The sequence below is a fragment of the Grampus griseus genome (genome assembly GCF_964374135.1).
Source record: "Grampus griseus genome assembly, chromosome: 12".
Classification (NCBI taxonomy): Eukaryota; Metazoa; Chordata; class Mammalia; order Artiodactyla; family Delphinidae; genus Grampus; species Grampus griseus.
In genome coordinates this window covers 77295948-77368036 of record NC_139006.1, presented here as the reverse complement: position 1 = coordinate 77368036, position 72089 = coordinate 77295948, and positions in this window count along the sequence as shown.

The following is a 72089-nucleotide window of genomic DNA, read 5'->3' as shown; positions in this document are numbered from 1 at the left end:
GACAAATAATTATATGCACACAGAAATTACCTCTGGTTATTAAATATTAAAGATGAATTCTATTTTTATCTGTATCAGTTTTGTACCTTGCTATTTAAAAACCCCAAATATTTATTTTTAATAATTTTCCATAGGAAAAACCATTCTTAGGCTCCTCCCTTCGAAATATAGTTCTGTTATTTTCAGAGAATTTTTCATCCAGGAGAACTCAAAGATCTTTTCCAGAGCTGTGTTGAAAGCTTTGTAATTGTTTTAGAATTGATTGCTATATGAAATAGGTTTATGTGTTCTGACAGTGTGTTAATACAATAAAAGTAATTTTTAGTAGCAAAGGAGTTACAGTTTTTCATTGGTTGTAATAAGGTTTTTTTTTCCGCTTTTCATTGCTGTCTCTTTGTAGATAAAATGGGGTTTCATAAGCTCTTGTTTTTCAACATTGGTTTCTAAAAAAAATTTTTTTTTCATCAGCATGCCTTGTTCAAGGCTAAATACAGCTCAGAAGTAAATACATCCAAAAAAGCCTTAAAAAGATTTATTGTGTTGTGCTTAATGGGAAATATTGTTACTGTAGAAATACATTGTAAGTTGTAAGGTTGAATGTTTGTTTACCAGGATACTTTAAAGTAAATGTAACAGCCTTGTTTTCCAAAACAGATAAGCTGCTTTTCCTCTATCTTTGTAATATTTTCAAAATAATTTTCTTAGGAATTAAGTACCTATTTTATCATAAGTAGAATATTTCAAATTTATATTTATCATTCAAATGTAAACTATGTAGTTGGGATTATTCATCCTCTAGTACTAGAAATGTTTTTATTGGTTTTATATGAACTACACAGTTCCCACTTTCCATGACTGGGTATCACTGTTTTCTTCCTCACTTTTTTTTTTTTTTTTTTTTTTGCGGTACGCGGGCCTCACACTGCCGTGGCCTCCCCCGCCGCAGAGCACAGGCTCCGGACGCGCAGGCCCAGCGGCCATGGCCCACGGGCCCAGCCGCTCCGCGGCATGCGGGATTCTCCCAGACCGGGGCACGAACCCGCGTCCCCCGCATCGGCAGGCGGACCCCCAACCACTGCGCCACCAGGAAAGCCCCCTTCCTCACTTTTAAGTACTATTTGTGAATTTTTATAGATATACAAATGTGCACACCAGAAGAAACTAGTGGAAACCGACCTCTGATAGAGGCCACTAGCAGTGGGTTATCAAAGCCACTTTGTACAGTTGGCCCTCTGTATCTGCCGGTTCCACATCCTCTTATACAATCAACCCAAGTGGATCAATGGTTTGTTGAATCTCTGGATGTGAAACCCACGAATATGGAGGGCTGACTGTAATCCGTACATTTTATTTGAGGGACTTACACATCAGAGGATTTTGATATCTGTGGAGGGGTGGGCAGGGGGAGGTCCTGAAAGCTGCACTTATAAACCCAGACATAGGAGCAGACTTTGGAGTGGAACCAATCTGTGTAATGAAGACTTTCCATACACAGTTGCTTTCCCAATGGAAAATGGGAAAGAAATGGGAAGTCTTGTGTGGCAGCCAAGACCTCCTAAATATTTAGCAATTGGTAAAATAAAAACTAGCACAGGGCAGGCCTGGACAGGATAAATGTCTCAAGTTCAATTCCCTACTCCATACCTGCTGACCTGAGCAAGACATATTCCTCTGTAGGCCACTGCTTTCTGGTCTAGCCCTGGACACTGGCTAGCTCAAGGATTTTCACCACAGGCAGGGGAGAGAAACCTACTAGGATTGCCTTATTCATTCAACAGTCACTGAAGGGCCAGTCAGTAGGTATATAGTTTTGAGCAAAATCATATATGGCCCTTGTCTAACAGATGCTATAGTCTAGTGAGGGATAAAAATAATAAATAATTAATAATAGCTCGTTTGTTTATTAATAATTCAATAACCATTAATGTGATTAATATTAATAATCATTATTATTGTTTTACATAGCTAATCTGTATTGAGTTATTTTCCAGAAAAATTTCAAAAGACTTTAATTTATCCAATTCTCACATAAACCTGTGTGGTTAAATACCTGTGTGGTTAAATAGGAACAATAGTAATTTAGCTCAGGCATTGGCAAACAGAATCTAGCCTACACCCTGTTTTTTTTTAAATAACTTTTTATTGAGATACATTTATGACCATTCATTTTCCTTTTGTCTGTGGCTGCTTTGATGCTACCATGGCAGACTTGAGTAGTTGCAGCAGTGACTGTATGACTCACAAAACCTAACATATTTACTATCTGGCCCTTTACAGGAAACGTTCGCTAATCCCTGGTTGTAAAGCCAGTAGAGAGTTCGATCTGTGGATATTGATAATGGGAGGGAAAATGTTGGCTTGAAGATGTAGTTTTGTGACTTAGCAGCAGCACGTGCATGGTTATTGAAACCATAAAAATGAATGAGATTCACTTATTCATGCCTAGGGAGATCATGTGTAGATGAGGGTCTTGGATAAATCCTAATACAGAGCACCATTTGAGAGTTAGGTGGAGGAAGATGAGACTGTGAAGAAAATCAGGAGAATGTATTGACTTCAAAGACAAGGGCACAGACTGTTTCAAAAGGCATGGCTGACAGTGTTGAATGTTCAGTGTGCAGGGTGTTTATTAGGAGTGCTTATAGGATCCTCCAACTTTGGAAAAGAAAGGAAAGGAACATTATTGGGTGGAAAGAGAAGGAGAGCTATAATGTAGCCTTAATGACATCCTTGGCTGATTGCATAGGGAGCTTTGGAGCTAGAACAACAATCCTACAATGATCAATCCCTGGATTTGTTGCCCTGGTAAAGGTGGAACCTTGGTGAGGATGCTCTCTGCAGCTGAGGCTGCCTCTGGAGGGATTTTCAGCTGCAAACTGGCAACAGCACACACAGCACATTAAAATCAAGCCCTTCCTAGAAGGAGAATATGGAAATCATTGTGCATGTACTTTGTAGATATGTTGAGATAAAGTTTAGGGACTCTCTTTAGTGTTTTTTTATTTTTTCCTGATAAAGAGTAGGTAACAGAATCATTCTAACTGAATAACCTTTAAACTTGAAGGACAATAGTTGGAAATATTCACATAGCGATGACAATCCTTATTTCTGTATCATCTCCAGCATCTGATTCCTGAATTTGAAGTGTGGTTTTTGTACTTACTGTATAATCTTGGTCAACTTACTTACTTCTCTGAGACCTAGTTCTTTCATCTATACAATAGGGGCATAATAGTGCTCACCTTAAAGTGTTATAATAAAGGGAGAATGAGTTAACATGTGCAAAGAACTTAGAACACCTCCTGGTATGTACTAAATGCTTAATATGTATTATTATTATTAATTTTACTAACCTATTGCTATTGTCCATAATGCTGTACAGTTTTTAATTAATAACATTATTAATAATAATGCATTCTTTGTCAGAAACTGGTACATGACACACAACTCAGTTATATTTCATATAAAACACAGATTATTCATACTAGGTAAGCACAGTTATATTCATTTTCAAGAGGAGAAAACTGAGGCTCAGGGAGGCTAAGGTGGCAGCTTAGAAAGAGTGGAGCTGAAGCTTGAATGCAGTATGCCAGACGTTCAGTAGATCAAAGATATCTAAATACCAATGCACTAGCATTGGAAAACTACAAAATGTCTCCTTTCCGTTCATAATACACAAGAATAAGCAATATTTGTTTCATGAGAGTAAGCAATATATTTATTCCTGGGAAGAGGAAAGCAATAAATTTGATTCAGGTTGTTACCAAATTTCTAAATGTGTGATAGGATAGCTCAAATGTTGATGAACCAAATTATTATGGCTTTGCATGACATTAAAGTTGTACTACATTCCTTTTCACAAAAATAATTTTAAAAATTGATGTATGTAATATACATTCATTCAACAACCTTTTGTAAGAACCACTATGCACAGGCACCATTCTAAGTGTTTGGGAAACTAAGATAAGTAAGACAAAGGGCTGGCCCTTACCTATGCAGTAGTTTAGGAGAAGGAACAGAAAAGAGTTGTCTAAAAAAGAAGAAGAACAAGTATTGTGATCAGTACATTAAAATCACATATAAAATGCAGAGGAGCCATGATGCAGAAACTAACTTACTTTAGATGATGGGTCAGGTCAAGTTTACTGAGTAAATTAAAAAAAGAGAGAGAAAGCGGTACTCACGGCTAGCTGCATTTTGGTGAATGATGTTTTTAGAACTAGCTTGGTTCTTGTGTGGACTTGCAGTACTCAGACTTCATCTGTGGGAAATTTGTAGTGTTTTCTGAGAGCCTTCTTCCAGAGGTGTTTGTGTGTCCTGCCAGTCACATTGGTCAAACCCCAGAAATCAGGTTATGAGCATGTACATTTCAGGACCATACCTAATAGTGAAAAATTGGAAACCTTCTGATATACTCACATAGAAGGTTATAATGAAGCCATTAAAAATAGTAAGTTTAAAATAATGATAAACTCTATGTACTGGCATGGAAATACAGAAGGGCATATTTTAAGTAGGAAAAAAAAGCAATTCTCAGAAAATCAAAGAAAATAAAATGATTTTATTTAATGATTTCATTTATATATTCATATGTGTGTGTATGTCTATAAAATTCAGTGTAAATGTAAGTGAATGCAGATATTGTTTGTGTAATAGTCAAACCACAGAAAGAGGTTGGAATAATATACACCAAATTTTTATGACTGGTTTCCTCCAGTGTGGAGAGTGGCTTTAAGAGACAAGGAAAGAGAAAGGATTCTAAAATATTTTACATCATTTTAACTTTTTGAAAATTATAAGTAATTAAAATATGATTCATATACTAATTATAAATACTTTAAAATATTTATTATCTTTCATATATGTCTGGTACATAGCAGATATTCAGCAAATATTTATTAAATGAATTTTAAAATGCAATGTTTATAACATGTATACCCTCTATATATGTTACTAATAGTTGATGATTGTCTGACCTGGCTCCTCTTAGAGTTACTAGGTCAAATTGAATCTGGTAAAATTTTATTCAGCACTATTAAGAGAGGAAAACTTGGGATAAAATTTGATGTGCCCGAACAGTATAACTTAGGATTTTGAGCTCAGTTTGACATGGCAAACAAGTCCAGTGTCAAATTCTGTTCCTGACATTTACTCTTTATGCAATCCTGTACAAATAATTTAATTTCTCTTTATTTGAAATTATTTCTTATGTAAAAATGACAATAACTAACATACACTTTATAAGGTTTTCGTGGGAAGGATGCTTATCTACATAAGCTCTTTATAGAACCACTGATGCTTTGCAGCTGCTTAATAGCCACTAATGAATGAATGTTTAGAAGGGCCCCCTATATCCACACACCCTCTTTTCTAAAAATCAACCTATAACATTTCCTTCTCAGCTGTTATGCTTTTTCTTAGTTCTTAAAACAATTGGTAGTAAATTTAACAATATTAGCAAAATAATTTGGCAAAATGTAGACTAGCATCTAATAGACCCTGTTTGATTCCTATAATGTAATTTGGTGGAGTGCTTATTCTATTTCATCACAACATAAAATATCCAAGGGAAAACAAATTATTGTTCTTATTTGCAGTCTCTATTTTCTGGTGTCATTTATAATATGCTGATGAACGGTTTTTGAAAGCACTAACTTAAAAGAAGATAATTTTCAAAGAAGTTTTGTTTCTTCAGTTATAAACATTCAGTAAAACCTCTTAATAAATTCAATAGGAATTTGTATAATTATGAATAATTGGAGTTACAATTAAACTCACAAATCTGATAACTCAAAAGCTAAAATCTAAGAAACAAGGCCAGTTTTGTACGTGCAGTAAAATAATATGCATAATTTTAAAGGTTGATGTACTCTTAAAATATGTCTAAGTGTACTAAATGATATAGTACATTATAACAGTGAAAAATATTTCTGAGCTAATTCAGGGACTGGCTAATTATTAATTACCAGTTCAAAGAAATATAGACTTGAAGCTATGATATTTTCTCTATTCCTAGTAATCAGAAATAAATACAGAATTTTATAGCAGGTCATCCAAAATGATTAATTCATTTTGTTTCCAATCAAAGGAAATAAATTCCAATCAAAGGAAATATTTTTCTACTGGGAAAAATATTAAATCATACAGGTCAAATAAAGGAGAGAATCACAGAAACCCAGAATGGTTTTGTAAATTCAAGTATAAATAAAACAATTTTACTGGCCAAGGGTAGGTGGGCAGGTGGTATCTGGGGACTCATATTTCTAGTCTACTGGTTTTGAAGCTGTGAAGTGGTGTCTATGTATTATTTTTCATCGCATATCCATAATTTACTGGAAACATTTTAGAAAAATTTCTGGTCACTATCTTGTTACTTTTGTAGATGAATATTTATGTTTCTGTCTCCTTCAAGCATCTAACACTGTAAATCCAAGTGTCTCAGGTGAATCAAAAGTAAGCCAGCAAAAGACACTTCTAGAACAATATCCAAGTGTTAATTGGTGGTATCTTAGCTTAGGGTTCTTTGTAAATAATATTTGGTCCTGAGATTTTAGTTTTTATAGGAACCAAGAGAATGATTTGCCTAGATACAAATGATTTTTATTAAAATAGAAATATTAATTTCACATTTGTTAGGCATAAGGTAAATAGCTTTATATATAGCACCATATATACTATTTAAAATGGGAAAGTTAGGAATATTCAGGGTTTATATTCCCACTTACATATCATATTTCTGGCTTATACTTAAAAATATACAAAGGGAGTTATGGATGTAGTCCAGTAGTAAATGGATATTTTTTAATTATCTGCAGGTATTTAGAAGGTTAGTTATTACCATTGTTTCTGCAGGCTTCTAGAAATATAAAATATATTAATATACCTATCGTAATCTGACCTTTCCCCCATCAGTTCTTACAGTGGACAACTTTTGTTTCTGTGACCTATTTTTGACTATATAACTTTTAGAATCAGCTGCTCGTTTTCTACTCCCTTCCTCCATACACACAAAATTAATTAATTAATTAATTACAATTTTAAAAGCCTACTGGTATTTTGAATGGAATTGCCATGAGTCAGCTCATCTTTTTGGAGGAAACTAACATCTTAACAACATGGTATATCTTTCCATTTACTTAGGTCCTCTTTTATTTATCTCAACAACATTGTGTAGTTTTACCGTACAGGTCTTGCACCTGTAGTTTTAACTTATATCTTGCCTTTTCATGTTATTTTAAGCTAGTGTATATGGTATTTTTTAATCAGTTTCCAAATTTTCACTGCCAGTATATAGAAATACAGTTGATTTTTGTACATTTACCTTGTGTTTGCAGATGATATTTTCCAAGAATGGCTAAAGCAGTATATATTCCAAACTACTTTTTCTTCTTACAGTGTAACATTGACATTCTGCATATGATTGACTGAATATCTTAGATCTCTAAGTTAAAGTTTTTCATCAGATTTTGAAAAAATTGACCCTTATTTACTCAATTTTGTTTCTGCATCCCCTGCTTTCTGGAACTACAATTCTATCTGCCTCGATAGTATCACACGTCTCAAAGCTTCTGTTTAGATATTTCAACCTTTTTTTCTCTCAGTTGGATAGTTCATTGTGAATAATTTCTTTTTCAGTGCCTTCCTGTTCATTGATCTTTTGTACCATTCTAAAGTTTAGTCTTTGCTAATTCCATCACTTTGTCATTTCTGAAGCATAATTTTTCCTTAAATTATTCTAAGATTTAATTGTTTCTGTGTGTATATAGTATTTTATAGGATGTTGGACACCATAATAATTACATAATCAAGAGTATGGGTTTTGTATTCTTCCTTTAAAAAGGTGGTTATTTTGCTAATTTGCTAATTCCATCACTTTGTCATTTCTGAAGCATAATTTTTCCTTAAATTATTCTAAGATTTAATTGTTTCTGTGTGTATATAATATTTTATAGGATGTTGAACACCATAATAATTACATAATCAAGAGTATGGGTTTTGTATTCTTCCTTTAAAAAGGTGGAATAGAATTGTCTTTTATCAGGCAGTTGAGTTTACTTATTGATAGGCTTATTTATTTTAGACTTTGCCAGAGCTTGTCTACAGTAGTCTTTATTCCAGGGCTGGTTGATCCCTGCCACTGAAGTGTGACCCTTCTTGTCTCTCTACTTAATGCCAGTGTTTAACAAGGTCTCTCCATTATAGATTTATTGGCACATGGATGTCATTAAGCCCTTTTGAGATCTGGAAATGATTTATATTAAGTTTCCTAATGATTGTTCCATGCCAGTTTTCCTAGAACTAGCATGCGTCTAGAATAGAGCCAAGTTGCATAGGTTCTTCTAGAACCATTGTTTGCACAGCTTAGTATTCAGCAAAGACTCCAGATGATCCCAAAAAAATATTTGTTAAGCTCCATTTCCTATGTCACTGTGCCCCACAGTTTTCAGTCTCCCCAGTGTCTGATCTCTGTCTCTTCAAATCAGCATCATTTCTGTGATCTACTTGAGTACCGCTCCCTGTGCTAGAGTCCAGAAAGCAGATTCAGACCAAAAGCCAGGGCCATCAGAGGACTCACTTTGTTTGGTACCTCCTCTCAGAGCCACAGTCCTGTTCTGCCTGTCGTTCAGTATCTGAAAACAGTTATTTAATATATTTCCTTCAATTTTCAACTTACTGTGGGATAGAAATTCCAGTATCAGTTACTCCCTTGTTAAGTTTTGAAGGTGATAAGAATCAAAAGAATGGAATGATAATTCCAGAAAAAATCTATTCCCAAAATGAAAAAAAACAGTATATGAAAATTCAAAATTGAGATAGTAGAGATAAAGTATGTGGGAATAATTTTATTAAGGCTGGACTTGACTTAATTTTCCAAATTTCTATGTATATACTTGTATTTCCTTCTTAGGAAAACTTTCCTTAATGAAACTATAATATGGGAAGTTCTCCAACACCGCTGAAGAGTAACAAAATAAGTATAATCAGCAAATACTGGGAACCATAAAGAGAATACTCAAAGAGGAAAAAAAGAGACAGCAGTTAATAACATTAGCTCACAATTATTTTCAGAATTTTAAAACAGAAACCGGAACTATAGTATTTATAATAAATAAGGCCTATGCAATGTTTAGGAGTATAGGAAAAAAGATAAATTGAAAAATGTCTCTGATTTAGTAGATGCAAATAAAATGTATTTATGCTGTCATTTAATTGAAAGTCAAATTTCTGAGGATAATCTTTATAGAGCTATATGATTTGGTTCCTCTCTTCATATCTTTATATTGTAAGAAGAGCTTCATTAACTTTTTCTTATACAAGGTTAGAGGCATGCAATAATTTATTGAAGAATCCACATATTTCTACAACATCGTTTCAGGGTATTCCCTGTAAATATTGTATTATTTAATGTGTGCAGTAGTGCCCTTCACTTAAAAAATTTCTAAGCACATGAAACATAAAAGATATTAGCATTTTAAATACTTCAATAGACAAAAATGAAAATTGTATAGTATTTGAAATCAGCAGTTGGAGTTGGTTTTGTGGCGAACATTTTCTGCAGCACTTAGGTATGTGACTACCAATGGCTACAATCTTTGTTACAACAGCAAAATGAAAAGAAAAAGCAAAGTTCTAAAAATGGGGCTCCCACAGCTGAAGATTTTCAGCTCTTCCAACCCCTTCCACATCACAGTAGTTTGCAAATATTTCTGAAAATAAGAGCTGCCAAAGGCTGAACAACATAGGGGAATAATTTCATGAAAGATGTTTGTGATTATCACCTCAAAAAGGCATAATTTATAAAGCACTCACTTTAAAAGCACACAAAATATACTTTCCTTACCTTCCAACAGATTAATGTCTGCCACAGAATTTATTAGATATATGAACAAACAAAAGTCTGTTAAAAAATGAGAAACAGAGTCTGAGAAAGGAAACTTCCAGTGAGGAAGACCGGCAGAGGGAAACACACAGACTGAGTTAGTGAGTAGAGTTTTTAAATATTGAAAGAAAAAAAGAAGGCAGAGAAAATAAAGGCCTGCTGACAAATAGGCAGGGACATAAAAATCAATGAGCCTTTGACAATGGGTTATATGTGGCTGTTTTTTAAAGAGAAAAGTGAAGAAAAGAAATCTGGGAAATTGGGAAATCATGACAGTCTGGTTAAAGTAGTTATTGATGAAATGTAGGTGAGAGGATGCTGGGTATGGGGATTGAATAAGTGGCTCACTAATATTTGGGAAGAGTGTCTAATGAGGTACTATTAGGATGAATCATCATCCTGTTCCAATTCATCATTCTTAATGACGCAGAAGAAGTGAATAATACATGATTGAACATTGTACAGGAATTGAGTTTGCAGTTACTGCTGGAAATATTGCAAATAGAAAAGAACCATAGAGCCAATGCATTTAATAAATGCAAATATACTGATAGATATATAAGCCAAAATAAAATTATCTTTGCCAAACCAGTTAGGCAGCCAAGAATATTAATGGAAAAAGAAGAAAAGCAAATATAACCCCTAATTGATATTGACATATAATCTGTTAACTAGTAATGTACACGTTTTCTTTATTCTTAGACTCTTACATAGAGTAGATCCCTTACAGACAATACATATGGATAAACTGATGTCAGAATGATGATGCCTCTGCAGACTGGCTCTCTAGACCAGAGAAACAGGTCCAGTCCTCAGGTCTACAGATTTGTATCATATTCTTAGCTGCTATTAAAGTATCAAATTAACTAATCAAGGAAACCCTAGTTCTGTATTCTAAAGCTAAGGTTTAGCTAGCTTTAGTAGTATGAGGAGGAAGAGAAATTACCTAAAGAAAACTTTTCACATGATCCTCCAGAAATGGGGAAAATTAGAGAAAATGATAGCAAGGAAGTTAACAGATGACAGTTTCAAGAAAGGAAGTGATAACCTGTGCCAGATGATACAGAAAGGTCAAATGAAAGGGGAGAGAAATGTTGCTATTGAATTTGGCAATTAGGATGTCATCTATGAGAATTGACAGATAGTTATTTGTGCAGTCTGGATAACTGTGATGGATGAGTGGTTGTTAAGAAAATAGAAAGAGCAGATATAAACTATTTTCCCAAGAAAGTGAGTCGCGATGAGAAAAAGGGAAATAGGGTGGTAACAGAAGAAAAATATAAAGGATAAAAAAAATAATGTTTTAAAATGAGAGATCTTTGCTGAAAGTAAAGAGGGATAAAGGACCTTGTTATTGAACTCCTGCTAATTTTTCATGGCTCAATTCAAAAGCCATCTCCCTTGTAAGCTTTCTGATTGCTCACCTGACTCCACACCTGGCTAATTTAGGTTATTTATTTATCTTTTTTTGCTGTGCCTTCTCTGCCAGTACATACTACCTCGTCCACACCTCAATGATACCGCTCTCTGTAGTATTCTAATATTTTTTTCTCTACTCCGCTAGATTGATTTTCTTTAAAGTAGCAATTATGACTGCATCCTCAGTTTCTATCAGAGTGCATGCTACATCATTTGATTAATAAAGTTGTGTTAATGAATGAATAAACAAATGCAGAGTTGATATAGTTTTCTAAACCATACAGTACTCTTAGCTTATACTTAATCTCAGAACAAGAGTACAGATTCTGGCATAACCAATAACAAGAAATAAGTTAAAGAGGCAATAGGGCATAAGATCAAAAAAATAAGACAGAAAATGTGAGTTTGAGACAAGACTAAGAAGGGGACCACAGTGATGAGTAATCTAAAACAAACCACCAAAAAAGTTAGTGTATGGAACACTGAAAATCAAGGATCTGGAAGATAGACACTAATTCACAAGGAGAACTTTTGAAATTCTGAACTTTTCAATTCCTTCTTACATCAAAACTCTCTAAGTACACAAGGGAATGGTTCATAGGCCAACAATTGATATAATTTCACTTTCAGTTTAAAGAACTAAAAGAAATGTGCTGCTTTAAATATTGCTGTAAGTTGAAAGAGGAGTAGGGATGTATTGAGAACCTCTTTCCAGTGGTTTAAAAGGAGAGAGTTGGAGGAAAAGTCCTATGGAGAACATAAATGGGAGAAGCTTTTATTTGAAAAGACAAAGTTAGTAACATTAGGAACAAAAAAGAAATCTCCAAAGTGGTTAAGATCAAGATTTTAATAATGGACTTAGTGTAAGATCTTGTGATCCTTTTCATCCTATTTCATGTTAAATAGTTGGCAATGAGAATATTAAGATCTTTGCTGCCATCAGAATGCTTGACAGACTGTAGAGTCTTTAACGTGACATGTTTAAGGCCCTAAAGTCATGTGCAGTCTGGCTTCAAGCTTTTCGGCTTTCCTCATATTCATGGTGCAGTAGAGATGATTTGAAAATTAATGGTGCCAAAGGACAGATGAGCCATACCACCAGTTGAGCTGATGATCAGACTCATCCACAGTTGAGGGATGTACACGATCCACTCATGAAAGAGTTTTCCTAACACTTTGAACTGTCAGCAAAAAGGGTGAGGTCATAACTCTTGTTGGTCACAATGGATAACATTAAAAATAATACGACAAAAAAATTGTAGGTATGTGATGTATATGAACAAAGACCTTAGAACTTTGACCTTTAGCTCCAATTACCATTTGCAACAAACTAGGTGTCTTAGGTCAGACTGCTGTAACCAATTACAATAGCCTGGGTGGCTTATAAACAACAGAACTTTTATTTCTCACACTCCTGGAGGCTGGAAGTCTGAGATCAGCGTGCCAGCATGTTTTGTTTCTGGTCAGGCCTTTATCTGGGTTGCAGACTGCCCACTTCTTATATCCACTCATGGAGGAAGGGGAAAGAGAGCTCTCTGGAGTCTTTTTTATAAGGGCATTAATCCCATTTGTGAAGGTTCCAGCCTCATGACCTAATCAACTCCCAAAGGTCCCACCTCCTAGTACCATCACGTTGTGGGTTAGGATTACAATATATGCATTTTGAAGAGACACATTCAGTCCATAACACTAGGTATCCTCTATGTTAAGAAATACTCAAATGAAAATGTATTTATCTAGTAAGTAATGAAGACTTCAAAAGAAAATTTCATTTATTAAAATTATTATGTCTTTTCAATTCTAACAATGAATAACATTCTCTTCCTTTCCCTATACTTTAATAAAAACAAAGTTATTCCTTGCATTTTCATTAGCAGTTAACTCTTAACTATGACATACTATGTATTATGTTGGCTTGCATTTTTTAATATAGTCCTGAAATTACTAGAATCTACATGATAAAATAATAAGATTCCATGTGGTATGGAATTTTTGAGAAGGTGATAGGAGTTTATGTAAGCCTTACTTTTAATGGGACTCTTCTTTCATTAAGTCCACATCCTATAGCACTTGATGAGGGAAAACTTTGCCTGAAGATAGGAGCCTAGACCACAGGACCGCTCAGGATACTTTCCAGTTACCATCTGTGTTTTTATGATCAAAAAAAATTACTGAGAACTTCAGAGTAACTGGAAAACAATACAGGACAACAGGAAGGGAAAAATTTACACGCAATCAGGCCCTCAGCATAACTTAAGACAGAATGCTCAGTCTTTAAATAACTGTACATAAAAAAAGAAAAATTCCTTAATCCTAGCATTTGCTCTCTCTTGTGCACTGCCGTCCCCACCTCATTGCCAGTCTTTGCTGTGAAGAAAGACAAATGGAGAAAAACTGCATGGAAGAGAGAAGAAGGAAGATATTGACAGGGCAAGGAGTGATCTAAAACCACTGCCAGAAATGCTAAATCTGCCCCAAGTCTGAACATACAAAACCAAGTGACCAAGTGAAATAAAATATAGTCAAAGGGAAGGTGTTTAAAAGTACACATGGTTTGGGAATTCCCTGGTGGTCCAATGGGTAGAACTCTGTGCTTCCATTGCAGGGGGCATGAGTTCGATCCCTGGTCAGGGAACTGTAAGATCCCCTAAGCCGTGCAGCACAGCCAAAAAAAATTTTTTAAAAAAAAGGACACATAGTTTGAAAGGGTATCTTCAAAACATTTAGTTCTAGAGGAGACAAAAGCAGGAAGGAGGAAGCCCCTTTTTAAAAATTGGGTAAAGAAGAGTCAGGGTCCTGAAAGACAACACGGAACCATAAAATCAGAGGACTCACTATCACTCTCCCTGCCACCAAAACAAACAAACAAAAGTATGGTAGGTTTTCTTCAGTTTGCTATACTGATCATGGGAAAACTGGCAAAATTCAAGTCAGTCCTGTAGATTACTTAAAAATATTGCATTATTATTAATTTCCTGGTTTCAGTAATTGCACTGTAGTCACGTAAGGTGTCAGCATTAGGGGAAGCTGAATGAATGATCTATAAAAATTACATCTCTCCAGTAAGCCTAAATTATTTCAAAACAAAATGTTAAAATGAATGTTACACACAAAGAGATTACTTATGTAATGACTTACATTCTAAAACTGTGAAAAGAGCATAGCCCATGTGCGATCTGTAGGAAAAAGGTGAGAATGGCATATCTAATGCCGAATAGGTGCTATTCTATGTGCTTGCACCAGAAAGCTACCACGTTAGAACTCAGGGAGGTATGGCTTTGGCAGGCAAGCTAACTAACCTGAATTTCTGCCAGAGAAACACCTTTTCTCACCTCTTATTTATACCTTGCTTTGTATTCAATAAGACTATCCCAAATCTGGTTTCCTTATTTACTACTCCAGTTTCTATTTAGATTCTCAAAAATATCGGGCGCCTCCTTTCCTACTAACCCTCCTATATCTCAGGTGTTCAACTCTCCTCTTTTGGCCACTATTCCATTTTCTCTGGATTCTGCCATTCCAAAGTGACTTTAAGATTATCTGAAAGAGGCTGTAAGTATAATTACTAGCTGATCTGCTTCTATAATTAACAAACTTATAGCCACTCTACAAGCCAGCTGAGAGATGCAAAGATTCTTTCATTTCTTTGTTTTGTCAACATGAATAGAATTTGGCTTGGCATCTATGGATTAATTAAAACTTAAAGAGTCAATAAAAATAAAATAGTACTAAATAATAAAAAATAGTAAAGTTTTCACATTGTGACAGGCTAAGAGCATACTTGCTACGTTTGAGGTAGGTAGTATTCCCAACCACATTCTAGAGACAGGGACACTGGGGCACAGAGATGTCCAAAGTCACACAGCTGCTAAGTCACAGATTTGAACTTGGGCAGTCTTCAGAGTCCATGAGCCATTCTGTTTCTATAGTCCAATATTTTATACTGTTTCTAAAGTAGAACCGCAATATATGCTCCCTTACTGTAAAAATGACTGCCATTTTCCTGCTGAATTGCTCAGATATTCTAACACAGTATAAAGAAAAACATGTTGAATGTTCGCAGGATTGGGGGAGCACCTAAAGAAGATCATCCATTTCACAATATTATGGATTTTGGTTTCTTGTTGAAAGATGTAAATTAGGTCAAAGGTAAGAAAGCAGTGGATGTGGTGGGAGATGAGAGTACATGTTCCGAGGACAGATCTCTGACCACTGAAGGATAGAAAGGAATACAAATAATAAAATTAAGCCCCACAAGCAAATCCCAGGAAGAGACAGCCCCACCCCCATCCCATGCCACCCTGAAGAATATCTGAAGGAGGAGCTTTAGCAGCGCTGGTCCCACGGAATATCCATACCCCAGAAAGTCTGTGGCTAGTAGGCGTCAAGGTGAGGGTGTCCCACTGAAGGAACTGAGTTTACAGCAGAGGACTGCAGCCTCCCCAACAAATGGCCCTCCGTCCATCTTACAGCTGTTTGTTGACACCAGAGAGGAGAAGTGTTCACATTGTAAAGCCTGGCTTGCCACTGTAAGGCACAGATTTCCATCTGAAGTAGAGAAGGCATGGTCGGAACGCCTCTAATGGGGGAGACTGTAGGGCTCCTCTCAGCACGATGCGCGTGCTCACAAGCCTTGACCGCGCCCTGCGTCCTCGTCGCCTGTGTCAGTGTGCTACAAGGTTTGAATTTGTTTTCCCTTGATCCACTTTTTGCATAAATTCTTCACGGAGGGGTTACTTTGAGAAACTGTGACAGAGGAAGCTGTTATCGCTAATGGCTCTGAAAGTTGTTAACTTTAATGGATTAGAACTGGAGGCATTTTAAACTCAGTGATTTCAGGTAGCAGGGGAATTGAGCAAAAAAGACTTTTTAGGCTCTGGCTGGAATTTCACAGTTCAAATCACATTAATGCCATTTGATCAAGTCCACGGAAAGAACAATCCAAGCACAAATCCTGTCATGGCCTGAGCTCCCAGGATTCGCTGGCAGGGTTGACTCATCTATTTTTAAATAGGTTCAGATTTGGGTAGCTCTGATGGAAAATCAGAATGATTTTGTCCCATTGCATGAACATTGTATATGTTATTCTCAAAAATTAATAACAGGATGGATTTTTCTGGATACACACTTTTTCACCCACGTCTTGGGGTGCCTGAGGTGACTTCTCACACAGCCAGGTGTTGTTTTATAGGTAGTTGTCATCTTCCCTCTTGATTTTGTCCAGGAGTGTTCAGGTCACCTAGCTTTGCCAGCTCTGCTTTTTATTCTCCAGTAAAGGATTCTCATAGGATTGTGCCAACTTTGCAGAGGAAAATGGATTTTCCTGGGTGGAGAGTATATCAAAGTACAAGAAGTTATTTCCTGAAAAGAATTGCCACTCATCCTTGAAGTAGGAAAATGGATGACTTTTGGGGAAAGGAGAAGGAAATTCTTCTAGTCCTGGGATTAATGGGATGCTGAGATTTTGGAAGAGGGCTGTTTTTAGGGCCAGGATTTGGCCAAGACAACAGGTCCATCAGATCCAACCTAACATGTTTTAATTACCTAGCAATCTGCATGGTCGCCGTTGCCAGCTCCCTTCCTCTGAGAAGGTCAGGACACGGGCAGGAAGGATTGGTTCCCTGAGCCTTTGAGTGGATAGCTTTGAGTCTGAGTAGACACATATGAGGCTGAGAACTCCAAAGTCACAAATTCCCATGACCCTTTGCTGCCATCAGACCCAGTCCACGTGCTGCTGTCTGTTGCCACCCAGTCTGTGGTACTTTGTTATGACGACCCTGGAAAACTAATACAACTCTGTTCTGTATAATAACAAATTCTAGCAATGTGAAACCAAAATGTTTTTACACAAGTCCTTACCTCTGAATCTGTTCCACAAGCACAAAACTTGTATTGTTTCCTTCCGTTATTGCTTCAAGTGTGCTAAGAAGTCTCCTTGGGGCTGGAAAGAGCAAAGAGCAACATCCAAAGCAGTGCACCAACTTACTCTCAGCGACTGTTTCAGCCCAGTGGCACTAACACAGATGGCTTTCCTCCCTCCAGGGATTTCAGAGAGCGCAAAGTTCTACCAGGGCCACAAAACACAGGCCTCTTAGAGGCTCCTTCTGTGGCTTATGTTGTTTTCCTTTTTTAAGTTGTTGCCTTGAGAATTGAGGGAGTATTTACTTTGAAATTTTACCTTCCTTTGACTGCCTTTTAAACGTTGCTGGACAGATCAGAAAGTTTGTTGCAAAAATGTTACATTAAGCCCAGTTGTATCAAGAAAAATGTATCATAAAATCACAAGCTTAAACAATAGGTCCTTGTAAAGATTCTTGGTAATTGTATGGTACAGTAATAACATACTAAAATTTAATCACTTATTCAGGAAATATAAAAATTAAGTTGTATTAGCTTACTTCATCACTAATGCCATAAAGTAAATGTACTTATAATGGAAAGAGCCCAGGATAGAGAGTTAGGAAACTATGATTTTTGTCATGGTATAATAAATAAATAAATAAATAAGTGAGTGTGTGTGTGTGTGTGTGTGTATATATATAAAGCTGCTATAATTTGCTTTGAAACTTAGGTGAGTAGCTTGATCTTTTTCATTCTCAGGTGCCTCTTCTGAATAAAGGATGAATTGTAAATAATCCTGACGTTCCCTTACTGCTTTAAATAGGTTATATTGCCATACTTATATCTGTAATTAGTAACATTATTGAATACTAAGTAGTTCATTCATAGAAAGATTCTCCCCTTTTCCCCTTTATTACTTAGAGAGGGCAGGATTTACTCTGGGATCCATTCCTTACCAATAACATACCCTCGATCAGAGAGAAAACTGTGTAGTGGGAAAAAATTTATGAGGAGTGGCCTATACTCTGAGTGTACTTACCAGGACAATGGCGATCAATGCATGTCTCTTCTAAGTCTTTATCATCCGTTCACTGCCTCCTTCACATACTTTACTCTTTCATTCATTCAACAGATATTTATTAAACACTTACTGTCTTCTAACTCACATAATCAGTGCCTGGGGTGGAGACTAAAGGACTTGAAGTTATGATTCCTGCCCATAAAGAGTAACAGAGTAGTCAAGGGTAAAGGAATAGAGGAGGGAATCAACTGGGTAACTATGTCAGAGTAACAGATAAACATGTTCATGGTGTTTTAGTGTAAAACAGAATATATCAGTGGCCAGTTTGGACAAGTCTGATGCCTTAAATACATTATGCCTATGTTGGGGGACACAATGGTGGCCAGGACTTGACCTCTTTTAATAACTTAACAGCTTGTGTAGGAGGTTTGTGTGGTATATATTAATTTAAGAAAGAAGATACCAGTTCTAGTATTGGAATAAAGGTTACACATATCTGTGGAAGAAAAGGAAAGACTTAATTCTTTCTGGTTAATTAGAACTTCATATAAAGAGTAGCATTTTCCTGGAGCTCGACCTCAGTAGGGTTTGACAAGTGGAGATAAAGGGAAAAAGTCATCCCTGTGAAGATAAGTGTGTGCTTGGCAGGGGCAATCATGGTAACCCAGAGTGAGGTTACTGGAGCAATTAATAGACTGACTTACTGAGGGGGCAGGAGTAATATTAGATTCAGCTGGAAACACAGGCTCAAAGAAGGCAGGGAAGAAATGATTAGATAGTGTATTTCTATATATGCAAATGGGAGTTTCAGTGATGATGTTTAATATCTGGGAATGCTGCTTATTTTTTCATTCTTGATATGCTGTCATCTCTTGGTTTACATCACACCACATTATGCACTGTGTTGTCTTTTTTAGGAACTGGCCTGATATTTTATGCTCTCAGAGGATTCCCCTTTCTATAAGGGTTCCAAGTTCTTGTTCTCACAGCGTTATTTTTTGTTTCACTATTATTCTGACTTTATATATTACCCTAGCTATCTCACTTATTCCCATGATTTAAACTACCACAGACCTATTGAGAACTCCCAACTTTATTTTCCCATAGCAGGCCTCTCTACTAACCTTTATATTCAGAGCAATATCCTTGGATATGTTCTTTTAATTTTCACATAAGCATCAAAATTAATCAGATAAAATGATAATTTCTCATTTTTCCCTCTCAACTGACTTCTCTGTCTCTTTTTTTGTCTTTTGTTTCTTACACTTAAAATATAATAAAAAAATCTTCTTTCCTAATTTACCTCTTAAATATTTTCTATTTGTCTGCTCCTCTCCATCTCTTCTGATAAGCTTCACACGGGGCACCGTCATCTCTCATTTGGGTAACTGTGTACTTTTCTAATTGGTTTCCCTGTTTCTGGTTTTGCCCTCTCAAATCTATTCTCCACAGAGTTGCTGGAGGAAATTAAAACCTAAATATGCATAAATATTTATCCCTATGATTATGGCAATCTGTATATATTTCTGTCTGTACAGCTAGGAAGAGAATTCTTCAAGGTAAGAAATTGGGTTTTTTTTCATGTGTATATAATTAGCAGTACATTGGGCACATGGGAAAAAACTAGAAATATGTTGAATAAGACGGAAAGCAATATTATTTTTCCTAAAGGAATATTTAAATTATCCTTCTTTGGACAGGAGAAAGATTATAATTTCAATAAACTCAATTTATTGTACTCATTCAATAAATATTTATTTAGTACCTGCTATATAGCAGATCCTGATTATACAACAGTAAAGAATATAATCTGTGTCTTTGAAGTTTAAATTCTTGATGGAAGGTACAGATAAAAACAGGTGACATGGAGAAAAAATAAAAAGCAATGGATTATAAAAACAATGTAGTGGAGGGTGGTTGCAATTTTAAATATTGTAGATAGCGTAGGTTTCTTTGAAATTTGATAAAAAGTTTTTAAATACAAGAAGGGAGCAGACCAAATTAGGCAATGCAGATATTTAAGGGCATGTTATACAGAGGGAATAGAAAGTATACCAGGACCCTGAGAATGGGGTTTTCCAGTGGGTTTGAGGAAAGTTAAGGACACTACTGTGGTTGGAGCAGATTTAGTGAGTGACAGGAAGTATGTGTCCAAAGAGGCAATGACATATAATCAATGTTGTAGAGTTTTAGGACCGTAGAGAGATTACAGTCTGAAATTGGCAGTGAGGAACAAGGAGAACACTTACCCAAATGCAGGCCCAGTGGGATGAAGGCTGAAGGAGATGTTAAAACAGCTTCCACCTGAGTGCCTGCAAGGCAGCAGCATCCTTAAGGGAGATTTAAGTTTCATTTAGAGTGAGTTAAAGGTAATTTTTAGAGAACAGAACATGGGAGTTTTATTTACGATGGACCATAAATTCCAGAGGGCTCACTGGAGAGGCCTTAGGAGTTAGGGAAGGTGCAAGACAAGGACATAAAAAAAGGATATGCTGGAAACCTGGAACTCCTTGTATGATTGACGTAAACAGGTAATAGGCTTAATGATATTAGTTCTGGCTGGTCTCACAGTAGACAGTGGTAGGTAGGCTGTGATTGTTTGGGACTAGGTCCCACTTTTTGCCTGCTGATAAGAGTTATTGAGGCCTGAGTGGGAGGGTCTTATCCTTAATATGTGGTCTTATCCCACTGGACCCCTGTTCATGATGATTTTGATAGAAAAAATATACATTTAGCTTAAGTATAAAGATGAATAAAATATCCTTGTGTTCAGAATACAATTTTGTGGAACTTAACATTGTATTATAAAATACTTAATGGTTTATCCAGAAATTTGAAATACACTTTTACTAAATTCATGTTCTACTTGTTATAAGTCTTGCATTATTTCAATGATATTTAGACTCTCTGAAATATGTAGTTCCCCTTGCCTGCTAGAGTTTCCACTCTGGAATTTATTCTTTCTGTTTAAGTCATGTTCTCAGAAGAGAGAAAATGTCTATCATTCACACATGTGGAAGTAATTTGTCCAGGTCCTCCAAGCTTGAAGATGTCAAGATGATTAGACATGCAAGAGGTTTTGGGGGAAATGCCTGAGAGGGAAAATGAGAATGGGAAACCATCAGCCTACAGTGTAGCTCTCACCCTGTGAAGGACAGGGAAAGAAGGAAGATCTTAGACTGCAGTGCAGTTCAGACAGTTTAATGAGACTAATGGGAGATCATCAGGCCAACATCACCAGCCAGAAGAGTACTGTATCCCATAGGAGAGCACCTACCTTAGCATCCTTGCTGCACTCAGTCACTGGCTAGGAGCAGCCAAGGGGAGTGTCACCTTGGTGCAGATACAGTGGAGGATTCAAAGCACCACAGCTGAGACCATTAGTCACACTCACTGCAGTAGGAAATCTGAGAGGCACAGTCTCTCATCTACTACAGTAAATTAACATGCATTTTCAAATAAGTTCAGTTAAATATCATGCAGTGAAGGGCTTGAGATAAGGCTGCAAATACAAGTGTTGAGACAGAAGAAGGTGTTGAGTTGTGGGAATCCAGAAAGCATCCTTTGGGCAAAGAATGGTGTTATCAGTTGATTGTGTCCCCTCAAAATTCATATGTTAAAGGCTTAACTCACATTAAGTCACAGAATGTGACTATATTTTTATAGGGCCTTTGAAGGGGTGATGAAGTTAAAATGAGACTTTTAGGGTGGGCCCTAATCCAATCTGACTGATGTCCTTATACGGAGTGGAAGTTTGGACTCAGAGGGAGGCACCAGGGATGCATGTACACAGAGGAAAGACCTTGTGAGGACATAGCAGAAAGCAGCCAACTGCAAATCAAACAGGCCTCTAGAGAAACCAGATCTGCCGATACCTTGATCTCAGACCTTTAGCCTCCAGAATTGTGAGAAAATTTCTTTTGTTTAAGGCTGCAGTATTTTGTTATGGCAGCCCTAGCAAATTAGTACGTGGTCTTCTCTTCAACGTGTGTTTGTCTAACAATGGAATGCCTTACACACAGCAAAGTATGCCATTGTCACTGGAGCTGCTTGAATTTTCTTTCAGTCTTTTACTTATCAGGGAAGGGCTGTGAGAAAGTCATATTTGAGCAAAGACCTAAAGATAGTTAAGGCTGCAGCTCTGCAAAGGTCTCAGGTCACAATTATTCTGAGCAGAAGGACACACCAGCAGAGGCCCTGAGTGGGGAAGAAAGACTGGATGAACACCTGTTAGGAATGTGGTAGGAGGAATTTCTACATTATGTAAGGTACTCCCAGGGCCTCTGCACCACAGCTGCAGGAATGACCATTAACCCTAAGGTGGATCAGTGCCACAGCAGAGTCCTTTCCTTGGACACTTCCCTGACGGCTGCATGCATGCTGTAAGACGTGACTGCCCATTACGCGTATCTAGATGATCTTTAGAGGCCTTTTCTCATTGTATTTTGCAATTTGTTAAAGTGCAAGTTAGTAGGATTACAGTGGATTGGCAATTTTATATCATCCTCTCATTTAAAAATAAAAAGTGTGGAAGAATGTAATTTGTGACATAACTTACCAGCTATGGAGAACAGTTTGTAACACACTCTAAAAAAGAATCTGATTCTTCCCAACTTTGCTCAAGAAGTAATTCCCTTAATCTTCCAAACTTACTAAAGCTTTTATAAAAACAAGATAATATATTTGAAAGGGTTCTTATGCCTAATCTATTAAACCAAAAGAGATTTAGTTTTTCCTTTCTATGATGCAAACTCTGTATGAGTCTAATTAAAGACGAAGTTTGTTCTTCATACAACAAGCTGAGAATTATCAAAATTATCACCTAAGATCCTCATTAAGTAGAAATACATGTAGGTCAGAAATAACCACAATAATAACTACAAATTTAGAAATTAATGAGTTGAGGATATGTATGTAAAATGAGTTATGTAATTTCCTATTTTGAGAAGGATAAACTCAAAATTCAGATTAATAAATAATAGCCACTTGGTCTAGAATATATGTATAACAGAAAAAAATAACCTGATTGTCAGTATCAGTCTGTCCCTTATATTGGTCGATTTTATATTTAGACCAAACCCATGTAGCAATATAATTAATTTACTGTGACATACAGATTATATCTCAATGAGTAATGAAATAATCACATGGGTTATCATTTAGTTTTAATTTGAGAAGAAAGAAGCATGTAATCTTACTATAAATCAGAAATTAAAGATATTTGGGAGTTCAGTGATTCTAAAGTTGGAAAGAACAGAACAGGCTGCTTAACATCTTTATAAGAATTACACTAAGATGTTTACCCAATGATGCTCTGCCTATAAATGCAACTTTTGACAATCCATTTCTTATCCCCTTGGCATCAACGGAATTCAAGGAAAAATGTTCTTTAGAAACATTAAAAAGTATGTCATGGTGTGTCTTAACTACACTTCTAGATTAGATTTTTTAATGTATACTTCCCTTGAGCTATCTGTGGGAGAGATTTAATTTATCTAAGCACAGTTCCAACCTTGGATATTCATGCAATTTCCCTGACAAGGATTAAGATCAGGTCTTTAGCTTAACGTAACTAAGGTTGCATTTTCCACTCCACCACTTATTGTCTATGTAAATATGGACCACTAAACCATTCTATGCCTCAGTAAAATTGGGGTAATAATAGTAACTTATTCAAAGGGCTGTTATGAAGATTGAAAGAGTTAATACATGTAAAGCATTTAAGGCAGGCATGGCATTAATAAGTGTCTGATACCTACTGGCTCCTCTTATTGCCTGAGCTGCAGAAAAATCCAGAACAGCAAGTGTGCTTGGATGTTTGATGTATAGCAAAGCCCAACCCAGGGACACATTCTGTAGCTTCTGAACCTAGCTCAGAGGCTGATTCCGACCAGGGCATGTCACAGAACTTGCAGAGGCTCAAAGCTTCCTGAGGTCTGCAGGCAGATGGACAGGTGAGTTCTGTTGAGCCTTCTGTAACTTTTGACATAATCTCTGACCCATGGGTCCTTTTGCTGTACCTGCCATTTACCACTTTTTGATCTTGCACTATTAAGCTACTAATTTTCCACCTCTATGAACAATTTTTACTAAGTGCATCAAGTCACTGCTTCAAAACCTCCAAATGTTCTCCACTAGAGAACAGTGGCCAAACTGCTTAGCAAGGCACACAGGTACTTTTCCATTTGGGTCCGCTTTGCATTCACCTTTCCCCAAATCATTACCTGTCATAGCATCCTTCTCCCTTCTTCTCTGGTTACAAGGTGACTGACAGCAATCACATGAGCAAACTTGGAAGTAGATTTTTCTCCAGTCAAGACTCAGGTGGCTTTAGCCCTGACTCACATTTTAACTGTAAATTTTGGGAGAGAACTTGAGATAGAACCAGCCAGTTAGGCTGTTTCCAAATTCCTGACCCACAGAAACTGTGAAAAAATATTTGTTGTCTTGGGGTACTTTGTTACACAGCAATGGATAACTAGTACATGAACAAAAAAGATTTGACAAACCACATGTAAGGAGCTTGAAGGTACCCCTGAAATTTTGGCCCTTGCTCTGGAAGGAAGTAGAAACCCATTATACCCTCTAGAGCAGCAGCTGCCAGCAGTGAACACAGCTCCTCCCCAGGTAGAACCTCTCACAAAGGAATGGCATATTGTGATAAGAACTTTCCTTTCTATCAAGAGGTGGGTTGAGAATATGTTCTATTGATCTAACTCTACCATGACTCAAACTCCCATTTTAATTAGTGGCAGGTCAGTTTTCAGCAGAGGAACACACTACAGCCCACTGTCTCTAGAATTGCAGTTCCTGTAGGTCCTGTAGAGTATGTAGACCCTCCAGATCGCCCACCCCTCTCCCTGTGATGGCCCCTGCATCTTGTAGAGAGGGAGTGGGGGAAATGCCCACCGATGCCTGGTATACAGGCCATCTCTCCACATAGAGTGCATTCACTATTCAGCCCAACACTGACACCATCTGCATCGGAGCAAGAATGAACCTCAGCCGCCAGTGGGCTGGACTCAGAGGGTTTGGCTAGTGATCACTCATGAGCCCTGGCCATTAACCTGTTACACTGACTGATGGGCTGTTCTAAAGGGATTGACCCTATGGCTTGGACAATGGAAGCCAAGGGGTGGATGATCATGAATAAGCTTGTGGGGTCAGGACGTGTGGAAAGACATTTAGGTTCACCTGCAAGAGCCTGAGACAGTCTTCATTTTTCCAAGTCCTGGCTCATGAGGCATTGACACTCCATGGCAATCAGAAAGCTGATGCCCTAGCCCAGGTGTGACTGAGCAACTGAGCCTTCAGGAGATACAACTGATGGGCTGCAAAGGAAAAGCAGCCACCACAGTGCTCATGCGCGATGGTGTATTGTCAAGGATGCCCGACTGCCTTGAAATACAGTGACTCGGTTAATGCAGTAACAGCGTGTCCTGTGTGTTCTAAACCACCCAAGGCAGCTGCCAAAGGAGTCCAGGGCCATTCATCGGAGTTCCCAACCAGTGAGGGATCGGCACATTGATTACCTTGGCCTCCCCTTTCTGACTGAGGGCTCTAAATACGCCTTGCTTTGGGTGGACTCCGAATCTGGCCTAACCCAAGCTTTCTCCTTTCATTGTGGAAACCAGGTTGCCACCGTTAGGGAGTTAGAGAAGCTGAGAATCATGTACGGATACTTTCATCAAATAGACAGTGATGGGGGTCACATTTCAAAGGTCATGATGTGCAAGACTGGAAAAGAACATGACGTTGAGTGGAGTTTCCATCTCCTCTATAGCCCACAAGCAGTAGCATTAATAGAAGGGAAAAATTGAATATTAAAGAAGCCACAGAATCTACTTGTCAGTCATTCAAGTGTATTAGATCCTGAGATAGTACCCGACCAAAGTGGTTTTACTTGTTGGTAAAGTTTTCTTCATCTGTAATATTTGTCATGAAACAAAAATCAGATAGGGCAATTCTAACTTTTTCTGTATTTTAATATTTCAAATTAAGTATGGTAGCTTATACATATTAAATCTTTGTCGTATTTTCTTTATTAGATAATTTTATTTAGCATTTATTTTGTGTTAATATTTTCTTTAAAGCTTCCTATTACCAAATGTATATATCAAGTAGAAATTATTTTACATTTTATTTGTGGTGGTTATTTTCACATGTCAAGTTAGCTAGGCTATCATACCCCATTATTTAATCAAACACTGATCTCAATATTGCTGTGGAGATATTTTGTAGATGTGGTTAAAATTTACAATAAACTGACTTTAAGTAAACAGCATTGGCCTCCATGATATGGGTGAACCTCATCCTCAGTTTCTCCAGTCCGGAAGCCTGCTTTACAGATTTCAGACTTGCCAGCCGCAACAATCACATCAGTTAATTCCTTAAAATAAACCTCTTACACACACACACACACACACACACACACACACACACACACACACATTCATCTTGATTTTGTTTCTCTAGAGAACCCTGACTGATACAGTATTGACGTATCATCTTACTAGCGTATTTGTACTTAATAATAACACATACTATTGCTATTATATTTTTTTACCAAAAGAAAACTTTGAAACTTTTAGTTAACCCTAGAACAGAAAAAAGTGACTTACTGTTTATTATTCTGTTTTTTTGTGTGTGTTAGTCCTGAAGATTAATAAGCGTCAGGAGTTTGGAAACATGAAAACCATTGAACAAAAATAAGAAACGGAATGGAACATAAATAAATCAAATGCAGTTAACAGTATGTTTGGAGGCTTTATGGTAATGATTTTCTTAGAGACTCTCAGGGACTCCTGAGGAGGGAGAGGTGGAAACCATCAGAGTTGGGCTTTGTTCCTGCTGCCAACTTCTGGTCTTCAACTATCTGGCTGACCTCCCACTCATTTTACATATCAGGTCCCTATGCACAACTTTATTTGTACATAGACTCCCACTGCTGAAGTTTGATAAACAATTGCCTTGCCAAATGAGTTTTCGTGAGCTTAGATAGGAAACATCTGGATAATGGAAGTAAAGAAATGGATATTTCATAAACCCCTCTTCCTCCTTTTTTTGAAGAAAATGCCACAAAATTCGTCAAGTCTAAGTTTTTTCTTTTTTTAGAAAAAGCAAACAGCCTTTATTTTAAATAGAAAAGTTTTCCCAAGTCACAGACTTTCTTCAGAGTTGTTTTCAAATATACAGGATCTCAAGGAGAATTATTGAAATTAATTTTACAATAGAAAAATATAATCATTTTAGTGAGAAAGCAATACAAATACACATAACATTATCCTTAATTAGTATTTTCTTTCCTCTGTTGTACGAATGGTATAAAAGTCTTAAAGAGCTAGGTTTATCCTAGCCTTTGCTGCATTCTGCTTCTGTGTTAAGCTTTTGTCAAGTTTTCCACTCTAATAAAATCTGTTTGGGGATTTATAATTTCATTTCAAGTCTTCCCTATGAAATGATGCTTCATAGACAACCTTGCCTGAGAGATAGCTTCTTTAGTTTGAATTCAGAGGAATATGCCAAGTACTTTTTTCACTAATACATGTATAGTTCATCTTTTCATTTAATAGAACATTATGTTTATTTTTTCATAATTCAGCAACTGATTTAATATTAAAACTTTTTAGAAAATTTGAACCCAAGAACACAGCAAATCTTTACTCAACCATCATCAAAATAACACACAGAGGCTTAGTTTTTTGATACACTCAAGCCGTAAGTTTCTAAACAATTTAATGTGACCTTACATTCGTAGAGAATGGAGAAATTTCCTGAGGCTAAGCCAGTTAAAGTTGCTTGGCATTTGTGCTATTTTTGGAGGTAATAAGCTATTCCCTCCTTGTTCAGTGTCACAGACCCTAGTGTTTACACCATATTATAAAACCTGATGACAGACAGCACAGCACCAGCTGGCAATGTGACCTTTCTTTCCCTTAGTGATTCCATACAAAGCAGGCACTTTCTTTTTACTCCATCTTTCTGCACTTTGCCTCCTTAGAGTCTTAGCTTTAGCTACTGTAGATTAGAGAATTAAATGAGATTATACATATGAGACAGGGCAAAGTGCAAATGAAAGGTATTTATGTTTTAGATGGCTGCCTAAATCATTAGCTTCTCTTCTGTTGCCTGAATTTTATCATTTGGTTTAATAGGCAGCCAGGTAAAGTGGGAAGAGTGTAGACTGTGACAATAGGCAGATCTGGATTTGAATATGTGTCAAAACACCAACTAGTAATGTATGATTGGCAAAGGGATTTGACCTGTCTGCACTTCAGTCCCCTCGTCTGTACACTGGGGATGATAAAACCCACTTCTGATTGTATTTTTATGAGTGTATAAAGTGTCAGCATCCAGTGGGCATTCAGTGCATTGGAGTTACAATAATAATTGTAAGGGTTAATTTCTAAGAAAAACAATATCGATGAGTACTTTAATTTTTGTAATTTCAATACTTGCTTAGAGAGTACTGGTCTAAACTGTTTCATTCATCACTGCAGGATGGAGAAGGAACAGTCACCAGGAATAACCTGGAATATGGCCAAGTGAAAATCTATCTCTTGGGAGTTCAGTGGCGGGTACTCAGAGCTTTCTGTTACGTACACACTTTTCTGCCACTCTCTGGACAACTTTATGTTGATTCCTGCATTCATCAGAGCCTAGACAATGGCAGAAAGAAATGAGAAGGGAAAGTATTTTTATCAATCCCAGTTTAAAAAAAAAAACACTCTAGTTAAAAAGAAAAATTCCTGGAAAAAAAAAAAGTTGTTTGGATTAACAAATAGAATGGAGTTGTGGTTTCTCTGTATAGGATGAAGTATAAGAAAACTCACAGGGTTAGCATCAAACAGGCCTGGATTTAAATTTCAGCCCTGTAATTCTTACTTCCCTTTCTTTATTTGAACAATTATATTGCAAAGGACTAATCTGCCAAATACAGAAGGGGCCAGAGTTTATGAGAATGATGGGCAATCGGGCAATGTTTCCTCAAATATTAAATCTTAAAACTTGTACTCGCTGGATAAAGTGTCCTCACATGCTGTGATATCACTGTAAGGATTACTTTGCTTCATAACACCAATGCCCAAACACTTTGTGGAACGGCAAGACAAGCTATTTCAGGACCTGTTCAGAGTTCATTACAAACAATCTAAGCTGGACGAAATTTTGACATAAAACCCTAAATTGTGATTGATTCTTTCCCATAGCTTATAAACTTCAGGGTAATGCAGCTCAAATATCTGTCTGCATCCTACTTTTAAAACCCTCAGTGCTCAGTGGCTTGTCTGCTCTCTCACCTGCTTGAGCTGAATCAAGGAGGTGTTATCTTGATGGGCTGTAAGCAGCCTTGGCTTTTTATCTCAGAAGGTATCAATGATGGGGCAGGGATCTTCTTAGGATAGTTTGTTCTCTGAGACATATGCATCAGTCATTCCAAAAAAAAGTGTTATTATATATACCAGACACTTCCAAGTAACTAAATAACAGTGAATAATTAACATTGAATCTGTAAACATTTTAGTTTACAAAGCAATATCCTTTTTTATTTTGTTGCTCACCTGTAAAGGACACCAAAAGATAAGCCAAGTGAGTGGTTAAAGATTAATGGTTCTGAAATACACATTAGTATTAAGCAAAAGGAGGAGAAATAAGTCAATAATTATAAATTGAGTGTTTTTACAAAATGAAAACATTATGTTAGATATGAGGGAAAGAATATACTCCTTAAGTCTTTACCAGAAAAAAAAGCTTATAATCTAGTAATTACCCTTTTATAACAAATATCATATTGGGTGTTATTCCTTTATTGGAAAGGATGTAAACCATATTCTTAAAAGTGACACTGGTCACCTTCTACATTGTTAAAATTATGTAGGAACAACTTCATTATATGCCTGATGAAATTAGCTTTTTTAAAAAAAATTTTCTACCTGATAATTTTATCACAAATGTTTAAAACATAAGAATACCACATTCAAAACAAGCAATAAGATAAAGAACAGCCTTCAAACCCAAACACCTGGAGAGTTCATTATCTGCTTTGTTCATTCCCCCAACTAGATGTGCCTTTCATACGGAAGAGTTTATTAAGAGTAGGCTAAACTAAAGGCTATTTTGCCAGCCAGGGAATATTGTTCAGCATCTTTGGGAAATATCCAGAGACTCTTGTTTTCATCTATGCTGCATCAGAAAGAGTTTTGTGGGTTGTCAGTGCTCTCAATCAAATCACTCCTTCATTCATACGTAATATCTAAATAATGTCAACTGCAGTGTTGTTTCTAAGTAACATATCAATGTAACATGATTAATACCGAATTGAGGGAAGCAGAAATTGCTGATAATGGAAGTGCACTCAGTTGGTTTTGTTTCTAGTTGGTAGCAGTGTTTGTGTATTTGTGGAAAAGAGGCAGAGGAAGAGAAAGAATAGAGCTCCTTTTTCTATAAATGTTTCTATAAATTTCTATAAACCACAGCCAATCACTCAGAGTTGAGGATTTAAAAAAAGAAAAGAGAAAAGCAAACTAAACAATTGATAGAAGAGGCTAATTGACTACTCCTGATTTTAAAAATCATATAATCATATAAATGTATAATAATTGTAGCAGAATAGAGAATGTCTATTTCAAAGTGACAGTTACCATTAAACCTATGGTAAACAATAAGGCAAATCCATTAAAATTAGAATGGTTAAATAGATATCTAGTTTTATCATCATTTAATAATATGTAAATATAGTTCAATGCAATGAGATAAAAATGCAGAAATCAAAGACTTACATGCTAGAAATGAACGGATTAAATTATTTGCATATTCTGTGGTTATACATAAAACATGCTACAAAATCAAGTAAAACACTGTTCATTAAAAATTAGAGAAAACGAGGAACAAAATTAGCAAACATAAATAGATATAAGACAATTCTAAACAGAACGAAGGGGTAATATGTATTGACAGGTGCTAGTGGTAGAGAAGGCACAGTATACTAGTCTTAAATTTTTATGCAATACGCAATGTGGTATCTACTTATATATTCCAAAATTATTAGAAGTACAAAAAGTCTGATAACTCTTAATCATAACGGGAAATTTTAATTTTTTTTTTTCTGGATTTGACTGCTTAAGCAAGTACCATATAAATGAGATTTGGGGCAGCGGTTCTTAACAGTGGCCAATGGACATAAAGGAATCCATGATTTTCTTTCAGAGGAGTCAGGAACTCCTTAAATTTATATGTAATATTTTACATATAAATATGTTATGTGTCTTCTACAGAAGAGTATCCATCACTTAAAGTATTCTGAGATTCAGAAAGTGTTAATTGGTATAAAGTATCTAAATAATATCATCAAGGTATTTTATATATTTTTTTCAGCCTCTTAACTATAGAAAGAAAATGAAGTATATGAACTGCTTGTGGATAATTTATAAAAATTGGTGATGATACCCCAAAATATAAAATTAAAAACATTCTCAAATGAAAGTATTTAGCAGTTAAACACAATGAAAAAATAAAACACTCATTCGCTAATACATGTATATATGCTACTTACAAATAAATGTCAAATGCACTATGAAAAATGGATGTGAACAAAAGCACACAGTCTTCCTGGGGAACAGAAAAGGAGGCTTGAGTGAGTCGAGAGATACAGCATGATCCTGGGAAGAAAGATTCAGTTTACTCCAAATTAACTGAATTTTCTTTCAACCTAGTAGGTTCTTAGAAATCAAAATAAGGAAACAATGTTGAAAATAACAGTAATAATTGCTAGGTTATCAAGAAAAGAAAAGCAAGGTAGATCATGCTTGCCATACATATTAGGATGAATCATCAGCACAAAAATAGCAGAACTGTCAAAAATACATTTAAACAGACATATGACCTGTGATATTTCCAATTGTTCTGCAGCAATCTAAAGCAAATAATTTCTCTTAATAACAAAACAAAAATCTAGCTGTGTGAACTCTTCCCACAGATCACCTGATGGCTTCTTTGCAGAGGAAAGACTTGCACTACTAGTTAGCTCCCAGTTGCAAACTAACATGTGGTCCCAATGATAGAATGGAGGGAAAAATCAGCTAAAAAAAAAAATTCAGAAACAATATGTATCAAAAGCTATCTAGGGCTTCCCTAGTGGAGCAGTGGTTGAGAGTCCGCCTGCCGAAGCAGGGGACACGGGTTCGTGCCCCGGTCCGGGAATATCCCACATGCCGCAGAGCGGCTGGGCCCGTGAGCCATGGCCGCTGAGCCTGCGCGTCCGGAGCCTGTGCTCCGCGACGGGAGAGGCCACAACAGTGAGAGGCCCGCGTACCGGAAAAAAAAAAAAAGCTATCTATTAAAATCTTCTTGGTTATCCTTTTGAAGTGGTAAGATTCTGAGCGATTTTTATCTTATTTACAAAGGTCTGATTCTGAATTACAAAGAAAGGACATCTATTTTTTAGAGTTATGTGAGGATAAAATCTTTTCCATTTTATAAAAATCTTTAAAAAGCACATAGCTAAATTATATTGAAACGAATTAGAAATAATCAAAATGGAAAAAGTTTATAGACTTCGATTCATACAAAATGGAAAATTAAAAGGCAAATATAAAAATGGAAAAAATCGTAAGAATGATGAAAATAGTTAATAGCTCCAAATGTAAAAATGCTTAAAAAATATTTTAAATTAATGTATACAATATGCTTATGAAGAATTCTTCGTTGTCACTAAAAGTCAAAAGATGCAACTCAGACCTTTTCATACCTTTGCTCAAATCCTTCTGCTGGTTCCCCCCTCGATAAAATTTGAAGTCCCTGTCAAACCCTACAGGGCTTTATGTTATCTTTAAGGAGCACCCACTTCCCTCCACCACCTTGTGGGCCCTGTATGACGCTGTCCACTTCCTTATTCTCACTATAGGAGCTTCCTTGCTCTTCTTCCTGCTTTCCAAGTATTTTACATCTCAGAGTCTTTGCACTTGCTGTTTATTTTGCTTGGAGAACTCAGATCCCGGAAGCTACGTGCATGCCTCCCTTCTCGCCACCTGCCAGTCATTGGGTCATTCTCTACATGTCACCTTATCAGAGAGGTTTTCTCTGATCTGTCTTTATAAAATAAACTTGGTTTTCTGCATAATAACTCTTAACCCACTGAGTGTATGTGTGTGTATGTGTGTGTGTGTGTGTGTGTGTATATATATATATATATATAAAAAATATATATGGTATATTTATATTATAATCATATGATATAAAAATACTATGTATTTTTTTTTCTTGTTTGTTGTTTGTTATCCCAAGTAGACTGCAGGCTCATGAAGGCTACTTATTTTGTCCATTGCTATATTTTCCATGACTAAAAGAGCATCTGGCAATTAGCATATTTCAATAAACATGATTTGAATTAAATTAATGATTCAACATTGTCTATCAACCAAATATGCAAAGATTTTTAATCTCTTATTGTTAATACTGATGAGATTGCATTGATAGGTATTCTCACTTAGAGCCAAAATAACCATTCTAGAAAACAGTTTAAAAAAATGTTTCCAGATTCTTTAAAATGTTCTTAACTTTGACCTAGTAATTATTTGTCCAGGAAGTAGAAGAATTTGCAAGGCTATTTATGAGAATTTTCATCATGAGTTATTTAAGACAGAAGTCATTGAAAGAAAACTAGGTGTCTAATAATACTGCAAGATCCAACCATATTATATGATATCCATAGGACAGAATTCGATGAAAATCATATTATCATGTAAAATTTATTGACATAGGAAATTGAAACCAATAAATTGTTAAATGAAAAATGGAAAGCAAAAATGGGTTTGTAATGTATATTCTCCAAGGAAAAACCAGCTAGTTTTGCATCTCTGCCTTTGCCTTTAAGTTCAAACGTGACTTCTTTCCCCCAAGATTGCTAATTAAAAAGTAAAATTAAAAAATAGTAATAATGCATGTTCCCAACTTTGTTTAAATAGAGATCAGAATAAACATATATGCAAATACACATGAAATAGAAAATCAGTTGAAAGAGTTACACCAGATAATATCACTAGAAATATTTACCAAATAATTTTTCCCAACATATGGTGGGATTACATGACTTATCCCCTCAAAGGTAGGGATCCCGAGCCACTTGATCTAGCTGATCAAAGGTGAGCCCCCTACTCCCCAAGAACATGTAGCCTGAGTGGGTAATGACTCTAAATTCCATTGAGTCACTGTGATTTGGAGATCGGTTTTATACCTCAGCATTCTGGCTGACAGACTTTTATAGACAGATATCTCAGAGTGATATGAGTATGGGTGATGCTCATTTTGTTGGCTCCGTATTATTTTCACATTTTGTGAAATTTCTAAGATAGCCTAAGGGTATTACTTTTTACTCATTAATAAACTTACTTGAAAAAGAAAACAAAGAGAAAGAGAAGAGATTGCAACCTAGCACTAAGCAATGACTATGTGTGAAACCCTTCTCAAAACTGTCAGCTTCTCATGTTTTTTTTTTTTTTTTGTACTTTGAGTTGGTACTCCTTATTTTGGCCCCCGATTTGTGTTTTTTCTCAATACTCTGCTAGTAGTTAGTCCTGATAAATCTAAAGAAATGCTAGGGTTTGACATTTATGGAAAGCATAGTGTATACTGAGTGCTTTACATACATTTTGTAATTTAATTCACACATAGCAGTATGAGTTAGGCTCAATGACTGTGTTCATTTTACTCGTGTAAACAGGCTCAGTAGGATAAGGTGACTTGTCAAATAGTCACAAAGAGGAAGATCTGGAATAACCACTGCGTGGGACACTTTAGATGGGCCTTATTTCCTGCTACTTTATGCTTTTCGTTGTTACTGTGTTTTTGTCCCTTTCAGAACGAGCTACCTGGCTAATGATATGTAGATTGTAAAAGACTAAATGTAAGGAACAGTAAGTGTGCCATAGATCTGGAAAGGCTTGATTTCCCAGGGGTATGAAATTATGTAAAGAATAGACACAGGGATCTGGCTGCTACTAATTATTCTCTTATTAAATCTAATTGCTGTATAAGCCATAATCCTTCTCATCTTTTCCTATGCCCATTAAAATGAAACTGTGACTCTAGGATAGCCTTATTAAAGGGACTGACAATAAAATATTAAGTCAAGAAAGAGTGATGTGATGTGATCTTAATTAAGGTGGTTATTTTTATTCTATTCCTATGCAGAGAATTCAGGAGGGAACAAGTGCTAAGACCCAGCTTGGGGGTCAATAGAAATCTGAGAATCTCGTTTAAATGGTCTGAGGAATACTTACATAATCACTAGTTTTCTTTCTTTTAAAATAGTATTAATTTTTAATAATCTCAACTAACATATTGTTGAATGGTCCTATTTAAGCAAGTATAGTAGTTAGAAGCCAAAGGTGACATGGCTGTAATTGTATGCCTACACATAATATACGCTCTTTCTAGGTAATTATGTTTTCTTAAGTAGCCTTTTCTAATTGTAACATTCATACATGTTCATTTTTAAGATATAGCCTCTACTGAAATGTAATACAATTTCCCTTCAGTGTTTGCTTAAATAATAATAATAATTTAAATATTTGCGGATAACTTCAGAGTTAGAGAAAAATTGTGAAAAATAGTATAGAGAGTTCCCATATACCCCACACCCTGTTTCCCTTATTGTTAAAAGCTTATTTTAGAATGGTACATTTGTCACAACTAATGAACCAGTACTGATACACTATTATTAACTAAGGTCCATACTTTACTTCAGTTATTTGGTTTTTGATAGGGTCCCAACGAAGACAACACATTACATTTATTCATTATGTTCCCTCAGCCTCCTCTTAGCTGTGATGATTTCTCAGAAATTTCTTGATTTTGATGCCCTAGACAATTTTAACAAATACTGTAGAATCTCTTAATTAATATCAGCCTGATGTTTTTCTCATGATTAGCTTGGAGTTATGGATTTGAGGAGGAAAACCACAGAATTAACATGTCATTCTCATTACATCATATCAAAGGTACATATTATCAACCTGTCTTATCACTGTTAACGCTAATGATCTGAGGTAGAATTTGTCAGGTTTATCCACTGTAAAGTTATTCTTTTTATTCATATTTTTTAACTTTTTATTTTATATTGGAGTAACCAGGGGGACCTACTTTACAGCACAGGGAACTCAGCTCAGTATTCATATATTTATATGGTACTCTGCGGAATGAAGTCACTACTCACAGCCCACACGTAAGGAATGCAGAATTATGCTCCCCCCTCCTTGAGAGTGAAGTATCTACTTAATTTGTTTGCAATTAATATGCACAAAATATTTGTGTATTCTTCCCCATTTATTTATTTAATCATTTATTTTTATCACTGTGTACTCATGGATTATTTTAATATACTTTGGCTTATAATCCAATACTGCTTTGTTTTTTGCTCAAATTGTTCCAGTTTGACCATTTGGGGAACTTTTTCACTTGGCTCCTGTGTCCCTGTGAAATATCCCCATCATCGTGTTTGTTTGTTAGCAGTTTCTTACTTTCTGGCACTACTAGCTACTGTGAGATACTCTAGGCTCATTTCTCCAAGAAGCCTATATTCCTTTCATTTAAAGATGGTAATAGAAACCAAGATTGGAGCACTAGCTATGCTCATTACTATTGATGATCATTTATTTTAGGCCCGCTAAGCAGGCAGATCAAAGGAAATACAGATGTGTATACAAACTGTGTATATACACATATCTATAAATATTTCTACATGTGACATTTGTTTCTATATAAGCTAAGCATGAGTTCAAACTGATGTCTCCAACTTGAATCCATTACCACACAGATCTTTTCCTTTGCATTGGTCATTTCTTTCACCAATATGACACTTGATAACTGTATCTGTAAGTCTCCCATTCACGAGGATGAGTCTTTCAACTTTGTTGTTCTTATTCAATATTGTGTTGGATACTCTAAATTGCTTATATTTTCATATAAACTTTAGAATCAGTGCAAATAGTTTATCAGTACCTTCACTGTTAGTATATTGAGTTTATGCATCAAATAGGTAAATATTGACACAATAACAGTATATTCCAATGCATGAGAATGGAATAACTCTGCATTTATTTAGATCCTATTTGATTTCTTTCATCAGCGTTTTGTAGGTTTTTACAAAGAGATCCTATGTATATTGTGCTCGATTTTACCTAAGTATTTTTCTCTTTTTGGTGTGACTGTAAATTGTATTTTTTAATTTTTTTGTGGTACCCGAGCCTCTCACTTCTGAGGCCTCTACTGTTGCGGAGCACAGGCTCCGGACGTGCAGGCCCAGCGGCCATGGCTCACGGGCCCAGCCGCTCCGCGGCATGTGGGATCCTCCTGGACCAGGGCATGAACCCGTGTCCCCTGCATTGGCAGGCGGACTCTCAACCACTGCGCCACCAGGGAAGCCCTGTAAATTGTATTTTTTAATTTCAAATTTCAACTGTTCATGGCTGGTATACAGAAAAACAACTGGCTTATATATATTGACCTTTTATTCTAAAACCTTGCTATAATCACTTATTAGTTACAGGAATTTTGTTTTGTAGATTATCTGGGATTTTCTATGCAGATAATCATTTCATCTGCAAGTAAAACACTAGGATGTCTTCCTTTCAAATCTATGCAGCTTTTTTACATTTTTCTTGTCTTACTACTCTAGGTATGGCTTCAGAGTAATGTTAAAGACGAGTGGAGAAAGATGACATTCAGATGATATTCTGAATTTTCTCTTTTTTGGGAGGGGTTACTCTGACTATAGGTTTATCAATTTTATTGGTCTTCTCAAAGAACCAGCCTAAAAAAATTCTCTTTTATTTTCCTGGCTTCCATTTTATTGATTTTTCATTCTAATTTTATTATTTCTTTACTTCTACTTGATTTATGCTTAAATTGTTCTTCTTTCTCTAGTTTCCTTAGGTGGTTGCTTGCTTAGTTATTGATTTTAGATCTTCTCTTTTCTAGTGTATGCATTTAATGCTATAAATTTTCCCCCAAGCATTGCTTTCACTGCATTCCACAGATTTTTGTGTTTTATTTCTATTTTCATTTAGTTCATAGTGTTTTTTAATTTCTCTTGAAACGTCCTCATTGACTCATGTGTCACTTAAAGATGTTTTGTTTAATTTCCTAATATTTGGAGACTTTCCAACTATCTTTTTGTTATTGATTTCTAGTCTAATTCTACTGTGGTGTGTCTTAGTGAATGTTCCATGTGGGCTAGAGAAAAATATATTCTTTTGTTGTTAATTAGAATATTATATAACTTCCAATTAAATAAATTTAATTTGTAGTATTCAAGCCATCTATATCTTACTGATTTTCTGCCTCCACTATTCATATATTGTTAAGAAAGGGATGTTGAAGTTCAACTATAATAGCACTTATGTCTGCTTCTCTTTTGAGTTCTACAAGTTTTGATCCCATGTATTTTGACACTCCCTTGTTCGGTACATAAATGATAACATTCTTGTTCTGAAGTCTTCATTGTCTGAAAATGTAGAGATGTGGATAGACCTAGAGTCTGTCATACAGAGTGAAGTAAGTCAGAAAGAGAAAAACAAATATCGTATATTAACACATATATGTGGAATCTAGAAAAATGGTACAGATGAACCTATATCCAGGGCAGGAATAGAGACACAGACATAGAGAACAGACATGTGGACACAGTGTGGGAAGGGGAGGGTGGGACAAACTGGGAGATTAGGTTTGACATGTATACACTACCATGTGTAAAATAGATAGCTAGTGGGAACCTGCTATAAAGCACAGGAAGGGACTTCCCTGGTGGTACAGTGGTTAAGAATCTGCCTGCCAATGCAGGGAACACGGATTCGACCCCTGGTCCGGGAAGATCCCACATGCCGCGGAGCAACTAAGTTGTGTGCTGCAACTACTGAGCCTGCGCTCTAGAGCCCAAGAGCCACAACTACTGAGCCCGCATGCCACAACTGCTGAAGTCCATGTGCCAAAAGTCCTTGCTCCGCAACAAGAGAAGCCACCACAATGAGAAGCCCGCATACCTCAATGAAGAGTAGCCCCTACTTGGCGCAGCTAGAGAAAGCCTGCACGCAGCCACAAAGACCCAATGCAGCCAAAAATAAATTAATTTATTAATTAATTTAAAAAAATAAAGCACAGGAAGCTCAGCTCAGTGTTCTGTGATGACCTAGATGGGTGGGATGGGGGGGTGAGTGGGAGGGAGGTCAGAGAGGGAGGGGATATATATCTATATACATATAGCTGACTCACTTCACTGTACAGCAGAAACTAACCCAACATTGTAAAGCAATTTTACCCCAGGAAAAAAAAAAAGAAAATAATGTAGCTACTTCAACTTTCTTTTTATTAAGTTTATCATGATATAACTTTCTCCATTCCTTTATTTTTAACCTATTTCTTTATACTTAAAATGAGTTCTTGTATACAACATAGAATTGGGTATTGTTTATTTATTCACTTTTACAATCTGTCTTTTTATATGTATATCATGAAATACATAAAGTAATTATTGATATAATTGGATTAATACCTACCATGTTTGTAACTTTTTCTATTTATTGCATTTGTATTTGCTTCTCCATCCCAGCCCTACTCTTTTTCTTAATTCTTTGGTTTCAACTGAGCATTTATTTGTTTTCATTTTATCAATACCTAGTATATAAAGTATACTTTAAAAAAAAATTAGTTGTTTCCCTATAGTTGACATTATACATTTTTAACTAATCTAAGTCTACCTTTAAAAATACTGTATCACTTCACAAGTAGTGCATGTACCTTATAAAAGAGAATCCCCAATTCTCCCATCTTCCTTCCCATCACTTTTTATATTGCTGCCATTCACTTCAATTATCCATACAATGTAATCATCCATATACTATTATTATTACTGTAGACAAATAGCCACCTTTTATATCAATTTAGAATAACAAAAGTAAAATATTTTTATTTATTTTCATTTACTCCTCTGGTAGGTCCTATTTTTTTAATGTGGACTAAAGTTGGACATATATCATCTGCCTACCAAACTTTAAAAACATTTCTTGCAAGGCAGATATGCTGGTGATGAACTCCCTCAATTTCTGTTTGCCTGAGAAAATATTTCTCTTTCACTTTTGAAGGAAAATTTTGCTGGATATAGAATTCTGAGTTGGCAGGTTTTTTCTTTAGGCACTTCAGATAGTTGACAACACTGTCTTCTTCCTTGCATGGTTTCGCATGAGAAGTCTGCTGTAGTTTTACAGATGTTTCTCTCCAGGTAAGCTGCACTACTTCTCAGGCTCAGAGAAAGTGGTAGAAAGTCAGAGAGGGAGAAGATATCCCTTTATTGTATTTATGACATGCAGCAGCAGGGCTGCCGTATTTAATTAATTCTTCAACAGATGGTTATTTAATTCCTGTCACTTTTGTGAAACAGGGATAAAAAGCACAAAGAGGATTTTATTTTTAATTTTGATCATTTATATTATTTCCAATTTAGTGATTCAGAATCCACAGACTTCTGAGGCAGGTTGTCATTAGTGTGCCACTTTAATGATTCTACCCTAAATAAAATAAATTCCTATGATTTTTAGCAATCAAAGGACATTTCATTGAAAAGCAGCTGAGTGTTTAAGGCATAGAGCCAAACAACCCGGATGAAAGATTGTAGTATCACTTTACTCCTGTGACTCTGTGCCAGTTACTTACTCCTTCTGTGTGACTCTGTTTCCTCATCTGTAAATGGGGATGATAATGATGGCTCCTGCCTCAAAGCGTAGTTGTAAGGATTAGAGGAATTGACAGGGTAACAAACACTGAGAATAGTGTTAGCCTATGGTAAGGAGTGTATAAGTAAATGTTACTCCTTGGACACTGAGCATGATTTGTTATCCCAAGTACAATTTTTTTCATCTTTCTCATCTTTGTAAGTAGGGTTTAATTAGGGGAGTAAATGGTTAACAGTGAATAAGAAACTGTCTTTTTCAGTATTTTTACTATACTCTTCATCAGACATGAGAGAACCCAAATGGGATTTAAAGAATAATAATAATTTCATTCTTATGATGTCTATGACCTGAAGTACTCTTTCTGAAAAATTAAACTCCTTAATGATACTGTGTTTGAGTAAAAGGATGTGAACGTATTCTGAAATATCAGAGAATGGTACAAATTATGGTATCTATTCTGATCTTTTGCCCTATTCAAGAGAGTAAAACACACTCGGAGAGTCGTTGTGTTCACATATATAGAAAGCTGGCCCACAAGAAGCAAGAAAAACTTGGTATGAATATAAAGGATCCATCCTATAGACTATAAATACTCCTTTAGCTTCTAAAGGCTCTTTTTTGAGTTTAGTCTTTTTGGTTTCATATGATTGCTTCCATACCATTAGCAGTGAGTCTATTCGAATAAAAATAAAAAGTAGCACTTAAAAATCCTCTTTGGCACTTCAAAAGGCAATGTATTAGAGAGCTAATTGGTATAGCTTTTACAGCTTTCACACTGATTTTTTTTTCCCCATTGATTTTTTTCTCCCCTGCTTTGAGCTGTCTTTTCATCCTGCGACTACTATGAATTCTGCTTCTCAGTTCTTCGGTAGTAGATTATATGCAAGAGAAGATAGTCAGTGAAAGTGACAGGATTCCCAAGAACTTTTGTTCTTCTGTCCTGCTGTATTTTAATTTCAGACGAGTAGAACTAGTTGAGAGTATACTGATTGGACTATGTCAGAAATCTTTCTTCTTCAGAGACTGAGAAGTCTCCATGAAAATGAGATACTCCGGCAGTTCATCCTGGGAGCACTGAATTTCTGCTTTGCAGAGAGAGGGAGTCTCCCACCTTAAAAAAAAATTCAGGAATGACAAGATTTACTCTTGAAAGCTAATTTCCTTCTACACATAGGGTCATGAGCTAAATGAGAAATATATTTTAACATTTCAGGAATTGGTATTCTACATTCTATCATTATCTTCATCAAAACCCAATATATGTTAGATGTCTAATTGTATGACTTCTTGTTTTATTACAACTACTTTCAGTAAATTATAAGTGATTTTAATAACATGGAATGTTAGTTTGAGGGGAAACATTGTAGAAGATCCTGCAAACAGTTTGAAGAATATATCTTTAAGAAATGCTTCTGAAACACATGACTGCTTCAGGCATTTGGTGCATTCTCCTCTATGGTGATTCCAAGGCCTGTATAGTTTCCTCTGACTCCCAAAGGAACTAATCACTCTGTGTGGGGAGCAGCCTTGTAGACTGGTCACTTTCACCTTAGGGTGATCAGAGGTATGCTGCCAGTCCAAGAAAGTCATTTCTTTGGGGAGTCAAAGGATAATACTTCATGCTCTGTGGTATTTTGTACATGCGTGCGGTATTTATCTCAGGATTGGGGATTGACTAGCTAGTATGTGGGCTTTCTCTGACTCTTCCTATTTCCATTCTTGGAGTTTGTCCCTGTCTTCACTGTAAAATCCCTGTTGTGTTACCAAAGACTAGCATATTGTGTGGTTAAAAAAAAGCAACCAATATATAATCAGAAATGAAATCATGATGGTTTTGATAAAATCAATGGATATTTTCTTTTATGAAAAAATATTTTCCCCCATTGCTATGCATGTTACAACTGTTGCTTCTTCCTGTTTTAATTCAATAATTTCCTGGTCTTCTGAAATTGTGGCACAAAACAATATTTTATTTTCATTAAGTGATATGACATTGTCTGTCTTACAGGAAATTCAGTGGTTCACTGCATTGGTCTTCACCTATGCCATATAGCACTAAGAGTGGGAAACAGTTTTATTCTATGTTTTTACATTGAACTGAAGATCGATTTTATCCTATATTACATGTCACAATGGATTTTTAAGGGAAGAAAATCTGGAATATATCCCCAATAGAGTAATCAGTATGGGCAAAAACACTTCCCAGTTATATGTAGAGAAACAAAGGGCTAATTATTTCGTACAATACATGATTTTTGAATGGGAAATAGTTCTAAGGCCTATTTCACAGGTAAGAAAAAAATCAGGTCCAAAAATATTGCAGATATATCTATCTAATTAGTAGCTGAAAGATTCCATCTTCCAACTTCTTATCTAGTATTTTTCCCACAATAATCATCTTACGTCTAAAATTCATGAAGGTCTTTTAGATATCTTGTTCTGTACTTCTATGAAAACGTTTCCTATCACAACTTTGCCTTTTTCCCAACATTGTGACTAATGAATTTGGCTTTGCGTAGAGTTTTCCTTCTCGTTACACCCTCACATGATCCAGATCACAGTCTTTCCTTTGGAAAAATTATAGAATTAATTTACATGTTGTTGTTCAGATCGCATTATTAGAGCCATTTAAAAAATGGCCCCCCATTTCTTTTTGCTGCTGTGTAATTACATTGAGATATAATTTTACCCTCCTACTCTTCAATCTTTCTTTTTCCTTAGGTGAGAAGCTTTGCCCTTGGCTGGGAGACATTATAAGCATAAGTGTATGTTTTTGCTTTTCCATGTGTTCCAAAGAAATGTTTAACAAATTCTTGGAAAAGTATAATATTCCATATTTTAGATAAGGAAATTTTCTGGCCAACCCAAGGTCAAAAAGTGTCTTCTAATTATTATTTTTTTCTGTCTACTCTAGTATCATGCTGTCAGAATAGACTTACAAAGTTAATAAAGATTCATCGTTTAAGTCTTTAAAAACAGGATTCAGCAAGCTTTCTGACAGAAGCTGTTACATTGATACTGTAGTTTCACTAATCAGCTTGAAACATCTCTCAAATGGAAGGAAAACAAGATATGCTTGCAAGTAAAATTCACTGTCTAATCTCAGAGGAAATAAGTTAATATCTGTCCTTCCATTTGTACTACTTAATAAGCAGGTGATCAGTATGGTTTATTTCAAAGAGTTTAAAGGATTATATTTATATTTCCCTCAAAATATTTGGGAATTATTATATTCAGTTTTATAGAAGATAATTATGTTGTATTAACTGGAGAGTTTTTAATTCAAGAGGGAACCAACAATATTTTAATATTGTTCATTAAAATGTGATCATTTTGATAGGGAATAGTATACATAAAAGTTCATTTTTGTACTGTATCTGTCAAAAATATACTAATCCACTATATTACATATGTAAAAAGTATTGCAAAGGGTATGCTTTACCTACACAAAATTATTTTAAGACATTCTTTTGATAATTACTATAGCAATTTCTATTAATTATATAAGGTTTGTACAATACAGACATGCATGCAGGCAAAAATAGAAATAGCCTGTGATCCTACCATGCCACCATAGACACCTTTAGTAGTTCATTGTACTTCAAACTTGCCACTCTTTCCCAAAGATAGAGATAATCATATCAATATAAATATGTATACTTGATGCTACATATTTAAAAACTACTTTACATATTAATTTGTACTCTGCTAATCTTCTTTAATAAAGGGCATAAATGTTTTCCCAAGATATCAAAACTTCTTTTACAATGTGTTCTTCAGTATTTTGTTGCTTAAATGTGCCACAATTTATTTCACTGATCTCTGGGTATACTTTAGAAGTATTGTTTTACTTATAGGCAAACAACATGTTCATTACAAATAATTTTAATCTAGTCATAAAACGGCTCCCTGAAGGATATCAAAAAAAGAATTTTTGGTGTTGTTTTTATATTTGAATATTATTCAAAATGTCTTAAATAATTAAAAGGAATCAAGCTTTTTTATTTTAAATATTTGCTTGAATTAGTCATTAAGTCAGTTTGGATATGACTTAGAAAATTAATGATTTGCTTTTAAAATAGAAAATAACTCGAGTAAAATCTGGATTTCATGAAAATTATACCAAGGGGGACATCTGGAAAACTATGGTTTTATTCTAATGTCTGTGCTCTTGCACATCCTGATATGAATATTGGAAAAATAATTATTCTTTCATTTCCACCAGAAAACAAACATGGAGGAAAAAAAGAAACTAGAATCTAGAGATAATTTTCTATCTACATCTCTGGTTTAAATGTAGAAGATTCCATTTTTGCAGAATCTTCAACAAGCACGTTTTTGGCAACAATTCTGCTCAAATGATTTATTTCTTCAGAGAAAAGTTTCACTTTGTATAACAAGAAACCCAAAAGGAATAAGGTCCTCTTAAGGTGAAAAGAGTACATGGGACATTTTGGAAGGGAAGGGTAGGGAGTCTTTGGCTGTGCTTCATAGAGGAGAAATTGCTTTTCATTAAAAAAATTTATCTTTCTCGGGGAGCTTTGTTCTTTCTGCTAAATAAAACAACATGAATTTCTGATGAGGGTTTTTTAGAGTATATTTCTTTTCTGCTGACACTGAGATTCATGGGAATACTTGCCATTAACATAAATGGGAGCTAAACACATCAGTTGCTTCATGTGAAAATTAAAATGCTTCTCTTCATTTGAACCCAAAACATTATTGGTAACTACATTATGTGTTAATAATAATTACTCTTACTCTGTTTAACACTGCTGCTTAGAAACAAAGCATCTTATTGCACCACAAGGCTCATTAAAAAAAATGAAAGAATATGGAGATATTTTATTTCAGAGCTTTTTGGAGCTCAGCATAAAAACAGGAAGATTTATTAAAGTCTTATTTTGTTAATATTACTTGTATCTATTGCCATCAGACACAAAATAGAATAAAATATTTAACACATTTATAGAAAATGACATATTTATAAAATTTTCATTTTTTCTCAGGATTTCCTTCTAAAATGTACCAAAACCAATTTGAGGATGATAAAAAGATATTTTAAAATATGTTATATTTGAATAATGACTTCTAAAATAAGACCAATTTAAGCTTTTCTGTGTTGTTGTTATTTTTTAAAACAATAATCTTCCTGAGGACTTCCCTGGTGGTCCAGTGGTTAAGACTTCGTGCTTGCAGAATAGCCAAAAAAATCTTGAGAAAGAAAAACGAAGCTGGAGGAATCAGGTGCCTGGACTTCAGACTATACTACAAAGCTACAGTAATCCAGACAGTATGGTACTGGCACAAAAACAGAAATATAGATCAATGGAACAGGATAGAAAGCCCAGAGATAAACCCACGCACATATGGTCACCTTATTTTTGATAAAGGAGGCAAGAATATATGATGGAGAAAAGGCAACCTCTTCAATAAGTGGTGCTGGGAAAACTGGAGAGCTACATGTAAAAGAATGAAATTAGAACACTCCCTAACACCATACACAAAAATAAGCTCAAAATGGATTAAAGACCTAAATGTAAGGCCAGACACTATCATACTCTTAGAGGAAAACATAGGCAGAACACTCTATGACATAAAACACAGCAAGATCCTTTTTGACCCACCCCCTAGAGAAATGGAAATAAAAACAAAAATAAACAAGTGGGACCTAATGAAACTTAAAAGCTTTTGCACAGCAAAGGAAACCATAAACAAGATGAAAAGACAGCCCTCAGCATGGGAAAAAAATATTTGCAGACGAAGCAACTGACAGAGGATTAATCATCAAAATATACAAGCAGCTCATGCAGCTCAATATCAAAAAAACAACCCAATCCAAAAATGGGCAGAAGACCTAAACAGACATTTCTCCAAAGAAGATATACAGATTGCCAACAAACACATTAAAGGATGCTCAACATCACTAATCATTAGAGAAATGCAAATCAAAACTACAATGAGATATCACCTCACACCAGTCAGAATGGCCATCATCAAAAAATCTACCAACAATAAATGCTGGAGAGCGTGTGGAGAAAAGGGAACCCTCTTGCTCTGTTGGTGGGAATGTGAATTGGTACAGCCACTCTGGAGAACAGTATGGAGGTTCCTTAAAAAACTAAAAATAGAATTACCATATGACCCAGCAATCCCATAGAGACTGTCATACAGAGTGAAGTAAGTCAGAAAAAAGGAAAACAAATACCGTATGCTAACACATATATATGGAATCTTAAAAAATGGTTCTGAAGAACCTAGGGACGAAGTGAGAGAATGGCATGGACATATATACACTACCGAATGTAAAATAGATAGCTAGTGGGAAGCAGCTGCATAGCACAGGGAGATTAACTGAGTGCTTTCTGACCACCTAGAGGGGTGGGTTAGGGGGTGTGGGAGGGAGATGCAAGAGGGAGGAGATATGGAGATATATGTATATGTGTAGCTGATTCACTTTGTCATGAAGCAGAAACTAACACACCATTGTAAAGCAATTGTACTCCAATAAAGATGTTAAAAAAAAAAAAAAGACTTTGTGCTTCCAGTGCAGGGGATGTGGGTTCGATCCCTGGTTGGGGAGCTAAGATACCACATGCCGTGCAGTGCGGCCAAAATGTAAAATAAAATAAAATCCTAAGAAGTTAAACAATAATAATAATCATAATCATACTGTTTAGTTAATGATAAATAAAGGTAACTTATTTTTCTAAAAATAGTAAATTCTATATATATGTATATGCATATATATCAATATTTTGTCATATCGCCCTCTTTTCGTGCATATCTACTTATGAGTTATTCTTTGTGTCAAAATGGATTTTGCTTTATTATTGCCAGTGATGGTACTTTAACTGTCTGAAGATTACTTCAAAACTAATGAGTCTTCTTAATTTTTGAAGTTCAGAGAAGAAAGTAAAACATACTTGAGAAGTAATATGTATCATTCATAATAACCAAATCATCTTTCAACACAAATTATCTTTCAGTAAAACGAGAGAGAGACAGAGGGATGGAGGGAACAAAATATTTCATCCATTTAAAAAAATAACTAGCTCCTCTTGGAGACCAAAATTTTCACATTTACCAAGTTCAGGGTTTTTTCAATTAACTATTATGTATGTATATTGACAAACTTACTTTCTCCACCGCTTTCCTGTGCTTAGCAACCTCTGCTTATAGTGTAGTCCTTTTTCTAGAGAATACAATATCTGTTTGAGAATTTTTTGTTATAAGAATCTTTAGTCATAAATCCTTGGAATGAAACCCAAATTGCCTGTTGTACTTTGCTGATATCATAGTCCAGTCATATATTCACAATATCATTATTTCTATCATAGCTAAACTCTTCACGTAGGAGTGAATTTTACTAGTTTAACTCTAAAAATGCAGCCTATTTCCATGTTTTGTATTTTATTATGCAAAAAATTAAGGATAAAATAACATTTCCATGTATGCTTATAATTATGTTTGTACACGTTTACTAAATGTTTTCATCATATTTTTTTATCTCTAATCAGACTTTACAATGGATAATTTTCCTTACCACCATCTAGATTGGGCTCACTCTCCTCACACTGTGTGCACACACTTAAAATAACCCAGACCAGGACCCCTCCAGCCTGTAGGTCTGTGGGAGAGACCTACAGACCTGGCTGTAGGTCTGTGGGAGAGACCTACAGACCTGGCTGTAGGTCTGTGGGAGAGACCTACAGACCTGGCTGTAGGTCTGTGGGAGAGACCTACAGACCTGGCTGTAGGTCTGTGGGAGAGACCTACAGACCTGGCTGTAGGTCTGTGGGAGAGACCTACAGACCTGGCTGTAGGTCTGTGGGAGAGACCTACAGACCTGGCTGTAGGTCTGTGGGAGAGACCTACAGACCTGGCTGTAGGTCTGTGGGAGAGACCTACAGAGAGAGGGAGTTGGATAAGCTGTGCTTGGAACCTGGGGTTGAATGAAGACCTTTTGAGGTTTCCTGTTCTCTAACATCCATCTCATCTGTCTCTCCCTTATCACCCATGATGAACAAATTCAGCTGCTTCCTATTTTCTTGCTTTTCTGTGTGTGTTTGTGTGTGTGTGTCTGGGAAAAAGATAACGAGTGAGTAATATATTATTTAAATAAAAACCCTGCATATCTACATTGGAAGGAAACATGAGATGTAAGCACACTCTTTAAACATTTGGAGGAGGGCAGGAGAAGAAACATACCTGAGTAAAGAGCTCTGGCTGGATGGAAGGGTGAGAGTGTAGTAGCAATGGATTCTTCCCTCAGGATAAGCATTGGTTTCTCTACATGGTACACAAGGTCTTTACATGGTACACAGCTTTGCTGATGCTTGCCTCTCTTCAAATATGCTTACCTTGTATACCACAAACATATTGGGGCCCTTATATTTCCTGCACAAGATACCTTTCTTTGTACCTAAAATGTGATCTCCCTCCCACCCATAACTCTTCTTGGCTTGACCTACTTTCACTCTTGCTCCAGGCTTTCATTCTCTTTTTCTGCAGTTTGGGTGGATACCCCTGCTATGGCTCTCTTAGGACCTGTACTTCCCCTTTCCTAGGAAACACTGCGTTTGGGTTGGTTGTTGGATACTGATCTCCTCCACGAGGCACTCAGTCCATGAAGGCAGAACTCTGCCTTTCTTGTTCAGACACATTGCTCCAGGGCCTGTCACATAAAGCATTTGTTACATAAATCAAAGTATTTGGTGGCAGAAGTAGGAAAAAGCAGGATGGAGAGGACATGTTTTATTTAGTAAGAGAATAATAGGTGAAGAATTTGTATTGCGTTAGGGGCAGACATGGACACATACATTCTCTCAACGTTCAACTTCCCAGGAATTTTTTTCTTTTAATAATCGGTAACTTACACGAGCTGTCAAAAATATGTGAGACCAACAGCAAAAATGCAAAACATAGGCTGTGATTCTGTTTGTACTGGGGTAGCATGGAAGATTAAGTTGATGGCCCTCAATGCCTTCTGCATTTTGTAGTCCCTTCCACACTAACTCTGGGCTGAGCATGTCACTTTCTTTGGCAAATGGGGAGTCACTAAATATTACACAAGCAGAGGCTTGATAAGTGCTTTCCCATTACACCCAGCCCCCTGTAGTGTTCCCATACCCGTGTTAGTAATTCAGTCTATTCTGCTTGATGGGTCACATGGAGGAAAACTAAGGCTCCCCAGCCAAGAGCCCCAGCTAATCAACAGACACCTGAGTGAGACTATCCAGCTTTCAAGCTTCCAGATGTCTGTAGTCACATGAGTGACCCCAGGCAAGACCAACAGGAGGACCACGCAGCTGATTCCAGCCCAAACTGCAGAATTGCAAGCAAATAAATGGTGGTTGTGTTAAACAAACAAACAATAATGGAGTTGAGCAGTGATGAATAACTTGGACAAAGGAAGAGGAAGTGAAAGAGAGAGGGAGTTGGATAGGCTGTGCTTCGAACCTGGGGTAGAAAAAAAAAAAAGATGCTTTAGAAGGGAAGGAGAAAGGTCATTAAAAGGTAGAGAAATTAATTTTACTGACTTCACAGTTCTTCCCAGGATTATCTCTGACTGATCGAGTAGCAAAATCTCCAAAACAGTAAAACCCAATGACATCTAATTGACTGTCTGACTGAATTTCCCCCACTGGAAACTAATGTTTGGATGGAACCGACTAGTCGTCTTGGCCTTAAAATTTATTACTCACTTTTCAATGATGCAGCGCTGAGGAGATTGCTGAGAGATCCCTGTCCCGCCACTATATTACTGTATAATAGAAGGGTTCTTACAACTCCATGAAAACAGAACCTTTTATAGGCAGGATTGAAGAAATGTAATTCTTAATTATTATTACAATAATTAACTTTATTTAGAAAAATAAGAACAGCCTCAATGGTACTCTTCTGGTACCAAGACATTACCTACCCATCACATATCCTCCAAGAATTTCTGAATTCCACCTCACACATCCATTTTTATAACTTGAGGAAATCTCAAGGCACCCAAATTATTGATCTGAATATAAGAGATTATTTCATCCCCTTTCTCAATAATTGTTTACCTTAGAATTAAATGATTTCATTCTCAACACTTGATAACTGGATACAGAGGAAAAACAAAAAAGTCCTTAAAGCTCTATCAAGAGATTAGTTCAAGATGGTGGAGTAGAAGGACGTGCGCTCACTCGCTCTTGCGAGAGCACCGGAATCACAACTAAATGCTGAACAATCATTGACAGGAAGATGCTGGAACTCACCAAAAATGATACCCCAAATACAAAGACAAGAAGCCACAGTGAGACGGGAGGAGGGGCGCAATCACAATAAACTCAAATCCCATAACTGCTGGGTGGGTGACTCACAAACTGGAGAACACTTATACCACAGAAGTCCACCCACTGGAGTGAAGGTTCTGAAGCCCACGTCAGGCTTCCCAACCTGGGGCTCTGGCAACGGGAAGAGGAGGAATTCCTAGAGAATCAGACTTTGAAGGCTAGCGAAATTTGATTGCAGAACTTCGACAGGACTGGGGGAAACAGAGACTGTACTCTTGGAGGGCACCCACAAAGTAGTGTGCGTGCATCGGGACCCAGGGGAAGGAGCAGTGACCCCATAGGAGACTGAACCAGACCTACCTGCTAGTGTTGGAGGGTCTCCTGTAGAGGCGGTGGGTGGCTGTGGCTCACCGTGAGGACAAGGACACTGGCAGCAGAAGTTCTGGGAAGTGCTCCTTGGCGTGAACCCTGCCAGAGTCTGTCATTAGCCCCACCAAAGAGCCGGGTAAGCTCCAATGTTGGGTCACCTCAGTCCAAACAACCAACAGGGAGGGAACCCAGCCCCACCCATCAGCAGACAAGCGGATTAAAGTTTTACTGAGCTCTGCCCACCAGAGCAGCAGCCAGCTCTACCCACCACCAGTCCCTCCCATCAGGAAACTTGCACAAGCTTCATAGATACCCTCATCCACCAGAAGGCAGACAGCAGAAAGAACTACAATCCTGCAGCCTGTGGAACAAAAACCACATTCACAGAAAGATATACAATATGAAAAGGCAGAGGGCTGTACACCAGGTGAAGGAACAAGATAAAACCCCAGAAAAACAACTAAATGAAGTGGAGATAGGATACTGTCCAGAAAAAGAAATCAGAATAATGATAGTGAAGATGATTGAGCACCTCAGAAAAAGAATGGAGGCAAAGATCGAGCAGATACATGAAATATTTAACAAAGATCTAGAAGAGTTAAAGAACAAACACCTAGAAGAATTAAAGAACAAACAAACAGAGATGAGCAATACAATAACTGAAATGAAAAATACAGTAGAAGGAATCAATAGCAGAATAACTGAGGCAAAAGAAAGGATAAATAACCTCGAAGACAATAGTAGAAATCACTGCCGTGGAACAGAATAAAGAAAAAGAATGAAAATAAATGAAGACAGCCTAAGAGACCTCTGGGACAACATTAAATGCAACAGCGTTCGCATTATAGGGGTCCCAGAAGGAGAAGAGAGAGAGAAAGGACCAGAGGAAATATCTTAAGAGGTTATAGTCGAAAACTTCCCTAACATGGGAAAGGAAATAGCCTCCCAAGTCCAGGAAGTGCAGAGAGTCCCAGGCAGGATAAACCCAAGGAGAAACACGCCGAGACACATAGTAATCAAATTGGCAAAAGTTAAAGACAAAGAAAAATTATTGAAAGCAGCAAGGGAAAAACGACAAATAACATACAAGGGAAATCCCATAAGGTTAACAGCTGATTTCTCAGCAGAAACTCTACAAACCAGAAGGGAGTGGCATGACATATTTAAAGTGATGAAAGGGAAGAACCTGCAACCAAGATTACTCTACCCAGCAAGGATCTCATTCAGATTCGAGGGAGAAATCACAAGCTTTACAGACAAGCAAAAGCTAAGAGAATTCAGCACCACCAAACCAGCTGTACAACAAATGCTAAAGGAACTTCTCTAAGTAGGAAACACAAGAGAAGAAAAGGACCTACAGAAACAAACCCATGACAATTAAGAAAATGGTAATAGGAACATACATATCGATAATTACCTTAAACGTGAATGGATTAAATGCTCCAACCAATAGACACAGGCTTGCTGAATGAATACAAAAACAAGACCCATCTATATGCTGTCTACAAGAGACCCACGTCAGACCTAGGGACACATACAGACTGAAAGTGAGGGGATGGAAAAAGAGATTCCATGCAAATGGAAATCAAAAGAAAGCTGGAGTAGCAATACTCATATCAGATAAAACAGACTTTAAAATAAAGAATGTTACAAGAAACAAGGAAGGACACTGCATAATGATCAAGGGATCAATCCTAGAAGAAGATACAACAATTAGAAATATATATGTACCCAACATAGGAGCACCTCAATACATAAGGCAACTGCTAACAGCTATAAAGAGGAAATCAACAGTTACACAATAATAATGGGGGACTTTAACACCTCACTTACACCAATGGACAGATCATCCAAACAGAAAATAAATAAGGAAACACAAGCTTTAAATGACACAATAGACCAGATAGATTTAATTGATACTTACAGGAGTTCTATCCAAAAACAGCAGATTACACTTTCTTCTCAAGTGCACATGGAAGATTCTCTAGGATAGATCACATCTTGGGTCACAAATCAAGCCTCATTAAATTTAAGAAAATTGAAATCATATCAAGCATCTTTTCTGACCACAATGCTATGAGATTAGAAATCAATTACAGGGAAAAAAACATAAACACAAACACCTGGAGGCTAAACAGTGCATTACTAAATAACCAAGAGATCACTGAAGAAATCACAGAGGAAATGAAAAAATACATAGAGACAAATGACAAAACACGACGATCCAAAACCTATGGGATGCAGCAAAAGCACTTCTAAGAGGGAAGTTTATAGCAATACAAGCCGTCCTCAAGAAAGAAGAAAAATCTCAAATGAACAATCTAACCTTACAACTAAAGGAACTAGAGAAAGAAGAACAAACAAAACCCAAAGTTAGTAGAAGGAAAGAACTCATAAAGATCAGAGCATAAATAAATGAAATAGAAACAAAGAAAACAGTAGCAAAGATCAGTAAAACTAAAAGCTGATTCTTTGAGAAGCTAAACAAAATTGATAAACCATTAGCCAGACTCATCAAGAAAAAAAAGGAAGAGGACTCAAATCAATAAAATTAGAAATGAAAAAGGGGAAGTTACAACACACACTGCAGAAATGCAAAGCATCCTAAGAGACCACTACAAGCAACTCTATGCCAATAAAATGGACAGCCTGGAAGAAATGGAAAAATTCTTAGAAAGGTATAACCTTCCAAGACTGAACCAGGAAGAAATAGAAAATATGAACAGACCAATCACAAGTAATGAAATTGAAACTGTGATTGAAAATGTTCCAACAAACAAAAGTCCAGGATCAGATGGCTTCACAGGTGAATTCTATCGAACATTTAGAGAAGAGCTAATACCCATCCTTCTCAAAGTCTTCCAAGTAATTGCAGAGAATGGAACACTCCCAAACTCATTCTCTGAGGCCACCATCACCCTGATACCAAAACCAGACAAAGATACTACAAAAAAAAGAAAATTACAGACCAAAATCACTGAAGAATATAGATGTAAAAATCCTCAACAAAATACTAGCAATCAGAATCCAACAGCACATTAAAAGGATTGTACAGGGGCTTCCCTGGTGGCGCAGTGGTTGAGAGTCTGCCTGCCGATGCAGGGGACATGGGTTCGTGCCCCGGTCCTGGGGGAATCCCACATGCCGCGGAGCGGCTGGGCCCGCGAGCCATGGCCGCTGAGCCTGTGCGTCCGGAGCCTGTGCTCCGCAGCGGGAGAGGCCGCAGCAGTGAGAGGCCCGCGTACCGAAAGAAAAAAAAAAAAAAAAAAAGGATTGTACAGGATGATCAAGTGGGATTTATCCCAGAGAGGCAAGGATTCTTCATTATACGCAAATCAATCAATGTGATCCACCATATTAACAGATTGAAGAATAGAAACCATATGGTCATCTCATTAGATGCAGGAGAAGCGTTTGACAAAGTTCAACACCCATTTATCATAAAAACTCTACAGAAAGTGGGCATAGAAGGAACCTACCTCAACATAATAAAGGCCATATACGACAAATCCATAGCAAGCATCATTCTCAGTGGTGAAAAACTGAAAGCATTTCCTCTAAAATCAGGAAAAAGACAAGGATGTTCACTCTCACCACTATTATTCAACATTGTTTTGGAAGTCCTAGCCATGGCAATCAGAGAAGAAAAAGAAAGAAAAGGAATTCAAATTGGAAAAGAAGTTAAACTGTCACTGTTTGCAGATGACATGATACTATACATAGAGAATCCTAAAGATGCCACCAGAAAATTACTAGAGCTAATCAATGAATTTGGTAAAGTTTCAGGATTCAAAACTAATGCACAGAAATCTCTTGCATTCCTATACACTAATGATGAAGAATCTGAAAGAGAAATTACGAAGCATTCCCATTTACCATTTCAACAAAAAGAATAAAATACCTAGACTAATATCACTGATGAATACAGATGAATAAACCTACCTAGGGAGACAAAAGACTTGTATGCAGAAAATTGTAAGACACTGATGAAAGAAATTAAAGATGATAGAAGCAGATGGAGAGATATACCATGTTCTTGGATTGGAAGAATCAATATTGTGAAAATGACTGTACTACCCAAAGCAATATACAGATTCAATGCAATCCCTATCAAATTACCAATGACATTTTTTTACAGAACTAGAACAAAAAATCTTAAAATTTGTATGGAGACAGAAAAGACCCCAAATAGCCAGAGCAGGCTTGAGGGGAAAAAAACGGAGCTGGAGGAATCAGACTCCTGGACTTCAGACTATACTACAAAGCTACAGGAATCAAGACAGTATGGTACTGGCACAAAAACTGAAATATAGATCAATGGAACAGGATAGAAAGCCCAGAGATAAACCCTCACACATATGGTTACCTTATTTTTGATAAAGGAGGCAAGAATATACATTGGAGAAAAGACAGCTTCTTCAATATGTGGTGCTGGGAAAACTGGAGAGCTACATGTAAAAAAATGAAATTAGAACACTCCCTAACCCCATACACAAAAATAAGCTCAAAATTGATTAGAGACCTAAATGTAAGACTGGACACTATAAAACTCTTAGAGGAAAACATAGGAAGAACACTCTTTGAAATAAATCACAGCAAGATCTTTTTTTTTTTTTTTTTTGCAGTACGCAGGCCTCTCACTGCTGTGGCCTCTCCCGCTGCACAGCACAGGCTCTGGACGCGCAGGCTCAGTGGCCATGGCTCACAGACCCAGCCGCTCCGCGGCCTGTGGGATCTTCCCGGACTGGGGCACGAACCCGTGTCCCCTGCATTGGCAGGTGGACTCTCAACCACTGCGCCACCAGGGAAGCGCATCAAGATCTTTTTTGATCCACCTCCTAGAGAAATGGAAATAAAACCAAAAATAACCAAATGGCACCTAATGAAACTTAAAAGCTTTTGCACAGCAAAGGAGACCATAAACAAGATGAAAAGACAACCCTCAGAATGGGAGAACATATTTGCAAATGAATCAGCTGACACAGGATTAATCTCCAAAATATATAAACAGCTCATGCAGCTCAATATTAAAAAAAAACAAACAACCCAATCCAGAAATGGGCAGAAGACCTAAATAGACATTTCTCCAAAGAAGACATACAGATTGCCAACAAACACGTGAAAAGATGCTCAGCATCACTAATCATTAGAGAAATGCAGATCAAAACTACAATGAGTTATCACCTCACACCAGTTAGAATGGGCATCATCAGAAAATCTACAAACAACAAATGCTGGAGAGGGTGTGGAGAAAAGGGAACCCTCTTGCACTGTTGGTGGGAATGTAAATTGATACAGCCATTATGGAGAACAGAATGGAGGTTCCTTAAAAAGCTAAAAATAGAATTACCCTATGACCCAGCAATCCCACTACTGTGCATATACCTAGAGAAAACCATAATTCAAAAAGACACATGCAGGGCTTCCCTGGTGGCGCAGTGGTTGAGAATCCGCCTGCCAATGCAGGGGACATGGGTTCGTGCCCTGGTCCGGGAAGATCCCACATGCCGCGGAGCGGCTGGGCCCGTGAGCCATGGCCGCTGAGCCTGCATGTCCGGAGCCTGTGCTCCGCAATGGGAGAGGCCACAACAGTGAAAGGCCCGCATACCGCAAAAAAAACAACACACACACATGTACCCCAATGTTCATTGCAGCACTATTTACAATTGCCAGGTCATGGAAGCAACCTAAATGCCCATCGACAGATGAATGGATAAGAAGATGTGGCACGTATATACAGTGGAATATTACTCAGCCATAAAAATAAATGAAATTGGGTCATTTGTAGAGAAGTGGATGGATCTACAGACTGTCATACAGAGTGAAGTAAGTCAGAAAGAGAAAAACAAATATATTAACGCATATATGTGGAACCTAGAAAAATGTTGCAGATGAACTGATTTGCAGGGCAGAAACAGAGACACAGATGTAGAGAGCAAACATATAGACACGAAGTGGGGGAAGTGGGGGTGGTGGGGTACTGGTGGGATGAATTGGGAGATTGGGATTGACATATATACAGTAACGTGTAAAATGGATAACTAGTAAAAACCTGCCATATAAAAAAATAAAATTCAAAAATTCAAAAAAAGTTCTATCAAAATATTCAAAATCCAAATATATAGATAAAATAAAAGTTTTTATTATCTTACAAGAGTGCCAACACTGGTAATTTTTTGGCTATTTTGTTTTTATTAATGGAGTACATGCCATGTTTTTAATGAGCTAAATATAAATGAACTATTGAACTAAATACAGTACAGAGGAATTTAAAAGAAAAGCCACAGTCTCTGTTCTTTACTTCCCCACATATAGTCCCATATGTCAGAGCCTTTTATGTGCAGTTATTCCACTAGTTTCTGCTTATACCTCTCTGTGTTGGGTAATTAATCAGCAACACCCCATCACAGGAGATAATTTAGTTGAGTTACCCTACCTGCTGGTAACTTTCTCTTTATTTCCATTTTTTGTCTTGTTAAATCAATTACTTTCTGGTGTTTCCAGACTTTTAAGTAAATTAATTAAGCCTGCGTTTTTTTTTTTTCTTTTGAAACAATTTCAAATTTATGGAAAAGCTACAAGGATACTACACAAAAAATTCTAGATACTCTTTAATTCACCAATTAATAACACTTTGACATATTTGCTTTCTCTCGTGCTCATGATCTCATTCTTATATATTCATATATACATATATATGTGCATATGTTAGTATATCTATATACCTACATAAGTATATAGATATAACCATTTAAAAGTGAATTGCAGATATCATGACTCTTTACCCCCTACATTAATTCAGTGTTCCAGTGTATTTTCCAATGTTTCTAAAAGAATATTCTTGCTATAAAATAATCAAATTAGGGAAATTTAACATCGATATGCTATTTTCTAATATAGAGTCTATATTTAAGTTCTGACAGTTTTCCCAATAATGTCTCGTAAGCTATGCCCACCACCTGCATGCTTCAAGATCTAATTCTCCTTTAATTTGGACAGACCTCTTAACCTTTCTTTGCCTTTCCTGACAGTTTTGAAGATGACACAGGCAGTTGTTCTTTAGAACGTCTCTTAAATTGAATTTGATGCATTCTCATGATTACATTCAGGTCATGCATATTTTTTAGGAATACATACAGGTGACATCTTTTCTTTCTTAGTGCATCCCATCAGAAGGCACTGCTTTGACCCATTATAGATCATGTTACTTTCAATTCTTTGGCTAAGGCTTTTTTCAAAAAAAGTGTCTTTGACTTGCAAGTATTAAATAGCATGAGGTGATATACTATGGAACTCTATATAAGTATCTTATTCCTCATTAACTTGTATTCAGTAATTTTAGCATCCATCAATCATCCTTGCTTGAAATAATTATTTTCATAATGGTTGTAAAATGCTGTGTCTAAATCTACCATGTCTTCTGCATCTATTCGTTTGCTTGCTTACTTGTTTTGTTATCAGTCTGGAATTATGGAATTGTATTAAATGAATTATAATCCATTACTATTAGTATTCATTGTATGTTGATTTTTTCCACAGATTTGGTCAGTTGGAAGGTTTTCATGCTGGCTGGTTTATGTATGTTCTGAAATACCTTCATCTCCTTTTTCTTCTTTTTTTATTTTTTAGCACTTATTTTCTGGCACAACTCATCATTTCCTTCCCTGTCTCTGGTATCAGTCATATCACCAATAAGCCCTAGTTTTCTTTGAAGCAGAATATTATTTAGAAACAAGGCTCTCCAGGTAGCAGTTTTTTTACAATGCTATCTGAGTTTAATGTGTATGAGGATCAAGGAGAGGGGAAAAAATGGAGAAAGGTGTGGAAAGCCAACCAACACAGTTGTTCTGTAAAGACTGTTTCAGCTATCACTCTTGCTGAATCCTTGTTCTTACTTCTGTCCTTGGGAGTCAGTTGACTCTGGTCTTAGAGACTCTGAAAGGTTCTGCTGGCTGTTCAATTAAATCCTTCACTGAAGCGCTTTCTGTTCATTCTGAGTTGTTGCCTCTACTTTGTGTTATCCTTTGTTAGGTATCTATCCGTTTCCTATGATTTAGATAAATGTTGATGTCTTCTGTGCACTGGTGTCTTCTCTATCACTGACCTATTCTTTTTGCTCTTATGTGGGCTGAGGAAAGAGTGGAGAACACTTCAAAAAACTCACATCATTGTGAAGTAGAAATATAAAAACACATTTTGAAATTGTATCTACATATACATGTGTACACACACATAGACCATAAACTGTGTCTCAATAAAATGCTACACTTAGAAATTATGGATGTTGGTAGCTTGGAAAGATGAGAAAGTTTAAAAAAAGAACAAATTAGTCTTGTGTCTTTTTCATTACTATGAATTTGAGGTCATGAGATGTTTAAATTAAAATAGTATATATTAAATGAAAATTGTAAATTTAAATAATATCTTGATAAAGCTAAGTTTGTGGTCAATAGTTACAATGTGGAAAGGAAAACTGATATTATACACTTTGATCTGATTCTTTGTTTCTAACTGTCTTGCTGTTGAAAATTAATGGATAAAAGTTGGGCTAATTTTACATGTATCTCAGTTCATTTGGGCTACTATATCAAAATACCACAGACTAGGCAACAACAGAAATTATATACAAAAGTAATTTATTTCTCACAATTTTGGAGACTGGGAATTCCAAGATCAAGGCACCAGAATGGTCCAGTTCTGATAAAAGCCCTCTCTCCGGTTCATAGCCAGTGCCTAGTACCTTCTCACTGAATCCTCATGTGGTAGAAGGAACTAGGGATCTCTGGATCCTCTTTCATAAGAACTAGTTCCACTCATGAGGGCTCCATCTTCATGACATATGCATCTTCTAAAGGCCCCATCTCCTAATACCATCATCTTTGGGGGTTAGAATTTCAACACATTAATTTGGGGGAAACAAAAACATTCAAACCATGGCATTGTAACATAATCTTTTTTTAAAATAAATATTGTGTAAAAGCATTGTATAATTACAAAACATATTAGCCATTGAGTTGATTCATTTATACATTTTACCAAAGCACTGATTATATATCCCTTTATTTTAGCTTAATTGTGCAACCCACATCATCTGTTATATAGAACAAATCAGATCTTTGCATCTAGGTAGTGTAGAACTGAGCTCATCAGCAAATATCAGAGCCAATATATTCATTCCTAATTACCATTTTATTAAGATAAAAACATGTCCAAATCATAAAAATACTAAGATTCCTGGAATATTAAGATTTTACCTCCCAATGAAATTACTGTTATTTAAAATATACAGTATTTAGGTTAACAAAATTTAGACTTTAGCTGTGTAGTTTAAAGTGGAAAGTCAGAAGGAAAAATGTAACATTTGTAGGCGTGCAGTGGAAGTAAATTCTTATAAATGTAACTTAGAGTAATGCAATCGATTATTTCCAGGTTGACTAACACAATATTGAAAGAAAATTACTGGATGCGTCTGCTAGTCTGCAATTAGATACAATCATGTTTATTAGTGTTTGCAAGTGAAAACTGTAATTTACCAGTAGTTCTTCTGAGAATGACTGTGTACAAAAGGATTTCTAACAAACCCCTATGTATGATCGATTTTGCCAGGTTATACTACAGGGAAATCAAGTTGCACAGTTTTTTCTTATAAAAGGACTCTGCTATAAATTGAATATTTATGTTCCCCCCTAATTCATACGTTGGAACCCTAATCCTTAAAGTGATGGTTTGGGCATGGGGTCTCTGGGAGGTAATTAGGTCATATGGTTGGAGCCCTCATGATGGGTAAGTGCCCTTATAAGTAGAGAACTTATGCTTACTTCTCTCTTTCTCTCTGCTATGTGAGGACACAAAAACAAGGAGGCAGCCAACTGCAAACAGAAAGAAGGCCATCATCAGAACCTGATCTTGGACCTTCCAGACTCCAGAAATGTCAGAAATAGATTTCTGTTGTTTAAACCACCTAGTCTATGGCAATTTGTTATAACACCGCAAGCTGACTAATAGAGGCTTCTACCTCTGTAATGTGATGTACCACTCAAGAGGATAGGGCTTAGATTAAGTACAGAAGCAGGACTTGTTCTGCACGAGATAGGAAAGTAGTGAAAGTTCATGCTTGCCATTTTTCTACCAGGACCCCCTAACTACTCTACAATTCTAGGTAAGAGCTAATCATAGACATACTTCAATGATCCAGCCAACCCCTAGCAATATCTTATACATAAGATATGTCCTGTCATTTTTCAGCCTTAACTTTTACTTTACTTAGCAAGCTTACATAAAAAGTACATATTTTCTACAAATAAATTTAATGAGTAGAGAAAAAATAATTTTATTTGAACACCTGCTTTATTGAATAAAATAATAATTTTATTGAATACCTTCATTTCCACTTGCATCAAACAATCTTGCAGTATTAGCTTGGTGATAAGAAGGGAATCTGGATCTGACTGCTTGGGCCTGAATCTAGTTCCACTATGTATGAGCTGGGTAACTTTTAACAATACATTTATGCTATTTGAAGTTCAGGCTATTTACTTGTAAATTGGGTATAAGCCTAATAAGAGGATTGTTGTGAGGATTCAATGTGTTAATATTCATAAATTACTTGGGAAAATACCTGGTATATAATATAGTAAATGCTCAAAAATGTGCAATTCTGAAATTGAATTCCCACTCCGTGACTTGCCAGCTGTGCCTTAGTGTCCTAATCTATAAAATGCAAATATTAGCTATACTTACTTCACAGGCTGACATAGCTTTACAATCTCATGATAACATGAGACAGGGACCCCTTCATCAGCGTGGGACCTGCTCAGGGCCCCATTCTCCAAAGAGCCCCAAACTTCATTTAATGATCTGTTGTTGCCATATAAAAATTCTTATAAATTTTATCTTTGAACTTGTGTTTTGTAATGAAGTCCAGTGGGGCGATGGAGAATCCATGTGAGTAGAGAAAACATACACAATGCTTGTGTGTGCTTTTCCTTGCCAGCCCACTCACAGTAGCATTTTTGATGCCCCATGAGCAAACAATTCTGGGGGAATTATGGTGTATGGGTGTCCAGCAAGACTCAAAGTGAGTACAAGGGAAGTGTATTACGTTCACAAATGAGTAAGCATGGGCAATGAACAGCCCCATAAGGCTACACTTCCCATTAGAATCAGAACTTAATTATAACGCAGAGAAGTCAACATGTTCTAAAATATGCAGTCAACCAAGGAACCCTACATATTCTCTTTTATTAGTATTGTTGATGCTGAAATTGATGATGTAGAAGGAAAGGGAAAGATTATTCATTTATCACCTGATAGGTGATAGGCATTGTGTTCAGTACTACGTTTTTACAAGGTGAAAAGATACTCTACAATTTAATGGGAAAACTCACAAACTTGAAATTGCAATACACTAGGGCAGTATTTTTCAAACTCCAATTTGCGTCAGAATCACCTTAGTTAGGGTTTATAAAGACACAGATTGCTGAACGCAGAGATTCTGATTCAGCAGATATAGGGAGGGGTCCAATTATTTTTATTTCTAACAAATTCCCATGTGTTGCACTGCATTCTCATCTATGAGAAGCACTACCCTAAGGTAATTGTTATTAGGGGCATTTGCACATTGAAATGGATGACAAAGGAGAGCCAAGTCTTTTGGGTGAAATCAGAAGATTAACAAAGAAGGAAACATTTATACAGAGACTTGACGGGTCTGGAGTTGACCAAGTGAAGAAGGGGGGATGGGTGAGGGGGGATGAGGAAGGCATTACAGGTAGAAGAATTTCACACACCCTTTCTAGAGCTGCAGTGATAAATCGCTCGAGTTATACTGTTAATAACATATCAAGCTCATTTAGCTTCGCCCAGAGATTACAAGGTAGTCAGTGATTGATTAGCACTCTACAGGCATACCTTATTTTATCGTGGTTCACTTTATCGTGCTTCGAAGATACTGAGTTTTTTACAGATTGAAGGTTGGTGGCAACTTTGCATCTAGCAAATTTATCAGCACCATTTATCCAACAGTATTTTCTCACTTCATGTCTCTGTGTCACCTTTTGGTAATTCTTGCAATATTTCAAGCTCTTACATTTGTTATGGTTATCTGTGATCAGTGATCTTTGATGTTACTATTGTAATTGTTTTGGCATTTTTAACAATGAAGTATTTTTAATTAAGGTATATACATTGGTTTTTAGGCATAGTGCTATTGTACACTTAAGGACTACAGTACAGTATAAACATAGCTTTTGTATGCCCCAGGAAACCAAAAAATTCATGTGACTCCTTTTATTGCTGTGGTCTGGAACCAAACCCATAATATCTTCTAGGTGTGCCTATATAAGACAAAATGCTTTGTTCCAGAGTCAGTCTTATGTATCTCTCTCTAGAACTTGTCACACCGAATTCTACTTGCTGTTTTGCTGGGGCATTTCTCCAGAATATTGAAAGTTCCTTGAGAACAGAGATTGTGCTTATCGCATTTTTGTGGTCCTATGTCTCCGATGTTTGGTTCACAGAAAGCAATAAATGTTTGTTGATTGAATGATTGAGGAAATGAAGAAATGAGGTAACCTGTAATAGTATCAAGATGGCCTGCAAAACTCATCTGAGGATGAGATCAACTGTGAGCCTTTTCTTTTGGACACAAGAACATGTACTAATCCCAAATTTATGGATTTTTCTTCTCTCTTGCCTTAATAATTGTTAGGAAATAATGAAGATATAAATCAATTTAATAACTCAAAATATACTTTAGCATTCTAACTGCCTCTCCACTGTTCATGTGATTGTATATATGAAGACATTGGGTGGAAGTAGTTAAAAGGAATATAAACAGCTTGAGACAGAATTCAAGACAGCATGCTGAAAAAGAGAAAAAAAAGACAGCATGCTGGGCAATTACCAATCTACATCAAAAATGATGGCCCTGATGTAAGCGCCCTCAGAGTCAGACTGTCACAATCTGTCTGCAGTGAACACAGAGCCACACGCTCTGAGGACACACCAGCCCCATGGCAGGCACAGTGTGAAAGCCACTTGCATGTCTCCTCATATGCTTAGATTATTTTCTTAGAACAATCTCTACTTTGAAAATTTCAGATGGATTTATTCAAAATTACATTTATGGCAGAGAGGACAGTATACCTAATATTGATCCTAGAAATGTGAAATGATATTGTTTGGGGACATGTTTTTGTTTTTTACTCTGAAGCAATAGTCACATGTCTTACATAAAATTTTGTTTTCCAGAGGTCTTGCAACCACTGAACTTTCTGACTCTTATGACTCTGAAATATATTGTTTAATTTATATCTGTTTTAAAAATCTGCTCTGGCTTATGGTGAGAATGACTATAGAATTTAAAAACTACTTTAACTGGTCCAAAGGTGGAAGTGGGTTGTTACGTGTTATTTGTTGCTTCTTAAAAAGTGTCTTCCTCTTTGAACATCGGAACTGTGCTTTGGGTTTAAAGGAAAAGCTAGGCTTTTCTCAGTCAGCAGAGAGTAGAGAGCAAGCAGAAAGCGTTGGTGACTCAGAGCAAAACAGAGTGAAGGCAAATTGCCTTCATTATAATATTATGCAAAGTATTTTCTTTACCCTAAAAATCTTGTGGGCTCCACCTAGTCATCTCTTGCCCTCTGCCCGACCCCCCCCATACACACACATCTAACAGCCACTGATCTTTTCACTGTCTCTACAGTCTGGCCTTTTCCAAAATGTATGCAGTTGAAATCATACAGTAAGTAGCCATTTCAGATTGGCTTCTTTCAATTAGTAATATGCATATAAGGTTCCTGCATGACTTTTGTGGCTTGATAGCACATTATTTTTTTTTTTAAGATTTTTTTTTTGATGTGGACTACTTTTAAAGTCTTTATTGAATTTGTCACAGTGTTGCTTCTGTTTTATGTTTTTTGGTTTTTTGGCCACAAGGCATGTGGGATCTTAGCTCCCCAACCAGGGATTGAACCTGCACCTTCTGTGTCGGAAGGTGAAGTCTTAACCACTGGACCAGCAGGGAAGTCCCTGATAGCGCATTTTTAAGCACAGACAATAATATTCTATTGTCTGAATGTACCATAGTTTATCTATCCTCTTACCAAAGGACATCTTGTTGGCTTCCAAATTTTGGCAGTTATGAATGAGCTGCTGTGGACATCTATGTGCAGGTTTTTGTGTGGACACAAGTTTTCAACTCCTTTAGGTAAATACCTACCAAGCAGCACCATTGCTGCATCATATGGTAAAGCTAGGTTTATTTTCTTAAAAAACTGCCAAATTGGTTTCCAGAGTAGGAATACCACTTTGCACTCCCACCAGCAATCAGTGAGCGTTCCTGTTGCTCCATATCCTCACCAGCATTTGGTGCTGCTGGTGTTCTAGATTTTGACCATTCTAATAAGTGTGTAGTGGTATCTCGTTGTTGTTTTAATTTACATTTACCTGATAACATATAATGTGGAGTATCTTTTCATATGCTTATTTGCCATCTGTATATCTTCTTTGGGGAGGTATCTGTTAAGGTCTTCGACCCAATTTTTTAACTGGGTTATTTGCTTTCTTACTGTTGAGTTTTTGAGTTTTTTTGAATATTTTGGATAACAGCCCTTTATCAGAAGTCTTTTGCACATATTTTCTTCCAGTCCTTTGGCTTGTCTTCTAATTCTCCTGATACTGTTTTTTCACAGAACAAAAGTTTTCATTTTAATGAAGTCTAGCTTATCAAATATTTCTTTTATGGACTGTGTCTTTGGTACTGTATCTAAAAAGGCGTCACCATACCCAAGATCATCTAGGTTTTCTCCTATGTTATCTTCTAAGAGTTTTATACTTTTGTGTTTTACATTAAGGTCTATGATCCATGAGGGTTATCTTTTTACTAATGTTGGAAGGAGAAACCCTCAGCCCACTTTGCATATTTCCACAGAAAACCGTGGTGGAAGCAATTAAAACAACTTGGAGGAATTTGGTGGTGTGAATTTGTATGGTCCTTGCCTCTCTTTCCCCACTTGAGGGAAGCAGCTAGTCTGACTTATGAGAGCATGGGCGAGGTGTGTTAGAATCACAGGCCAGACCAGAAGATCTGAGCTCAGTCTCCAGTTCTGTTGCTTACTCTTTTGTGAACTTGCATACTTCAGTTGACATCTCTATATCTCATTTTTCTTTATAGCAAAGTAAGGTTCAACATTGTACCACCTTGTAGGTTTGTTGTGAGAATTTCATGAGTCAGTATTACTAGTGGGCATTGCTATTGTGCTTTAAAATCAATAGTCAGGCCAAAACCCACCTTTCTGACTCTGCTAAGGTACAACATGGTACCTGATCTTACCTTTTACATTCTGAGGTCAAGGGAAGAAGTTCTGATTATGGTGTGGCAAGCACAAAGATGCTCACCATTGTCTCTATTCTTTGATTGCTGTGGTGGGAAAAGAACAGAAGGAGGCCCAGTTGAGATACTCTTTTCAATCAAGTGTTTATAAGGGAGACTTGTTTTGGATGTAAATGTTTCCCTAATTGGGCCATTCACATTATGCCTACAATTTGATTTTCTTTTAACTTCTGATTCTTGTATGTATTCTGTCCTCGGTAAAAAGCCAGACCAGAAAAAGAGGATTGGATTAGGGGAAGAATTCGTCACCTGACCAGAGGAGGTCACATAAGCAATCTGTAAAATACAGAATATTAATTTTTTCCAGTTATTTTTCCTCAATCTTGAAGAAACAAAGTGTCATTTTATGGGATTTAAAAGGGTATGTTAGAGGTGAAAGGCATTGTTGTCATCAGCTAGCCTAGGAGTTTCCTATCTTCAGAACCATGGACCTCTTTTGCAGTATGAAGTGTATGGACGTTTTTACAAATTAACGTTTTTAAATGTGTAATGTAAAATACGTGGAATTATTAAAAATATGTGTAAAGAGATTATAATTTATCTTTACTAATACATAAATGACAAGATATACCAGTAGGTCTAATAACTATTATAATTTTGAAGCAGTGATGAGCTTAAAAGATGTTCTGAAAGATGTATAATATCTTAATGTGATATGACAATATCTGTGATTTCTATTATTGATAAAATCACAAATACTGCTAATACCTCTGTGGTTTATTATCTATGCTCAAAATTGAAATAAATGCTAACTTCTAGATGGAAATGCATTAACGTCGAGTAGGTGTAATTTTCTGTCTGAGATCACATTCTCCTCACCTCACCCACAAGGGGTACATTGAACCATGGTCAGTTACCTTGGATCTCAGGTTAAGGGCCTCTGACCTAGGCCACCATGGCCTTAACAGATGTGGAAATTGAGGCTCAGAGAGTTAGAGCTTGCCCAAGTTCATACATTTTAATTTCAGGCAAAGTTGAATTCAGAACTAAAACCCCTGGTTGCTAATCCATTGTTCATTGTCTCATGCTGTTCTGTCTGCTGTAAAGCCATTTCAAATGAAGATAAAGAAATATTTCTTTTCATTATTTTCTAAATATTAACTTTATTCTGAATGGAATATTACTAAAGGACTTGTAAAAATGGACAACTTCAGCAGTAAAAACTTAGTTTAAAAAAAAAAAGATCATCTCAGGAGCAAATCGATCAGTTTTTTTGAGGTTTTCTTATAACCCTGAATTTTCATCTCACCAAGTTCAAATTAACTTTTGTTTTAATTTGAAAACACTGAGTACAGCTAAATTCACCTTGATGAAAAGTTGCTTGAGCTTTGGGAAAACAACTACTGAACTCTCCTAATTAACATGTTAAATTTTGAGGTAATATTTCTTATCAGATTTTTTTTTTCTGTTTTTATTTTTCCTACTAATGCACCCTTCTGCTTTATTCTCTTTCACTTTCTTTATTTCTCCAGCTAACCTGGTCCAATAGTTAATGTGATTCCTTGAATGTCCTTTATTGTTAAATGTATTAAGTGAAAATTTTTGATTCAGAGCAGAATGTGAATTCTTATGTTCATGCAAGAAAAAAAGACAGCAGCCTAGTTAAGCCTCTCGGCATTAATAAATTAACTAAAGGTTGAGTATTAAACTTGATATTTAATCCTAAACGACACATTCTCATAGAGGTCATATTTTGTTTTGTAACTGAACGATATATAAACAGGGAGCATCTCGAATCCAAAGTGTTCCCAGGTCACACTTGGTAACAATAGCTCCTCATACCCTAATGATGGAATCCGAGTGCAGAATTGTTGGGTCCAATGTGGTGTTTAAAATGGGGACTAGGAGATTCATATTTTGGTAAAATTAATGATTCGGGGGTAATTTTTATATGATTTTTTTTGCAGAGCAGCAATATTACTTTCTTTTAATGAGTTTTTCTTATAAATGCTTACAGCTTAACTCCTTATATAAACTACATGATAACTAGTGACTGGAGATAACTCTCAGAAAGCTCTTTTTTTTTAAAAAAAATGGCATTTTTATTTCGGCTTTACATATAAATTATACATTCTTTGCAACTAGACAAGAATTGGAAAAGTTAATAGGAAAGGGAATGGAAGAGTTGTGAGCAGAAAACCAAAGCCAAGCGACAGGTCAACAATCTGTACGAAAACAGTGAAAGTGGATGATAAGCAGTTGGTGAAACAGGATGTTGAGAGTCATTGCCTAAATCCAGTTATTCGTCTGGAAAATGTGTTGAGATGTGTAGGACTGCCAGGCAGCTCAATCCACCATGAACTCAAATGTTGCAAGTGTTGGAATAAAGGTTGCTTTAGAAGCAGCATTTACTAGGAGTGTTGGATACCTAAAGATGTTATCACTAGATAGTTGGTAGGCATGAATATTGTTTCAGTTTTTCTGTCTCACTTGTTTTCTTCCTTTTATCCCTAAACACACACTTGTCCCCCTCTCAACATCCCAAACAACAGGACACCATTCTAATGTGTTGTGTGTGTGTGTATTTTTATGTCTTCTAAAATGTTCATTGTCTTTTAGTTTTCATTATTGCTATTATTTTGAATATCTTATTTTCTTTGCTTTTTTCAATAAACACTACATTTTTAAGGTATATCTGTGTGTTCAGCTAATTCTGTGCTCCTTCTAGTTGTGTGGTGCTCCATGGTGTACACCCAACACATTTTACCTGTCTCTGCTCTTAGCAAGGATGTAATCCCATATTGCTTTCAACTCCTTGCCATCAAAAATGATGCTGCAGTGAACATCCTTGTATATTGAGGATTCTAACTTTTGCACTAAGGTTTGGGCATCTGGTATTTTGCATCTGAAGTGAGGGTGCTGGTGAACACACCCCTTTTTGTCTGGGGTCTATTCATAGTCACGATGGGGCAAAGGTATATTGATAGGAGCCCAGGTGGAACACCTGGGTTCAACTTGTATTCCAGCCTCTCACATTCCTCCTCTTGTTGATTGGGATAAATTACTTCTGTCAAGTTGGGTGACTCCTCTTCTTGGACACAATGAGTCTAAAGAGCCCTGCAGGAAACCATAACTTGTAATGCAATAGGAATTTAATATGTCCTGTGACAGGTATTTTGGATGGAATTGTGGTCCCCCAAAATTAATAGGTTGAAGCTTTAACCTCCTATTGTGCTGTATACGGAGATAGTGCCTTTAAGGGGGTAATTAAGGTTAAATGAGGTCATAAGAGTGGGACCTTAATCTGATAGGACTGGTGTTCTTATGAGAAAGGAGGAGACACCAGAGAGATAGCTCTGTTTCTCCCCACACACAAAAAGAAGAGGCTATGTGAGAATACAGTAAGGTGAGAAGAGAGGCTTCAATAAAAACCAACCCTGACACCTTGACCTCAGACTTCTAGCCTCCAGAACTGTGAGACAATAAACTTCTGGAGTTTAAGCCACCTGGCCTGGCCTGTGGTATTTTGTTATAGCAGTCCAAGAAGACTAATACAGAAGGAGTCTATCCCTTTTGGGAGCCAGAAATGCCAACCCGCATAGTTCCAAGTTGTAGGAACTGCTTCTACCCCAAGGTCACCAGATCCTACAGAGAACACCACACCATGTAGAAATCTTGGATTTGATATATACGCTGCATCCTGAAGGATGACACCCATTTTTGCAAAGTATTACCTCTGAGTTAGTGTTTCAGCTGAGCCATTATAAGGCCATTTCAGCATTCTTTGAGACTGGATACCTTCAGATGTTCACCATATCAATGGCCATGTACCATACCTGAGACCTCTTTAATCTTCTCCAGCAATGATACTGCATCTGGCAAAGCAAAGATGACCAGGCCTTCTGCTTGGTTAAGTTTGTAGTAGCCTGCAGTTATTCTCCAAGATCCATTCAATGTCTGTGTGGGTCAGAGCAACAAGTTAAATGAAGATATCATAGGAACTAACACCTCTGCATCAATTATGTTTTTAATAACAGCAATCCTCCATGGGTACAATATTGTTGTTGTGTGTTTTTAATTTACTGCCTTGACTGGGTGGGGATTGGAAGGCGAGGAGGATTGTGCAGGTTCAGAACATTTCACTTGGCCTTTCCACCCTAATAACTCTTATCTGACAGAATAGAGAACCGACATGGTGGCCATGCCAAATGCCAAGTACCTCAGTTCCAGTTACACTTTCAAGGACAGAGAAATGACCACTGATGGGTTCATGGGTATACCTGACCCAAAGTCAGTGGACCTTAACAATATACCCATTGTTAAATAGAAGGGGGTTCATGGTGATGCTTTAGGACTCCAGGTCCCAAACCTTGTTAACCAGATTTTGTAACCAATAGTCATCAAAATTCCCCTAATACCTGGTTAGTCCCCTTTCTCCGCTGAGGAAATGTGTTTAGTGCCTTTGCAGCAAAACTGGAAAAATTATCACTTACCATGGTCTTGAGGATTCTTCTGCCAGCTGCCACTTCTGGCAGTGGATTCTGAATCTGACTGTTGATTCAGGCCTGTGAGTTAAGAAGGGAGCTTTTTAATTTTTTAGTTGGGGTGACCAAGCTCAGTCTCCTCCTCCACTCTTGATTTTTATTTGTTTTATAAATATTAAGCAGTACCTGCGATAATTTCCTGCCTGTCTATTTTATTCCAAAGGACACCATGATCTGTTAAGCATCTACACACCTCCATGCAGGTCAAACACCCTGGCTACCCCTCCTATTTTGCCAGGTAACTATGTTTTCCTGGCTTTTTTGTGGTTAAGTGCTTCTACCTGGTCTCAGTTACTTTGTGGAGGAGGGCATCAAGCCCAGCTCTGTGACTGTCTCTCACTGTGGACCCTCATCTGCACAAGAAAGCCACCACTGGAATTACTGATACTCCAGCCCTCTGTCATTTATAGTCACTGTACTCAAAGATCTGAGCAGCTCATCCTCATGGGCCTCTCACTTCCACAACCCTGGGCTATAAGGACAGAGAGAATCCTTCTCTTTATGTTCCTAGAATTAATGCTTAATATGCATATGAAACATAAACATAAAAGCAATAATTGGCATGTGTTAAGGGAGAAGAAAAAGGTTTGCAAATGTACATACATTTCATCTATCTTCATCTTAAGTTATTTATGGGATTATATCAGCAGGTTCTAAAACTGAGTTAGGTAGGGATTTGATGACTTAATGTG